At 39.6% G+C, this 72,089-nt stretch overlaps 1 protein-coding gene across 2 annotated transcripts; it reads left to right on the top strand.

Annotated features, from left to right (window-relative positions):
• Positions 1 to 39,067: 39,067 nt before the first annotated feature.
• LOC131234016 (outer envelope protein 61) lies at positions 39,068 to 70,768 on the top strand. Of its 2 annotated transcripts, XM_058230971.1 has the most exons (12): positions 39,068 to 39,222; positions 39,343 to 39,469; positions 40,885 to 41,115; positions 44,469 to 44,525; positions 45,424 to 45,552; positions 59,562 to 59,639; positions 59,859 to 59,929; positions 60,440 to 60,492; positions 63,633 to 63,837; positions 64,467 to 65,046; positions 65,500 to 65,643; positions 70,228 to 70,768. In XM_058230971.1, exons 2-12 carry the CDS (start codon positions 39,371 to 39,373, stop codon positions 70,372 to 70,374), a joined length of 1,794 nt encoding a protein of 597 aa, XP_058086954.1. In that variant the 5' UTR covers positions 39,068 to 39,222; positions 39,343 to 39,370; the 3' UTR covers positions 70,375 to 70,768. The 2 variants fall into 2 exon arrangements, with proteins under 2 accessions (XP_058086954.1, XP_058086955.1); XM_058230972.1 differs by lacking the exons at positions 39,068 to 39,222; positions 45,424 to 45,552 and having other exon boundaries at positions 39,230 to 39,469.
• Positions 70,769 to 72,089: the final 1,321 nt, after the last annotated feature.

Here is a 72,089-nt window from a genome sequence, read left to right as displayed (position 1 = left end):
TCAATCACCTCTTTTTTCCATCTCCATTTATCAAGAACATTTGTAGAGGGGGACTAACCATTCAGTTTCTGCATAGGATAAGAAAATCCTCAAATTCATCATCTACAAGTTCTCTTCTAAATGCCAGATCCCAGACCACCTGACTACCAATGACACTAGATAGACAAATGCCAATTGAAAACAGCATAAATTGAATTTATTGGGGAAACATACTAAACTATTTCGTCCCATGACATTGGAAACAAAGGAAAATATGGCATTTAATTTCATATTAACAAGAGTTAAGGAAGCATTTCGATTCATTACAAACAGTTGGAAACACAATAACAAATACATACCAGTGCATAAGGTGCTGCCGTGCAAAAGCTCCAAAAGAAAATATATATACTTCAAGCACAATTCTCCACTAGCTTTGGCAGCCAAAGTATGATACACATAATCTTCCGTTGAAACACATTAAGTCAGGATTCAGAAAACTAATAAATTAAGAACTTTCTACAAACTATAGTATATATTAATATGAAAAGAATCTACCATAGAATGAAAAGGGCATGTACATACCATAAATATTTGTTTACCAAAATATCCACAATTGAACTCCTTAGCTTGAAAGTAAAAAACTGAAAACAAAAGAAATTTGAGATCCTTACAATTAACGATTTTTTGAAAAGGGAAAAGAATGGATATACATACGTTGGAGTATGATGTAAAGTTGAAGTATTCAAATAATATGGCAATGACTAGGTAAACAATTCCAACGACAATGCCCAACGATTCAAGCCTGCAAAAACGCACATGAATTTAAATGGACCTACATCTCTTTGATTCATTGTAAAATTACATAAACATAATGGCCATAACTCCTATATCTAACAACATTGTTAAGATGATCATTTGGTGATGCCAAGATGGATCTTTGAATCCATTTTTTAATGAGTCTAAAAAGCACCCAAAAAGAAAAGAAAATATTCTCTATACGACTAACCTGAGTCATGAAAGTCTTCAATGGACTGTCATTTGATCAGAAACAGGGCTCTTGGCATCACATAATACATTTATCTATCTAATCTGTGAGAATATTGTGTATATTGTGAGAATATTGTGTATATGGGATTGTGGGATTGTGTATTAGTTGTAATATACTGTGTATAGAGAAGCTCTAAATAAGCTTCCTAGTATAGTCTTGTAGAGGGGTTATTTAAACCCACCTTTAGGTTGAAGAAATACAGAAAAATATTCTCCACATTCTTGAGTTTTCATGGTATCAAAGCCATCATCTAGCCGCCGCAGATCTCTGCCCTTCCAAGCATCATTGTCGTCATAGCTCCACTCCTCCATTGATTCCGGCGGCCCATTCCTGCCGTACAACCAGCCACATCACTCCTCCATTGATTTCGGCGGCCCATACCCACCTCACGACCAGCCACATCACTCCTCCATTGATTCCGGTTGGCCCACAATCGGCCGCACGATCGGCCACACCTCAAGATTCGACAAACGACCGGCCGCACCTTGAAACCCACCTCCAGATCTAGCCATACCTCCAAATTCGTCCACACCTCCAAATCCACCTCTGTCTTCATATCTGGATTCATTGATCTCATCTCTGTTGAACCCATCAAGTTGATTATTCGCCAGATTCAGTCCATCATTGTCGTCAGATCGCAGCGGCTCTACCTCTGCTCGTTAGATTCAGTCCTGCTCGCCCAGCAATCAATGATACATTTCTTCTCGGTGGTTCTTTCTTTCTTACGGCATCCATGAATCCCTCCGATAAGATCGAGAAACTATCCATATTAGGTTGGATAGGAAATTTTTTTCCCTATGGCAGTTTCAATTCAAGCATATTTTAGCAGGAAAGAGCCTCCAGGGCTATATAGATGGTTCTACGGGCGAACCAAATGATGAAAAGGAACTCCTATCTTGGACCACAAATAATTCAAAGGTAGTCACATGAATCCTTAACGGTGTTGAGAGAAACATTGCAATTAACCTCACGCCATTCGAGACTATATCCGAAATATAGGTGTACTTGAAAATGTGTTATCAACAATCAAATCATGTTTATCGCTATCAAGTAGAGTATCAGCTGTCAAAATTAGAATAAGGAACTCTGAGTAAACAAGATTTCTATTCTAAACTTACCTCCCCTTTGGCATGAGATTCACCTTATGGATCCAGTTATTTTCCCTGTGGTGGTAGAAACAATAAAGATACTTCGCGACACAAGTAAATTGATGCAATTTCTATATAAACTCCGTCCGGAGTTTGAACCAACCTGAGCCGCTCTAATGAACCGACCTCAACTTCCATCCCTTGAGGCGGCTCTATCTGATTTGATGGCGGAAGAGACACGTTTGAAAACCATTGCTTCTATGATAGAGGTTGTTCCTAATGCTGCCTTCATTACTCGCAATTTTTCAAGAATGTCATGAGACTGTCGAAAGTTAAATGTTTTGAGTGTAATTGTTTTGGTCATGTGGCTATTCGTTGTCCCAACAAGAAAACAAATCTAAAATCTTCTGGACCCAATACTTTGTTTCGTCAATACTGCAAACAAGAAGGACATAATTAGTCAATTGCCTGACTCACCCTCCCCTACCTCCTCACTACCAACGACGTGGACGTGCATTTCTAGCTCCCTTTGCTAAGAAGACTGACTCATCATCTATGGCCCCATCAGTATAGCCTAATCTACTTTCCCCAGAACAAATTCAGCAAATCCTTCAGGCGATGGGTTCTTCAGGTTTGATAGGTAATATTGATCCTATAAATCCTTGGTATATTGACTCAGGGGCATCTAATCATATGATTGGGGACCCTTCTTGTCTACCTGATTGTGTCCCTTATAGAGGAATGGGTTCCATCTACACTGCGGATGGGAACCAATTACCTATCTCTCACTTCGGGTCCTTGAAAGTCTTCCCTTCATCATCTCGCAATTTCTTCCTTCGCAAAATATTTTATGTTCCTAAATTATCTGCCAACTTGGTTTCAGTTGCTCAACTGGTGGAAAATAACTGTTTGGTTTTGTTTTCTCGGTTTGGTTGTTTCATACAGGATCTGAAAACAGGGAAGCTGATTCGAAAGGGCCATAAGAGAGGAAGGCTATTTACTTGGATTTCTATCTTGGAGTTGTTTCATCGAGTTGTTTCTTTCTTCCATCTTTGCATGATATTTCTTTTGCTAATAAATGCTAAAAACTTTGGCATAGTCGTTTAAGGCATCCAAATTCTAAAAACATGCTTTTCTTATTTAGATTTGGTCTTTTAAATGATGAAATCAATATTAGTCTCATTTCTATTGATATGGACTGTGTTAGTTAAAAAGTGTGTAAATCTACTGCATTGCCATTTTCATTGAGTAATTCTCATACTCAGAATCTATTTGATCTCGTTTATACTGATGTTTAGGGTCCATCTCCCACCATGGCTCCTGGTGGTTCGTTGTATTATATCATCTTTATGGATGATTTTTCAAGGCACACTTGGATTTATTTTATGAAACACAAGTCTGAAGCATTCTCATGTTACAGACAATTTTCCTCATATGTGGAGACCCAATTTGCAAAGAAAATTAAAATTCTACGGTTTGACTCTGGGGGAGAATATGTCTTCCGAGTTTGAGACTTTTCTAAGTTCAAATGGTACTATACATCAGTGAATGTGTCCTCACACACCGGAGCAGAATAGAGTAGCAGAAAGAAAGAATCGGCACATTACTAAGGTAGCAACCACCATGATGAAATACACATGTGTTCCAAAATTTCTTGGGGCTAAAGCAAAATCAACAGCTGTGTATCTGATCAATCGATTACCTTCTAGTGTATTGGCCAATCGAAAAACTCCTACGTTCTTCCTTCATGATAAAAATCCAGATTATAGTCAGTTAAGAGTGTTTGAATGCATTGCTTTTGTTCATCTTCCATAATGAGAACGGGATAAACTCAGTCCCAGGGAAGCTAAATATGTATTTCTTAGATATGGGAAGCATCAGAAAGGGTATTGTTGTTATGATCCATATGCTCATCGTGTTCGAGTGTCTAGACATGTCGCATTTTTTGAAAATTTACTATACTATAAAGTTGTCCATGCATCTCCTTCAGTTACCGTTGTTCCATCTTCTATTTCTCATATGTCATCATTTGAAGAAAATCATTCTCTACCTCCTTCTCCCACTCTTCCTTTGCAAGTCTATCAACGTCGTGTGAAGCCTATCTCTCTTGGGTCCTCTCCCTCAGCTACTCCTGCTTCCGATCAGGTGTCCTCTTCTCCTACAACGCAGGTAACTGTCCCACTTTCAACTACGATCCAATTACGTCATTCCAGTCGTCCGTCTGTTCCTCCCCGTCGATTAAATCTTTTTGCCTCTCACTATGCCTTATTTTTTGGATTAGATTCTTTGGATGTACCTACTTCTTATTCTCAGGCATATACACAACTGTGTTGGGTAAAGGCCATAGATGATGAGATTTAGGCAATCGAGGAAAATGATACTTGGACGTTGGTTCCGTTACCTGAGGGGAAGCAAGTGATAGATAACAAATGGGTGTATACTGTGAAATTAAAATCTGATGGGAGCTTAGATCGATACAAAGCTCGACTAGTAGCTCAAGGCTATAAACAAGAGTATGGAGTTGATTATGATGAGACATTTGCTCTAGTGAGAAAAATGAAAACGGTCTTTTCCTTGATCACTATAAGTTCTTTTAAAGGTTGGCAACTCAGTCAACTCGATGTCAAGAATGCTTTCCTCCATGGGAATCTCAAAGAAGAAGTTTACTTGAAGTAGCCTCCCGGTTATAAGTCCAAGAATCCACGCTAGTTTGCAAGCTATCTAAAGCTTTATATGGACTCAAACAAGCACCAAGGGCATGGTTTGAAAATTTTCATGGGGTGCTAACCACAGCGGGCTATTCTCAAAGCCAATATGACTCATCACTGTTTATTCTCAAGTTTGATTTAGGTCTTGTTGCTTTATTGGTCTATGTTAATGATGTTCTCATCACAGGAAGTGATGCTCATGTCGATCTCAAATCCTTACTTCACTCCTCATTTCATATGAAGGATATGGGGCCGTTAACATATTTTTTGGGTCTTAAATTCTCTCGTAATACTCAAGGTTATCTCATGAGTCAATGGAAGTATACCTGTGATTTGATCAAGTTAGCAAACCTTACAGATAACAAAACCCATGAGACTCCTCTAGAATTAAATGTCAAGTATGGGAAAAATGATGGAGACCTTGTCTTAGATATTATATCGTATATGTAGCTGGTGGGGAGATTAGTCTATCTCACTATGTCTCGTCCTGATATCTCATATGCAGTTCATGTTGTTAGCCAGTTTGTCGAGGCACCTTACACATTGCATATGACGGCAGTTCATCACATTATTCGATACCTTCAAGGTACTCTTAATCAGGCGCTTCTCTTTCCATCATCACACGCTCTACAAGTATTTGCTTATTCTGATGCAGACTGGGCAGGTTGTCCCATTTCACGACGATCCACCATTGGCTATTGTGTTTTCTTGGGATAATCATTGGTTAGCTGGAAGTGTAAGAAGCAAACCACGGTATCTAGATCCAGCACAGAGGCTGAATACCATGCAATAGCAGAGGTATGTAGTGAAATTACTTGGTTCCGAGGATTGTTGACGGATATTGGGATTCATTTATCTTTGTCGACTCCATTATATGCTGACAATCTCAGTGCGATTCAGTTGACTTCCAATCCAGTATTTCACGAGCGCACTAAACACATTGAAGTTGACTGCCATTTTGTGAGAGAAAAATACACAACTGGAATCATTTCTCTTCCTCATGTGACATCAGAGCGATAACTTGCTGATTTGTTTACCAAAACTATGACCTCATCTTATCATAGGTTTCTTCGTGGCAAACTAATGTTGGTTCATTATCCCACATTAGTTTGAGGGGGGTGTGAGAATATTGTGTATATGGGATTGTGGGATTGCGTATTAGTTGTAATATACTATGTATAGAGAAGTTCTAAATAAGCTTCTTAGTATAGTCTTGTAGAGGAGTTATTTAAACCCACCTTTGGGTTGAAGAAATACAGAAAAATATTCTCCACATTCTTGAGTTTTCATAATCTTCATTTTCATCCCTTGAGGTTTCTGAGCTTTTACCATCCTTTCTTAAAGGCATAGACAACCTTCCATCCATGTATGAGGATAAATTTCAGTTCTTCCGTCCTCTGTTTCTCTCCCTTCAAAAACAAACACCAACTAGTTTGATTTTGAAGAGAGAGAGAGAGAGAGATGCCTGTTTCTGCGATTAGAAGAGGAGGCGGTGGTCATGGAGGGTGACAGGGGCGTCGACATGGGGAGATCGATGATGACAAAATCGATGGAGAGAGAGAGGGAGGGAAACAAGAGAGGAAATTGGGGGCGAAGAGAGAGAGAGAGAGAGAGAGAGAGAGAGAGAGAGAGAGAGAGAGAGTCAGTGGTGGGGGACAAAATTGTTGAAATTGTGGATTAGGGTTGGTAATGTTGTATTTATAGGAAATTTTTGTTAGGACCCAGTTTTAGTTAGCGCCGATAAAGGATCCCCTCCAGTGTTGGCTTTTCTATGTTTTCTTATAGTGTAACTTTTATAACTCAATTGGAATCAAAGTCATATCATATCCAATCGAAAGATAATTCTATTAAACCAATCATCAATACTAATATGAATATGAATTCGATTGAATGATTCTCTCATGAATCATTCATATATCAATCGCGGGGAATCAAAAGTGTCTAAAGTACCCTTAGGCGACAATAGATTAATCAATTATACAGATTGAATCCCTCTCTAATTCAGGCTAAATAATTGTTAAATCAAAGCATTCATTGTACCTGTAGTGCACAACAAATATATAAATAAATAACTTAAAGACTTTAAGTAAAATCCAAACCAATTCAATCTAGTACTATCATTCAAACTAATGTTATTAAATCAAATAAACTAAATACTGTAATTAACTACGAGCTTCTTCCCTTAGACTTAGCTAAGAGATTAGCCTAGCATAGATGATATCTTAAAATAAAAGGAAAATATAAAAGATAAACTAGAACTGAATGATCGAAGAAGAAGGACATCTCTATGAAGCTCCGCCACACCTAGGTCCCTCTTTTAAGCCCTAATTTGTACTTTGGAAAACCTAAAATACCCCTTTCAATAGGAAAAACTCATACCAACTTAGAACCGACTTTAAATTTATGTATTTTTATTACACTCTAGTCACACAACTATAACCTTCGGTCGCACTGGACATCACTTCGGTCTCACCGAATGGATTTCTCAGTTGCAGTAGAATTTCTTCAATATTCTTCTGTAGTCTTTGTCTGCTTCAGGTTGCACCAAACCATCTTTTGGTGGCACCGAATGCGCCTTCAGTCGCACCTAAGTGTTGAACTGAATTAACTCTGAAGATCATTGTTTCTTACTGGACTGTTTTGAGCACTTTCAGTTGGACCAAACCAACCTCAAGTGGGACCGAACAATCTGTTATTTTTGTTATTGCAATTTGTGATTTTTCAGTCTTTTCTCCATTCTTTGTAATTAGTTTTCTTAGATCTTTTGCATTAAAATTCTTTAATAATATCTTCTAAATATCCAATTCTTCATTAATCATTCTTTTGAGCTTTAATTCTTCAATTTATACATGTATTCATCTTAGGCTTTCGAATCACCCGCACATAGAAAACGTATATAATCGGATCAAATTAACACTTAAATATCAGGAAAGTTAATGCAATTGAGAGGATAAATATGCAATATTTAGGCATTATAATAGGTCCTACGATGATCACTAAGTATGTTGTTGTTACTTTGTAAGAAGCAACATCTGACTAAGTGTGTCCCCGGCCGGTACTGCCTAAGGAGTAGATGGCAAAGTATAGGATTCTAATTCAAAATAGGAATCTAAGGATCATTAAATAAGGCATAATGATTTCGATGCGATGCAGTCTTCTGAGATTACGTGGCAATAGAATGATTTCTTTTTAGGTGACATGATCTGAATCGATTGACACTTACTCATTATGATGAGAATAAGTCATTTCATCATAATTTAGTGCACTCACACTCAAACATATAAGCAACCCAAGAAAGAATGATTACATTATATCATCTTTCAAAGGTTGTATTGTTTCTAGTACAAAAATTATTGGTTGTATGAAGATAGTAGAGAATATACAAAAAAGTAAAAAAGAATGCCCATCCCACTTTGAGTTAAACTTAGTTAACCAAGACCCCCTGCCCCAATCATTCTAAAACTCACACAGGGATTCACGGTCGACTGTGAATAGTCATGATTGACCGTGACCCACTTCCCTAAACCTTTAATACGAAAAGAGACATTCATGGTTGACCATAAAATACAATGGTCAACCATGACCCTTATTCATGGCTGACTGTAAAATACAATGGTCGACTGTGACCCGCTGCCCTAACTCTTAATATAAAAACAAACATTCACAGTTGACCGTGAAATATAATGGTTGACCATGACCCTCATTCACGGTTGACTTTAAAATCTACGGTCAGCCGCGACTCTCTGGACTAATTCCCTTAAAGCTTATCCAACGATTTATGGTTGACTGTGGGCTTCCATGGTTGGCCGTAACTCTCTGGACAAATTTCCTTAAACACTTCCAGAAGTTCATGGTTGACCATGATTCTCCACGGTTAACTACAACTCTCTAGACTAATAATGATAGAGCATAACCAGTGCTCCATGGTTAACCCCAAAATATAGTAGTCGATCACAAATCTCTAGTCAACATCTTCTACAAACTTGTAATTTTTCAAAATTTCTTCTTCATTTTTTTCTTCTTTAAAACTTCCATACATCCATTTAAATCTTTCTAAGCTAATCTTAACACACATACACAAATTTTCAAATTAGACACTATAAACTAAGGCCGTCCTATTGTTCAAAATTTATAAATCTTAGTTTTAAATCATCATACAAAGGAAAATTAAATCCTAGGGTTCATTGTCACTAATTGCAAAATCTAATTATGTTAGCGTATAGCTCATTATGAGTCCTCAACCCACTAGCTTAGTTTATTTCTTAACTCATACTCTGATATCAACTCGTAACACCCCAAAATTCAGGAATTAAATATAATCAAAATTCTTGAATTTTCGAGTATCACTTTTTAATGCATATGATTAATTTAATGACATGAATTTATAGGGAATTAAACCATAGTAAAGAAACTCAACCTCAACAGTGTATGCATATATCAACTGAAATATAAGTGTACAACCCATACAAATAACCATATAAACAACATAGTCCACTTAAATTAGGAAATCAATATATACATGTCCAAAAATAAAAGTATAAGTTTGTCATCTCCCACCGGTCTCCAAAATGATAAAACAGAAACAAATTCATAACAACCTATAGTTGATCATCAGTAAACTGATATAATGGCAAACTAGAAACAAGGTCCACCACTCTTTCAAATCAGTCAAACCGATCATGCTCTCAATAAGAAGTGGTATCCCACATGGGATGGACCATACGTCGTCGTCCAAGTCCTCAAATGAGGAGTATATGTCCTGAGAGATATGAATGAAAAAATTGCAAAGGCCCCGATCAATGATCGATTCCTAAAGTCGTATTATCCCTTGCTGTGGGAAGTTGTCCGGAAATAGGCCAAGCAAAGTTGAAGGATATAGAGTATAACATCCTGGCATTGACAAAAGAATATATGTAAAAAACTTGTATTATAATAAAAAGGCCTTGAAATTAGAAGCCATTCGATTTTAAAAAAAAAAAAGACAGAGAAAAAAGACAAGGAAAACAATCGTTGGCCAATCGGCCGAATTACAGAGAGGTTGCCTTGAGTTCTTTGAATTTATTAACAGGTGATTTCTTGGCCTCCACATCCCATGCGTGTCTACTTCTCCACGATGGCTGCTAGCTTATGGACTAGTGAAGAAGGTCGATGACTACATCAAGGCGTCGGTCAACAACTATGAACTCTTGCTCGGCCTCCAGCTTTTCGGACCTGCTTGATCCTTCACGAGTCTGATAGAGCTCTATTTGCGACTCCATGAAGTTCAGGAGGTACTGATTATCCGGCCGATCACATTCTGGATAGAGCCGTTGGGTCTCTGAGAGGTCAACAAAGAGGTTGCCAAGTAAAGCATCTAGTAATTGCAACAACTCTTGGTCGAAGTGATGTTGATGAGTCCAGTGCAGTCGATTCTTCCAAGTTGCATCATAGCAGGCCGAAAAAGTTACAGACTCAACATGGAGGGCCGATAGTTCCATTAGAGGGGCAGTGCATCGTTCGAGTTCGAAATCGGCCTTGAAGTAGGTTCTCTCCAAGTCACTATAAATCCGAAAGAACTCTGAAAACCTCTCGTAAAGGTTCATCAGTCTTGGCTTCTTCAGTGGCATCCCTTATGAAGGGATACATATCATGGAGGAAGAAGGAACGAGAGAAGGAGTTGATCCCCTCTTAAAGGATTTCTTTCAAAATTATTAAGGACTATGAGAAGAAGGGGAGGAAGTTATGGTGGTAAGGCTTGTTGTCAAAGGCGTGTTTGTGATGTGTTGCAAAGCCAAACAGGGAGTGCTTTTATAAGTGTTGTGAGAAATAATGAGTACATGCATTGGATGGGGTTCGGCGGTTGGGAACCCAAAACAAATGGTTGGTTTGTTGTTTTGTTTCCTAAGAAGTGGGAGTATGCAATGGAATAAATGAGGCTTCTTGGAAAATGCTGTATATTTACTGCTACTGAGTCGGCACGTGGTGGCACATACACGGATGAAAAATGGCTAAGTGTTGAGTGATCGATCTGTGACAGAGAGACTCGTCGACTAAGGGTGACCATTGATGGTATAATGATCGGACCAGTTATCTGTTCTGAACATCTTAAACCACGGCTGATAGTAAAGAAAATATTTGGTATCCGGGAAAAACATCTCATGCTTTGCCATGATATGTCATAGAAAATGAATATTGATGCATCTAGGAAATTGATAAAAGAATAATTTATTTAAAAACATTGTTGGCCATCGACCACATTATAGAAGCAGAAAGGAAAGAAAAGAAATAAAGCAGCCGAATGACTTACGTCATTTTAATTTTCATCTCCTCGAATTCCTTAAGGAGAGCTTGCATCTCAGCCTCATTTTGCTCTTGTTTGGGTTTCCAATCGGCTCCCTTTTCAATGATGATTGGAAGAAGATGAAGAAGCTGGTCGACAAAAATGCTGTTAGAAGAAACCCTGTCTCAGCTTCTCTTTTTATACTAAGACTTATCTTCGACCGCATTTGATAAACAACAATTTGTTCATCTAGGAAGGAAAGGTTTTCGGGGACGATTAAATCCTTAACAAAGAAGGAACTCTCTCATTCCTTGAGTTCCTCCATCAGTCCAGTACGATATCCTTGTAATGTACGAAGCATGGTTCGGTTGAACTTGTGTGTTTAGACCCAATGCAATCATTCGTCGCAGGCCATCTCATGAGCTTCACTCATCCCTACAGAATCCTCTTTGGCCATAACTTGTTGTTAAAGGTATCCAGTGATTTGCTCAGATTCGAAAGTAAGTTCGAAGTGATGATGCCCAATGAAGTACATGTGCTTCATCTTTTGAAGAAGCTCTTCCATCGCAACCTCTAATTCGTCCGCTGTTGAAGCCTTTTAAACAAAGTAATTTACATCAAAGAGTAATGAAGATTGATAGAATTCTGCCAAACCCTAGTCAAATATCTCCTTTAGGTAGCTCTCAGCACCATCAATGAAAGAGGAAAAGTTAGAAGCCATGGAAGCAAGGTAAAATTACACAGACAAGGTTGGTATGAATCCAAGTGGGGTTCAGAGCGGCTTAAATAGCTGATTCGGGCACCCACGATTAAGAGTGGTTATAGTAGGAAAAATGCTACGTGTTTTGAGGAATTAGGGATGTGTAGCTATTAAGGCTTTAAATTCGGAATAAGCCCACCATGTCTCTAGTTTTGGGGGCCAAGTCAGCAGTTAGTTACAAAAGAACAGAAAAAGCCAAGATAGGGGAAAACAAAAAGGAGGCTCGATGGCTGCTGCATTGATAGATAAATTTTGATACAAAATTACAATTCGAAAGAAGAAAAAGATTAGAGTGAGGCCTCTATTGTCTCTAATTGCTCCTTTATTACGTGTAAGGTGGCCTCATGTTTGATAGCAGATCGGTGGAATAGACCGATGGTAGCTGTCTGAGCATTAATAGACATCGCCAGATCTTCAATTGTTTTCTCCTGATGACCGAGCTCAACACATTTCTCATCACAAGCCCTTTTTAGAGTTATTAACTCTACTTTCGGAGCTACAATTCTGACTTGCATCTCCTCTACTTCTCCTCTAGATGTTTTTAACTTAGCAATACCTGCTGAAAGTTGATTGATGATGTCCCTAGCTGAGGCCACTTGAGATTCCGTTGTTATGCGCTCCGCTTCAAGGTGGCTGATGATAGCACATATCTCATGTTTCTCTTTAATGAATTCCAAGAAATTTTGGAGAGTTGGTAGCTTATCCGCAAGGTTGGGATCCAACCAAGAGAAAGTACTACATGATTAAATCATTCATTCGAATTTGTTAACCATCTAGACCAACAAGGTTCTGGATAGTCCTACTTGCATGAGGATCTGGATCTCTCCCTTGAGGTTTTGTAGATTTTTCGACAACGAAGGTGATTCAGCAACAAAAATATCTTCAACCAAAGCTTGCTCGAGGGAGGAAATGGTGTCATCAATTGAAAATGCACCTGCAATAGAAGCTGGAAGAGTCGAAGTTTCCATCGCGATCGCTAGTGTCAATGAGGATAGTGGATGTGAATCAGGCTTAGGAACATCGATCGTTGCAATCTCTTTTATCACAGCAACAATTGCCTTGCAAGCTAAAGACTCTTCAACAGTTGGAGGAAGCTATTCATTGGGTGAAGAAATTGGTTGGGGAGATGATCTTGTGCCGGAGCAGTAAAGGATGAGTGGTTCTTCTTCTTCTTGTTCTTTGTCAACCGCAGTAGGAGGTTTCATGGGTAGATCGACCATGTATTCAAATTCTGTGATGAGAGTCATGGTTTCAAGAGAATTATGGGAAGAAAGGGCATCAACACTGACTGTATTTTAAGAATCGACGGTATGGACGTTAGCGACCTTAAGAACATCTATCGCTGGATGGCTTTGTTGCAACGATTGGGCCACAATGACTTGTTTAACTCCCAGGTAACTACAAGAGAAAGGTATAGTCAATCAACATGAGGGGTAAGAAAATTCAAAATAATTATCCATGTTGTCAGGTGCGGTTGCATATGAGAATATGTGATCGCATATGCGCATATATTTGGCTCAATCGCATATGCGGCAGTGGCATATGCGATCACTGCACATTGCGATCACATATGCCACATGTGCCAGCATATGCGATCGCATATTGGCCAACGGTCAGATTTCTGACCTTTTTTGACCTTTTTTTTTTTAATCCGGATTTTTACTCTATATATATATGCATTCTAAGCATTCTTACTTACAAAAAAAGCTCAAACTCTCTCTCTATTCTATATTTCTCTTACTACATCCTCTCTTACTAAGCACTTTACATTTTAGATATTACAATCTACATTCTACATTCCATCCACTCCTCTCCATCCATATTCCATTTCCATATTTCTTTTCTTTTCTTTTCTTTCAACTTTCAAGAATCAAGAGGGTACAACAAGAATCAAGAATCAAGAATCCAAGATACATGATACATGATACATCATTCATATCATCCATATTCAAGAATCAAGATTCAAGATTCAAGATCAAGAGTCAAGACAAGAGTCAAGAGACTCCTCACTCCTCTAGTCCTCTCCAATCTCCATCCACTAAGTTTTCTAAGTTCTAACTTCTAAGTTCTAAGTTTCTAATTCTAAGTTTCTAACAACTTCTTTCTATCTTTTTTTTTAAAATATTTTGTTTGTTAATTGATTTGTTAGTTATTACTTTCTTAATTGTTAGTTGTTACAAGACAACTTACAAGTTTGAAGTTACAACTTACAACTTACAAAAGAAGTGACAAGACAACTTACAACTTACATTACAAGACTACAAGTTACATCTTAGTCTTACAAGTTGCAAGTTACAACTTACAACAAGATTTCAAGATTACAAGTACAAGTCTACAAGTTGAAGTTAGTTTAGTTACAACAAAATTTGAAGTTGGGAACCTCTTTTAGATTTGTTAGTTGTTACTTGTTACATTTGTAATTTTACTTTTATTTGTGTGTAAATCTCTCTCTCTCTCTCTCTCATTTTCTCTTTCTACAAGTGTAAGTGTGTAACTCAACTCTCTCTTTTTCTCATTTTCTTTTCCCTCTTATTCTCTCTTTCTACAAGTGTAAGTGTGTAAGTGTAACTCAACTCTCTCTCTCTCTCCCTCTTCTTCTCCCTTTCTAGTTTCTACAAGTGTAAGTGTGTAAGTGTGTGTGTAAGTATAAGTGTGTAACTCTCTCTCTCTCTCTCTCTACAAGTGTAAGTGTGTAACTCAACTATCTCTCTTTTTCTTATTTTCTTTTCCCTCTTATTCTCTCTTTCTACAAGTGTAAGTGTGTAAGTGTAACTCAACTCTCTCTCTCTCTCCCTCTTCTTCTCCCTTTCTAGTTTCTACAAGTGTAAGTGTGTAAGTGTGTGTGTAAGTGTAAGTGTGTAACTCTCTCTCTCTCTCTCTCTCTCTCTCTCTCTCTCTCTCTCTCTCTCTCTACAAGTGTAAGTGTGTAACTCAACTCTCTCTCTTTTTCTCTTTTTCTTTTCCCTCTTATTCTCCCTTTCTACAAGTGTAAGTGTGTAAGTGTAACCCAACTCTCTCTCTCCCTCTTCTTCTCCCTTTCTAGTTTCTACAAGTGTAAGTGTGTAAGTGTGTGTGTAAGTGTAAGTGTGTAACTCTCTCTCTCTCTCTCTCTCTCTTTCTACAAGTGTAAGTGTGTAACTCAACTCTCTCTCTTTTTCTCATTTTCTTTTCCTTCTTATTCTCCCTTTCTACAAGTGTAAGTGTGTAAGTGTAACTCAACTCTCTCTCTCCCTCTTCTTCTCCCTTTCTAGTTTCTACAAGTGTAAGTGTGTAAGTGTGTGTGTAAGTGTAAGTGTGTAACTCTCTCTCTCTCTCTCTCCCTCCCTCCCAAGTCCCATCTCTTTAGGCTCTTTAGTACTCTTTACTCTTTCTTACTTCTTAGTTCTTCTTCTTATACTTCTTAGTCTCTTACTTTACTTTTCTTTTTATTTGTAGTTTACTTTCTAGTTTCTAGTTAGTAGCTAGCTAGTTACTTTTTAGTGCTAATAATACACACACCACCACTATCCACCATCATAATGTCTTTTTGCCAATCTTCCTCTTTGAAGCCCAAGTCGAATGACCCAGGTTGGAAGTATGGGCACTACCGTAGTGCTACCGAAAAGACTCACATAGTATGTGAGTTATGTGGGTTTGTGAGTTTCGATGGCATTGCAAGGCATAAGCAACACCTTGCACATTTACTGAGGTCAAATGTAAAAATATGCGACAAAATTACTCCAGAAATTCGAAAGGAGATCATGGAGTATATGAAAAAATAATCAAGAAAGAAATACGATAGTGCCCTACATCAGGAGGAATATATGGAACAAGATGCATATGAAGATATAAATATAATTAATGTGAATGAAGCTAGTCCCACTCTCCCTACTTCAACAGGCCGGTCTAGACCACAAGTACAACCATCAAAAAGAGCCCGAGGGCATGGGCCCATACATAGATGGTGTATACCACACCCCGAGGATGTGGTCGACCAAAGGCGTAGAGGGAAAGGGCCAGCTCAAACAACTTTAGAGAACCGGTATAAACAAAAAGATAGAAAAACCACAATTCAATATATTGCTAAGTGGTTTTACCAAACCGGCGTTGCTTTCAACGCCATTAAATCGAAAAGCTTCAAGGTAATGATTGAGGCTATAGGTCAATTTAGACCTGGGCTTAAACCTCCTTCATATCATGAAATGAGGGAGACATGCTTAAAAACTGAAGTTAAATATACACAATCCTTCATAGCTGAATATAGGGAATCATGAAAAATATATGGTTGTTCACTAATGGCCGATGGATGGACCAATAGATCCAGTTGGTTTCTCATTAACTTTTTGATAAATTGTCCAGCTGGGACAATGTTCTTGAAGTCAGTGGATGCATCGGGTCATTCACATACAGGAGAATATTTGTTTAACTTACTAGATAGTGTAGTTGAAGAAATAGGTGGGGACTACATTGTACAAGTAATTACAGATAACGCAGCCTCGTATGTAATGGCCGGTCGTCTTCTTATAGAGAAGAGGCGACGTTTATTTTGGACACCCGGTGCGGCCCATTGTATTGATCTTATGTTAGAAGATATAGGTAGATAATTTATAAACATAATTGTAAGGGCTAGAAGAATCACGGTCTTTATGTACAAACACGCCCTTCTTCTCAGTCGAATGAGAAAACACATTGGGGGTAACTTGCTATGTCCAGCAGTCACCCATTTCGCTACAGCCTTTTTAACACTACAAAGGCTACATGCAAAGAAATCAGAACTTAGAAGCTTTGTAGTGTCGGTCGATTTTACAAGTGGGCCTTGGTCAAAGAAGGCTGACGGGAAACGGGTTCAACAAACAATTCTTTCTCAAAGTTTTTGGACTCAGGTGGTAAAGGCGCTAAAATCATCCGAGCCCTTAGTCTCTGTGTTGCGATTGGTGGATGGGGATGAGAAGCCCGCAATGGGCTACATATATGATGCGATGGAGAGGGTGAAAAATAAGATCATGGACCATTTTAACTATAGAGATTGTGATTACAGGCCAATTTTAGATATTATAGATAGAAGATGGGGCAGCCAAATGTCATCCCCATTATATTCGGCTGCTTACATCCTTAACCCAACCTGTTTATTCACTTCTGCTGGTCCAGCAGAAGCACTAACTATGCATATGGTTGAATTTATTGAAGTCTTGGAAAGAATGATTCTAGATAGAAGAGAACAGGACAAGATCTCAACTTTGTTAGACTTTTATACAAAAAGTAAAGGGATATTCTCAAGGGATATCGTAATAAGACATCGGACAATGAAATTACCTAGTAATTACTTCTATGAATGAATGTTAGTGTACACTGTCAACTGTGTACTAAACTCTTACAAAAAGTTTTTCTACAAAGTGTCTCTAAGAGATCTAACGATTCTAACCTATACTTAAACTATTTTTCTCAGTCGAGTGGTGGGCTGCCTATGGAGTGGACCCAAACAGGAAGGATCCGGCTCTAAAGAAGTTGGCTATGAAGATTCTTGGACTCACGTATTCTGCTAGTGGTTGTGAGCGCAATTGGAGCACGTTCGAGTCGGTAAGTAAAAGTTTAGACTGTTTAGAAATTGTTTTTTTTTTGTAAACTTTAATTTTTTACTAGCCTAAGCTAAATTAATTACCTAAATAGTTAATGTCAAATGCGCTTTCTTTCTTGCAGATTCATACCAAGAAAAAGAATCGCCTTAAGCAAAAAAAGCTCAACGACTTAGTTTTCGTTCAATACAATTAAAAATTGCGAGAACGATTCCAAAGTAGGAAAGAAAAGCCCAGCTTTTTTGACCCTATCTGCTTAGATGAGTTGGATGCAGATAACGAGTGGCTTGTAGAGACGAAGGACCCGGTATTTACTAGAGAGGATCTGACATGGGCACAAGTTGAAGATGCCACATATGGATTGACACCTGGTGAAGGTAGTAGTACCACTCGAAGGCGAAGGACGAGGGGAAGCCGGGGGGCGAGTAGTAGCCGTCAACCCGTTAATGAGATTGAGGAGATTGAAGAAGGAGAAGGTGATAATGATGATCAAATTGAAGATCATCCATCATTGGACGTTGATGAAGTATTAGTACGTATAGATGACGAAGAAACGAAAGAAGAAGTGTATGTGGAAGAAGGAGATGACTCGAATGATGATGATGATGGTGGTGTGGTGGACCTGGTGGTGATGTGCCACAATGGATGCTAGATCAATGTATATCATGAATCATGATTATTGATTAAATAAATAATAAATACATAACTTCTTAATTTTGTTTAATGGTTGTCTTATAAGTCTAAGTGTGTTGATGTTGTCGATTGTTTGTTGATAACTTGATATATTATGTATTGTATCACAATCATAGTATCATGTACATGTAGTGTTGAATGTTGAATATGGATATTTGATATTTGATATTTGATATTTGATATTTGTTAATTGTTATTGTTAAATGTAAGTATGTAATGTAACTACTAACTAAAATGTTAATTGTTAATGTTACTTAAGATCATTTAAGAAGTTAGTTATATTGTAATTTGTAAATTACTAAATTGTAAATGTATGATGTATGATGTATCAACTATCATGTATGGAGTATGGTTTTATTTTTTTTCTTAAATTAAATGTATTTCATGTCCCAATGACATATAATAATTTATTTTGATTTTTCTAATTTTTTTGAATTTTTTCTGATTTTTCTGATTTTTTTTTCATTTTTTGAAAAAATGCGAAAAAAAAATAAAAAATATGCGACCGCATATGCGATTGTGCGATCGCATATGCGCACACGCATATGCAATTGCACAGGATCGCATATGCTATTTGACAACACTGATAATTATATATAGGTAAGTAATTTCCACATAAATCAGAATGGACGGCGTAGGTGATTGTTCGTCTGTCCACAGTCAGAGAATTTTTTATAATCATCGGCATCGCTCTCTTCGAGGTGGGGAATGGTGGTAGAATGGGATGATAAAGAGTAAGATATTTTTCGTCAAAATGGAGATCGAGATTATTTAATCTTTCCCTATCTTGCCACCATTTATTTCATCATTTATCATAACGTGCGTCCTGGTGAAGTTTTAGGCATTCCTCAATTTCCTTTGAATAATCGTTGATGGAGAGACTTGGCCAGTACTTAGTTTTGAAGTATTTTTCAAAAGAAGATACGACCTCGGCTGAGGACGTACCTAATGACCGTCGTGGCCTCAATGAAGTCGATAATGGTCGATCTGCAATTATTGATTGGGGAGATGGGTCGAAGCATTTGAGATCAAGACATGAGGCTGAGGAGGTGGACCAAGTGGAGCTCCTAAGTTAAGGATTCTCCTCGGAGCTGATGGAAGCTAGCAAATGGGTGGAGGTGCAGGGGCAACAGGAATCTTTGACACAATTTTCTAGCGCTTTCGTGGAGTAGCTGTTAATTGGTTGGTGAAGTACAGGGAGAAGATGTCGCGGCTAATTTGGTCTTTGGCTTATTTGTCATTTAACTTGGTGTACTGGCTGATGAAGGTTCTGCTCTTTTCTTTCTTTTAAGCTAAATCTTGGAAGAAAGTTGAGCTGTAATATCTTCTTGAGACTTATTCATCAATTTATGATAATGGCTTTCCCACCAAACAGTGAAAGTATCTATTACCTGTGGTTGATTTGGATAGAAGGGAAGATTAAGAGCCAGGCTAGGTTCTTGAAAAGAATAATGGAGAGACAAGTAGTGTTCGACACTGATGGCAACTGGCCGACTAAAAGGGGGTTGGTTACATCTTTTTTGGGTGAGATGGATATGGAATGCATTGGACTAAACCAAACTGCCGAGCGAGCAAGTTCAGACAATACTGCTCAATTCCGGCCTTAGCATTTACCTTTATAGGGAAGGTCCCGACCAATGAGGTAGCTTTCCCAAGCCAGATGTCTGGGATGCCTTGTGGTCGTTCTCCTGTTCAAATCGGCCGGTGAACCAGCTAGGACCGTGTTCTCTATCATGAAATGGAGTTAACGATCGATTCCACTTACTTCTACTCAAAGAAAAGAATAATTACTCATATAGACAGAAAAATGATTAGAGTGATTGAGGAGAATGGATGATGCGCTCACCGTAGGAAGAATAAACGGCTTCGAAGTGGATGAAATCTCGTACGATGGAAGGACAGAGATATTCATAAACCCAAATTTAGATGAGCCACAATAGTCCTCCTCCAAGAAATGAACCTTTGGTGGTAACTTCGTAAATACCCCTGTACTAGTGGCTAAGTACAAAAGGTGCCAAGTCAAGTTTTCAACCTTGAGCAAGAGCCTTGGCCAGATGAATGTATTAATTTGTGACTTGTAGGGCATTCATGCAGGGTAGGTGACGGCATATCCAAAGCAGAAGGAAAGTCGTATGTTCCTCGTAATTGACCGATCCACTGTGATTACAGTGAGCCTGCAGAAAGTGAGAATATACTTTTTCGGCTTTATTTAAGAAATGTTTGGTCTCTTTATGTGCGAAACCTATATAAATGGTTTCACTAAGAGGAGGAAGTTGAGTTAAAACCGTGATGTCGAAGATGGTTGGGCTCATGGGCCACAACTAAGGAAGAATGTGTTGGTACAATAGCTCTAGAATCTCGAAGTTGCAACGAGGATGGCAAGGTCTAAAGGATAGTCGTGGATGGAAAGCTCGATGAGTTCATAAATGCTTGAGTCTCTCCATGTTGCTGAAAACTCAATAATCTGGAGAATGTTTTTCTGTATTTCTTCAACCCAAAGGTGGGTTTAAATAACCACTCTACAAGACTATACTAGGAAGCTTATTTAGAGCTTCTCTATACATAGTATATTACAACTAATAATTCATATACACAATATTCTCACACTTATATACATAATATTCTCAGACCCCCCCTCAAACTGATGTGGGATAATAAACCAACATCAGTTTGCCACGAAGAAACCTATGACGGGATGAGGTCATAGTTTTGGTAAATAAATCAGCAAGTTGTATCTCTGATGTCACGTGAGGAAGAGAAATGATTCCAGCTGTGTATTTTTCTCTCACAAAGTGGCAGTCAACTTTAATGTGTTTAGTGCGCTCGTGAAATACTGGATTAGAAGCCAACTGAATCGCACTGAGATTATCAGCATATAATGGAGTTGGCAAAGAAAAATAAATCCCAAGATCTGTCAACAATCCCCGGAACCAAGTAATTTCACTACATGCCTTTGTCATTACACGGTATTCGACTTATGTGCTGGATCTAAATACCATAGTTTGCTTCTTACACTTCCAGTTAACCAATGATTGTCCCAAGAAAACACAATAGCCAATGGTGGATCGTCGTGAAATAGGACAACTTGCCCAGTCTGCATCAGAGTAAGAAGATAATTGTAGAGCGTGTGATGATGGAAAGAGAAGTGCCTGATTGAGAGTACCTCGAAGGTATCGAATAATGTGATGAACTGCCGTCATATGCAATGTGCAAGGTGCCTCGACAAACTGGCTAACAACATGAACTGCATATGAGATATCAGGACGAGACATAGTGAGATAGACTAATCTCCCCACCAATTGCCTATAGGATGTAACATCTAAGAGAAGGTCTCCATCATCTTTCCCATACTTGACATTTAATTCTAGAGGAGTCTCATGGGTCTTGTTATCTGTAAGGTTTGATAGCTTGATCAAATCACAGGTATACTTCCTTTGACTCATAAGATAATCTTGAGTATTATGAGAAATTTCAAGACCTAAAAAATATGTTAATGGCCTTATATCCTTCATATGAAATGAGGAGTGAAGTAAGGATTTGAGATCGACAATTCCTTGAGCATCACTTCCTGTGATGAGAATATCATCAACATAAACCAATAAAGTAACAAGACTTGAATCAGACTTGAAAACAAACAGTGATGAATCATATTAGCTTTGAGAATAGCCTGCTTTGGTTAACACCCCATGGAATTTTTCAAACCATGCTCTCAGTGCTTGCTTGAGTCCATATAAGGCTTTAGATAGCTTGCAAACTAGGTGTGGATCCTTGGACTTATAATCGGGAGGTTGCTTTAAGTAAACTTCTTCTTTGAGATTCCCATGGAGGAAAACATTCTTGACATCAAGTTGACTGAGTTGCCAACCTTTAGAAGAACTTATAACGATCAAGGAACAGACTATTTTCATTTTTTCCACCGGAGCATATGTCTCATCATAATCAATTACATATTCTTGTTTATAGCCCTGGGCCACTAGTCGAGCTTTGTATCGATTTAAGCTCCCATCAGATTTTAATTTCACTATATATACCCATTTGCTGCCTATCACTTGCTTCCCTCAGGTAATGGAACCAACATCTAAGTAGCATTTTTCCTCAAGTGTCTGAATCTCATCATCCATGGCCTTTACCCAACATGGTTGTGTATATGCCTGAGAATAAGAAGTAGGTACATTCAAAGAATTTAATCCATAAAACAAGGCATGATGAGAGACAAAAAGATTTAATTGACGAGGAATAGACGGACGACTGGAATGACGTAATTGGATCGCAGTGGAAAGTGGGACAATTACCTGCGCTATAGGAGAAGAGGACACCTGATCGGAAGCAGGAGCAGCTGAGGGAGAGGACCCAAGAGAGATGGGCTTCACATGGCGTTGGTAGACCTGCAAAGGAGGAGTGAGAGAGGGAGGCATAGAATGATTTTCTTCAAATGAGGACATATGAGAAATGAAAGATGGAACAACGGTAACTGAAGGAGATGCATGGACAACTATATAGTATAGTAAATTTTCAAAAAATGTGACATGTCTAGACACACGAATACGATGAGCACATGGATCATAATAACAATACCCTTTCTGATGCTCCCCATATCCAAGAAATATACATTTAGCTACCCTGGGACTGAGTTTATCCCGTTCTCGTTATGGAAGATGAACAAAAGGAGTGCATCCAAACACTCTTAACTGACTATAATGTAAGACACGTGACCTCAAAATCTGGTTTGTACACTGGATAGCCGTTGGCTATAGGTCCATTGGCCTCAAGAATATTTTGACTTGATCATAATGTTGTTCTATTATCAAGCCGCAAGCCGTATTTCAACCCGATGTCCGAATTTAAGATATGGACTTAAAATTAAACAATATGAGAAATGACAATTATGTCCTTATTTTATCTGGCGGAGTCCCACCATCGAGTTTTCAAAATCCGTTAGGTCCGAGAGCCTAACCGTTGTAACCGTAGTTGAGTTACGGAGTTAATGGCGAAAACGGCATGTCAATAAGACACCCGGAGTGTAAGTTATGCATAGATATGTACATATATATTTTGAAAAAATATACTCAAATGGCCTCGATGTTTTTAAAGTCCTTGGAATACGTTAGTTCCAACTACTTAAATAACATTGTTATATTGATACTATACGCTTAAACTTTTCAAAATCATCACAAAACATCCCATAACCCTTTAAAACCAATTTCAAGTCCACACATATGAAAACCCTCTTGCAAGATTTTATTTTTCAGCACTCTTTCTTGTTGAATGTGAAGTTGAGAAGAAGAAGAAGAAGAAGAAGAAGAAATAGAAGCTGAGATTGCAAGTCAATCCTTTGATAGTTACAGGTGAGTGTATAGATTAGGAGCACGTATATGTATACGTTGAGGTTTTCTTTAAAACCCTATCACTGGGATTTCTATTTTAAGGTTAGAGAATTGCTGGATTTTCTGTTTTAGAGTTAAGGTTTCGCTGGATTTTCATTTAGGGTTAGAAGAATGCTGAAATTTCTGTTTTAAAGTTAAATAATTGATGAATTTTCTGTTTTAGGGTTAGGTTTTCGCTAGATTTTCATTTAGGGTTAGAAACTTGCTGAAATTTCTATTTTAAGGTTAAATAATTGCTGGATTGTCTGTTTTAGGGTTAGGTTTTCGCTGGATTTATATTTAGGGTTAATAGATTGCTGGCTTTTCTTTCAAAACCCTATAGAAGACTAGCTTTACTAATTTAAATACGTTATGTTATTGCTAGACTTTCTTAAGGTTATGGCTGATTAGATGAAAGTGGATTTTCTACGTTAGTTGACTAGGTTATTAATGGCTGATTAGATGAAAGTCATACGTATTTCAAACGGGTTCTCTCTATCCCTTACATTCGCCCACTATCTGTTTGACAAATTGTTTCAAAGAAATATCATACATCTTTTTAATGTAGTTACTTCTTGAGGAAAAGCATGCTTGTAGCATGAAGTCTTATAGCAGAATAAATCCTGGATTGGAATTAGATTGGCTAAGTCATGTGCATATCATATACATAACTCATAGTTGTTGTATCATTGTATGCTTGAGAGTGAATGATTCATATCATGATATAGTGATCATTGTGGGTTGTGGTGTGACACACAATGTGTCTATGATGAGTATATAAACCGTCTAGATACATAATATATCACATGAGACCCTTATGAGGAATTTAAATGTGGAACTTAAATGTATGAGGAGACCATATGAGGAAGGTCGTCCTATGTTTGCCTTGAAAACTATGACATATTGTGCCTGTATGTGGACTTATGCATATGGTAATTGTAAATGCGATGAAACATACTTTGTTATAACTTGAGTTGGACACCACACCGAAAATGTGTAATTCGACAGGACATGATTAGAGGGTCCATGGGTGAAAGTTCCTAAACCCCGATTGGTACTATTGGGAGCGACCAATGCTTAGATTGGGTGAAAGAACAGAGCGCTGGAATGCCGAAATACCAAAGTAGGCAGCGACTCCCACCGACGCGTGTCGATTGGTTGAGAGGTTTGACCTGACCTGCTTATGGGCAAGCAAAGATAGGTTATGTGTGACGAGCTCGTAAATTGTCCACTATCATTTTGCCAGGCGACTTATTACTTCTCGCTGTTAAGCAGATAGTGAGGTTTAACACAAGTGGGTTAGACTAGTTCGGCCCGTGAACTATATAGTCCCACCTCTGTAGTTGACCACGTTGGAAAAATCTACACAAGTGGGTGGTAATCATATACGAGTCCCACCTCTGTTTTAGACCCTGGTGATCCAATTGAGAAATGTGGAAAGTTGTGGAAACGTTGAAAGAATAGACATTGTATCTTTATTTTATTATTATCGAGCCAGAAAGCATGTGCATTAGAGGAGCATGACATGAAACATGCATTTTCACTGCACACATGCACTCACCGGGCTTAGTAGCTCAAGCTTTCCTTTCTATTTTTTTTGTTATAGGTGAGAGTAGGGAGCTGCAGGAGTAGAGGCTACAGATTCCAGTTGTCCCTTTTGTTTTATACATATCAGTGTATATTTTTTTTTGTAATACCCTAAATATGTACATCAGGTATAGTAAATATGACATGGTTTATGTTCTGTTTTTGCCTTGATGTGCTCAGTTGTACACAATAATAGATGTTGAATATGATGAAATTTTGAGACATACATGCTTGTTGTCTTTACTTTCAGAAATCCTCCTTGTGGAGCCCCGCTTATGGGACTTAGGATATGATCGTTGGAAGTCCCAAAATCGGAGTTCTACGGAGGCTGTCAACCAAAATTTGGTGTCCCGTAATCATGGATTACCAACACTAGATTTAGGGTCGTGACAAAAAATGGTATCAGAGCATGATCTGGGAACTATCTACATAAATCCTAATGTATTTACTATATGTTGTTGTGTTAGAGTTGTTAGGTTCATGTTTTGTGAAGTATAGGAGTTGTATGGTTTTTATTATTGTGTATATTGTATCGGTTTACTTGTTCCTAGTTCTTTTTAGGCTAATTCGGTGTTTTATCTGTAGGATGCCGCTTAGAAAGAATCCTGTTCAGACTCCTCCAATGCAACCTAAGTCTAAGTCAAAATTTACGTCGAAATCTATTCAGACTCCTCCAGTACAACCCAAGTCTAAGTCACAATCTACGTCAAAATCTGTTCCAGATCCAGTTATACTTATTCCTGCGACACAACTTCAACAACTGTTACAGACTATGTCAACTATAATGGCTAATCAAAAGCAGCGATCTAGTTATACTCTTGATACATCAGCGCAGGAGCAGGCCAGTGCTTTTTTTATGGAGTTTAGACGTCTAGATCCACCTTGTTTTTCTGGCAAGCCAAATCCTATGGCAGCCGAGTTATGGAAGTCAGAAATAGAGAAACTGTTTCAAGTTATGGGTTGTACTTCCAAGCAATGTGTTACCTTAGCAACTTATCAATTGTAAGGAGAGGCAGAACAATGGTGGAAGTCAGTTGTTCGTTCAGTAGATCCAAAATTTGTGTAGACATGGGATGCATTTAAAGACCAGTTTGATCGTAAGTTTTTCCCCATAGCTGTTCGTCATTAAAAAGCACATGAATTTGATTCTTTGGTTCAGGGTGAGATGTCTGTTGCTGACCATGAGGCTCGTTTTATAGAATTTTCTCGTTTTGCTCCGCATTTAGTAGCCACTAATGATTTAAAGGCGAGGAAATTTGAGGATGGTTTGCGTCCTAGTTTGCGATCTCGAGTTAGAGGGTTTGAGTTGTCGACTCTTGAGGGAGTAGTAGCGAAGGCACAACTTTTTGAGTCTGATTAGAACCAACAACAAAGTACTCATCCATCTACTTCTAATCAACAGAGGAAGAGGAGATTTATTTCAAAGAGTGGTAGTAGTTTTCAGCCATTTTCATCCCCAAAGAGGCCTCCAGTCAGATATGATAATGTAGTCAGACCTAATGTAAGACCCCCAGTAGTACCATCTGTTCCTCAACGACAATTTGTAGCTAGACCTGATGTCAGATCCCCAATATCATCGTTTGTTCCTCAGCGACAATTTTTCAGAGCCTGTTATAATTGTGGTGGTGTAGAGCACCGCAAAAAGGATTGTCCCAATCCGTAGAAACAACAGCCATATCAACCACTTAGGCATCAGTAGCTCCAGTAGCAAAGGTCATCATATAAAACACAGTATAGGCCCCAACAACAACAATCTCAATAACAGTCACAGTGGCAGCAAGGTAGACAACCCTTATCCCTTTAGACGCAACCTCGTGTTTATGCAATTCAGAAGAAAGATGCTCAGACTAAAGGAGGAGTCATAGAAGGTATACTTGTAGTATCATCCATTTTTTGCACGTGTCCTTTTTTTATTCTGGCGCATCACATTCATTTATAGCAGATAGTTTTTGTCAGTCGTTGGAATTACCGAGAACATCGATGACAAGGGATTAGAGCTCTTAACTCCTTTAGGGAAACGAATGGTGTTGAGTTCTATATGCCAGGACTGTCCTGTTTACATAGCAGAGTATGCCCTTCCAATCAATTATTATGTTTTGGAGTTGTTAGAGTATGATGTGATTTTGGGAATGGACTGGTTATCCAAGTACTATGCAGTATTGGACTGTACCACTAAGACAGTCACCTTTTCTATATCTGACCATCTTCAATTTCAGTTTGTGGCTGATCCTAAAGATAAGTTTATAGAGACCTTGATGTCCTGTCTTCATAATGAGTCCAAAGGTGTATGTATTGAACAGTTGTTGGTAGTACGTGATTTTTCAGATGTTTTTCAAGAAATTCCAAGTTTACCACCCGTTAGATGGATAGAGTTTCGAATAGATCTTATCCTTGGCACTGCCCCTATATCTAGAGCCCCTTATCGTATGGCACCGTTAGAGTTGCATGAGTTACAAAGGCAGATAGATGAATTACGTCGGTTGGAGTTTATTCGCCCGAGTACTTCATCTTGGGGAGCGCCTGTGCTTTTTGTAAAGAAGAAGGATGGTTCTTTACGGTTGTGTTGATTATACAGGACTTAGTAAGGTTACAATTAGAAACAAGTATCAACTCCCAAGAATAGATGATTTATTCGATCAGTTGAGTGGTGCGCAGTATTTCTCGAAGATAAATTTACAATCTGGGTATCATCAGATTCGGGTTCGGGAGGAAGATATCCTGAAGACAGCTTTGTGACTCGTTATGGACAATTTGAATTTGAGGTCATGTCATTTGGTCTGACTAATGCACCTGCAGTATTTATGCAGTTGATGAATGAGGTATTCCGTCCTTATTTGGACTAGTTTATTGTTGTTTTTATTGATGATATTTTAATATATTCAAAGACAAGGGAAGATCATGAGTGTCACTTAGAGATGACGTTGCAAACCCTTCGTGCCCACCAGCTATATGCTAAACTGGAAAAATGTGAGTTTTGGCAGGAAGAAGTGAAATTTTTGGGGCACACAGTTTTAAAGAATGGAGTTTTAGTTGATCCAACTAAGGTTGAAGCAGTTTTGCAATGGAAACAGCTGAAGAATGCATCTGAGATTCGAAGTTTCTTAGGTCTAGCAGGGTATTACAGACGTTTTGTTAAAGGATTTTCTCGTATAGCTGCCCCACTGACTCGATTGACTCGAAAGGATGCAATGTTTGTTTGGAGTGGAGCCTGTGAGCGGGCATTCGCGGAACTAAAAACTCGTCTTACGACGGCACCGATTCTCACTCTTCCATCTGGGAGTGAGGGATTCGTTGTGTATACAGATGCTTCGCTTATAGGTTTGGGGCGTGTCCTAATGCAACAGGGTAAGGTAGTAGCATATGCATCTCGTCAACTTAGGCCTCATGAGCAGAATTATCTCGCACACGACCTAGAGTTAGCAACGGTAGTTTATGCCCTCAAAGTATGGAGGCATTACTTGTATGGGGTTAGATTCGAACTCTTTTCGGATCATAAGAGCCTGAATTACCTCTTTTCCCAAGCCGAATTGAATATGAGGCAGAGATGTTGGATGGAATTGATGAAAGACTTTTGATCTTCAGTACCACTCAGGAAAAGCTAATGTGGTGACGGATGCTTTAAGTCGTCAGGCACAGGCCCAAGTGGCACAATTGATGATGCGAGAGTGGAAAATGGTAGAAGATATAGCTGAATTTGATTTTGAGATGACTCTACAGTCCTCAGTTGTACAATTAGCAAACTTGACGATTTAGCCCTCTTTGATATCCCAAGTAATAGAAGCCCAACAGTTTGATCAATGGGCGTTGTTTTGTAAAGATGTTATAATAGGAAAAAGTCAACCAGAGTGACAGATAGGTTTGGATGGTGGACTTCAGTTTCAGAGCAGATTATATGTTTCAGATATCTTAGAATTGAAGAAGGCCCTTATGGATAAGGCACATCGCACTCAGTTTACTATCCACCCAGGTTCTACGAAGATGTATAAGGACATGAAAATACAATTTTGGTGGACTGGAATGAAATGTGAAGTTGCTAGGCATGTGTCAGAGTGTGACGTTTGCAAACGAGTAAAGGCAGAGCATCAAAAGCCGGCAGGGGAATTGTAACCTTTGGAGATACCAGTATGGAAGTGGGAACATGCAACTATGGATTTCATTGTGGGTTTACTAAGAAACTTACGTCGACATGATGCTATATGGGTTATTGTAGACCGTTTAACAAAGACAGCTCACTTTCTTCCCATATGTATATCTTGGTCTACAGATCGGCTCGTAGCTTTGTTTATAAACGAAAATGTTAGATTACATGGTGTACCTGTGTCGATTGTATCTAACCGAGATCCGAGGTTTACATCAAAGTTTTGAAAGAGTTTTCAAAAAGCAATGGGGACGATTTTAAGATTTAGTATAACATATCATCCACAAACAGATGGGCGGTCCAAAAGAGTTAACCAGATTCTCGAGGACATGCTCAGATCATGTGCCTTAGATTTCTCTAGTAGTTGGGACGACCACTTGCCATTAGCAGAATTTGCATATAATAATAGTTTTCAGGCTACTATTAGCATGACACCCTATGAGGCGTTATATGGTAGACCTTGTAGGTCCCCAAGTTGTTGGACTTAGATTGGTGAGTGATGCCTTTTAGGTCCTGATGTTGTCCGGAAAACGTCTGAAAAGATTGATCTTATTCGACAACGTATGCTTACAGCTCAAAGTTGGAAGAAGAGTTTTGCAGATCGCCGGCATAGACCCTTAGAGTTTGTCAAGGGAGACCGTGTATATCTCTGAGTTTCACCAGTGAAAGTTGTAGTACGATTTGGTGTTAAGAGAAAGCTAGCCCTGAGGTTTATAGGGCCCTTTGATAGTGTTGAACGAGTTGGCACCGTAGCTTATCATCTCGCTTTGCCACCCCAATTATCTGGAGTTCATAATGTTTTTCAAGTCTCGATGCTTCGTAAATGTGATCCGAAGATAATAACACCCGTTATTGACTGGCAATCCTTAGCAGTTCGGGAAGATGCATCCTATATCGAGCAACCAATTTGTATCGTGGATAGAAAAGAACAGGTTCTTCGTACTAAAGTCATTCCCTTAGTTAAAGTCCAATGGGGTTATCATTCTGTGGAAGAAGCAACCTGGGAACGGAAAGCAGAGATACGCAGTCGTTACCCTCATCTATTTGATTCCTAGGTACGTATAAATATGATATGGATTTTGTTATATTGTTGTATTGTACTGTTATAACCGATATGTTTTAAAATTTTAAGGACGAAATTTTTTAAGGAGGGAAGAGTTGTAAGACCCGTGACTCCAAAATCTGGTTTGTACACTAGATGGCCATTGGCTATAGGTCCATTGGCCTCGAGAATATTTTGACTTGATCATAATGTTGTTCTATTATCAAGCCGCAAGCCGTATTTTAACCCGATGTCCGAATTTAAGATATGGACTTAAAATTAAACAATCTCAGAAATGACAATTATGTCCTTATTTTATGTGGCAGAGTCCCACCATCGAATTTTCAAAATCTGTTAGGTTCGAGAGCCTAACCGTTGTAACCGTAGTTGAGTTACGGAGTTAATGGCGAAAACGGCATGTCAATAGGACACCCGGAGTGTAAGTTATGCATAGATATGTACATGTATATTTTGAGAAAATATACTCAAATGACTTCGATATTTTTAAAGTCCTTGGAATTCGTTAGTTCCAACTACTTAAATAACATTGTTATATTGCTACTATACGCTTAAACTTTTCAAAATCATCATAAAACATCTCATAACCCTTTAAAACCAATTTCAAGTCCACACATATGAAAACCCTCTTGCAGGATTTTATTTTTCAGCACTCTTTCTTGTTAAATGTGAAGTTAAGAAGAAGAAGAAAAAGAAAAAGAAATAGAAGTTGAGATTGCAAGTCAATCATTTAATAGTTACAGGTGAGTGTATAGATTAGGAGCACGTATATGTGTACGTTGAGGTTTTCTTCAAAACCCTATCGCTGGAATTTCTATTTTAAAGTTAAAGATTGCTAGATTTTCTGTTTTAGGGTTAGGGTTTCGCTGGATTTTCATTTAGGGTTAGAAGAATGCTGAAATTTCTGCTTTAAAGTTAAATAATTGCTCGATTTTCTATTTTAGGGTTAGGTTTTCACTAGATTTTCATTTAGGGTTAGAAAATTGCTAAAATTTCTATTTTAAGTTTAAATAATTGCTGGATTGTCTATTTTAGGGTTAGGTTTTCGCTGGATTTGTATTTAGGGTTAATAGATTGCTGGCTTTTCTTTCAAAACCCTATAGAAGACTAACTTGGTTGATTTAAATTCGTTAGGTTATTGCTGAACTTTCTTAAGGTTATGACTGATTAGATGAAAGTGGATTTTCTACTTTAGTTGACTAGGTTATTAATGGCTGATTAGATGAAAGTCATACATATTTCAAACGGGTTCTCTCTTTGTTCCTTACTCTCTTTGTCCCTTGCATCCGCCCGCTATCTGTTTGACAAATTGTTTCAAAGAAATATCCTACATCTTTTTAATGTAGTTACTTCTTGAGGAAAAGTATGCTTGTAGCATGAAGTCTTATAGCAGAATAAATCCCAGATTAGAATTAGATTGGCTAGGTCATGTGCATATCATATGCATGACTCATAGTTGTTGTATCATTGTATGCTTGAGAGTGAATGATTTATATCATGATATAGTGATCATAGTGGGTTGTGGTGCGACACACAATGTGTCTATGATGAGTATGTGAACCGTCTAGATACATGATGTATTACATGAGACCCTTATGAGGAATTTAAATGTGGAACTTAAATGTATGAGGAGACCATATGAGGAAGGCCGTCCTATGTTTGCCTTGAAAACCATGACATATTGTGCTTGTATGTGGACTTATGCATATAGTAATTGTAAATGCGATGAAACATACTTTGTTATAACTTGAGTTGGACACCACACCGGAAATGTGTAATTCGACAGTACATGATTAGAGGGTCCGTGGGTGAAAGTCCCTAAACTCCAATTGGTACCATTGGGAGCGACCAATGCTTAGACTGGGTGGAAGAACAGAGCGCTGGAATGCCGAAATACCAAAGTAAGCAGCGACTCCCACCGACGCGTGTCGATTGGTTGAGAGGTTTGACCTGACCTGCTTATGGGCAAGCAAAGATAGGTTGTGTGTGACGAGCTCGTAAATTGTCCACTATCGCTTTACCAGACGACTTATTACTTCTCGCTGTTAAGCAGATAGTGAGGTTTAACATAAGTGGGTTAACCTAGTTCGGCCCGTGAACTATGTAGTCCCACCTCTGTAGTTGACCACGGTGGAAAAATCTACACAAGTGGGTAGTAATCATATACGAGTCCCACCTCTGTTTTAGACCCTGGTGATCCAATTGAGAAATGTGGAAAGTTGTGGAAACGTTGAAAGAATAGACATTGTATCTTTATTTTATTATTATCGAGCCAGAAAGCATGTGCATTAAAAGAGCATGACATGAAACATGCATTTTCACTGCACACGCGCACTCACTGGGCTTAGTAGCTCAAGTTTTCCTTTCTATTTTTTTTGTTATAGGTGAGAGTAGGGAGCTGCAGGAGTAGAGGCTACAGATTCCAGTTGTCCCTTTTGTTTTATACATATCAGTGTATAGTTTTTTTTGTAATACCCTTAATATGTACATCAGGTATAGTAAATATGACATGGTTTATGTTTTGTTTTTGCCTTGATGTGCTTAGTTGTACATAATAATATATGTTGAATATGATGAAATTTTGAGACATACATGCTTGTTGTCTTTACTTTCAGAAATCCTCCTTGTGGAGCCCCGCTTATGGGACTTAGGATATGATAGTTGGAAGTCCCAAAATCGGAGTTCTACGGAGGCTGTCAACCAAAATTTGGTGTCCCGTAATCATGGATTACCAACACTAGATTTAGGGTCATGACATATAATCTGGATCTTTATCATGAAGGAAGAACGTAAGAGTTTTTCGGTTGGCCAATACACTAGAATGTAATCGATTGATCAGATATACAGCTGTTGATTTTGCTTCAACCCACAAAAAATTTAGAACACATACATATTCCATCATGGTGGTTGTTACCTCAGTAATGTGCCGATTCTTTCTTTCTGCTACTCCATTCTACTCCGGTGTGTGAGGACACATTCGCTGATGTATAGTAAGTACCATTTGAACTCAGAAAAGTCTCAAACTCAGAAGACATATATTCTCCCCCAGAGTCAGACCGTAGAATTTTAATTTTGTTTGCAAATTAGGTCTCCACATATGAGGAAAATTGTCTGTAACATGAGAATGCTTTAGACTTGTGTTTCATGAAATAAATTCAAGTGTGCCTTGAAAAGTCATCCATGAAGATGATGTAATAAACGAACCACCAGGAGCCATGACGGGAGATGGACCCCAAACATCAGTGTGAACGAGATCAAACAAATTCTGAGTATGAGAGTTAATGAAAATAACAATGCAGTAGATTTACACACTTTGCAACTAACACAGTTCATATCAATGGAAATGGGACTAATATTGATTTCATCATTTAAAAAACTAGATCTAAATAAGAAAAGTATGTTTTTAGAATTTGGATGCCGTAAACAATTACACCAAAGTTTCCAGCATTTATTAGCAAAAAAAACATCATGCGAAGATGGAAGAAAGAAACAACGCAATGAGACAACTCCGGGATCGAACTCCAAAGTAAACATCCTTCCTCTCTTGTGACCCTTCCCAATCAGCTTCCCTGTTTCCAGATCCTGTATGAAACAATCAGACCGAGAAAACAAAACCAAATAGTTATTTTCCACTAGTTGAGCAACCGAAACCAAGTTGGCAGATAATTTAGGAACATAAAACACTTTGCGAAGGAAGAAATTGCGAGATGATGAAGGGGAGACTTTCAAGGACCCGATATGAGAGATAGGTAATTGGTTCCCATCCACAGTGTAGATGGAACTCATTCCTCTATAAGGGACACAATTAGTTAGACAAGAAGGGTCCTCAGTCATACGATTAGATGCCCCTGAGTCAATATACCAAAGATTTATAGGATCAATATTACCCATCGAACCTAAAGAACCCATCGCTTGAAGGATTTGCTAAATTTGTTCTGGGAAAAAGTAGATTAGGCTGTACTGATGGGGCCATAGATGATGAGCCAGGCTTCTCAGCAGAGGGAGCCAGAAATGCACGTCCACGTCGCTGGTAGTGAGGAGGTAGGGGAGGGCGAGTCGGGCAATTGACTATATCATGTTCTTCTTGTTTGTAGTGAAAACAAAGAGAAGACAATTGACTTTCTTATATTTGAGACAACCCTAAAAGGTTAAATATATAGAGATCTACAGTTATCTATACAAGGTAAATGATAAAAACATAATCATCTATCTATGGAAATTAACTATACATCATCTATCTATGGAAGGTAACTATACAAGGCATGCGGCCTTTCTAACATGTAGTATCAACAAAACAAAGTATTGGGTCCAAAAGATTTCAGATTTGCTTTCTTGTTGGGACAACAAATAGCCACATGACCAAAACCATTACACTCAAAACATTTAACTTTCAACATGTCTCGTTACTTTCTTGAAAATTTGCAAGTAATGAAGGCAGCATCAAGAACAACCTCTGTCATAGAAGCAAGGGTTTTCAAACGTGTCTCTTCTACCATCAAATCAGATAGAGCCGCCTCGAGGGATGGAAGTTGAGGCCGGTTCATCAGAGCGGCTCGGGTTGGTTCAAACTTCGGATGAAGTTTATATAGAAATTGCATCAATTTACTTGTGTTGCGAAGTATCTTTACTGTCTCTACCGCTGCAGGGGGAATAACTGGATCCATAGGTTGAATCTCATGCTAAAGGGAGGTAAGTTTAGAATAGAAATCTTGTATACTCAGAGCTCCTTGTTCTAATTTTGACAGCTCATACTCTACTTGATAGCGACGAGCATGATTTGATTGTTGATAACACATTTTCAAGTAAGCCTATATTTCGGATGCAGTCTCGAATGATGTGAGGTTAATTGCAATGTTGCTCTCAACACTGTTAAGGATCCATGTGACCGCCTTTGAAGTATTTGTGGTCCAAGATAGGAGTTCATTTTCATCTTTTGGTTTGCCCATAGAACCATCTACATAGCCGTACAAGCTCTTTCATGCTAAAAAATGCTTAAATTGAAACCGCCACAGGGAAAATTTTTTCTCATCCAACCTAACATGGATAGTTTCGATCTTATCGGAGAGATTCATAGATGCCATAAGAAAGAAAAACCATAAAGAAGAAATGTACCAATAATTTCTGGGCGAGCAAGACTGAATTTGACGAGCAAAGGTAGAGCCGCTGTCGTTGATGGACTGAATCTGACGAATAGTCAACTTGATGGGTTCAACAGATCTCAAATCAATGGATCCATATGTGAAGACAGAGGTGGTGAGCCAGAGATGGGTTTCAACAGAGATATTCGTCTAATTGGGCCGAATCTGTATGTGTGGTCGGATCTGAAGGTGCGGCCGATCGTGCGGCCGGTCGTGTAGCAGGTATGGGCCAATCAGAATCAATGGAGGAGTGATGTGGCTGGTCGTGCGGCAGGTATGGGCCGTCGAAATGAATGGAAGAGTGATGTGGCTGGTCGTGCGGCAAGAATGGGCTGCCGAAATCAATGGTGGAGTGGAGCTATGACGACGATGATGCCTGGAATGGCAGAGATCTGCGGCGATTGGATGATGGCTTTAATACCATGTAAACTCAAGAATCTGGAGAATGTTTTTATGTATTTCTTCAGCCCAAAGGTGAGTTTAAATAACCACTCTACAAGACTATACTAGGAAGCTTATTTAGAGCTTTTCTATACATAGTATATTACAATTAATAATTCATATACACAATATTCTCATACCCATATATATAATATTCTCACAATTGCCTCATATTGAGATGAGGCATGAGTAAACCAAATGTCCAATTATGTAAGGGGTCTTGACTATGACCGATGGTTCTTTAGAGCATTAGAAGGATTATTGATGTTTTTTGACTGGATCAACAAAGTTTCACCAAGGCCGATGGAAAACAAGGCGTCCATCATACTGGTTTTGTCAACACCCATTATTAAAGTGAATGTCGGGCCCCATATAATAATAATCTCTATTAAGCAATTTGAAGATTGTTTTGTTGATGCATTTTTTAGAAAGAACATTTATGAACGTAATTATAATAATCCCTTTCTCATCTCACTTTATTTATACTGAAAAGTCCTTTAGTATGAAATGCAAAAGGGTAACCCATTTTATCATATGACGAACCCTACCATCTAAATATCGCACGAACCCTACTATCTAAATATCCTGACATTAAGTGAGTAGCTAAATAGACAATGGATCTCAACAAATCTCAATCATACACTATGGGCTGTTTGATTTTTAATTTCCCTGGTAAATACAGGGAAATAGGTAATTATTACTTACCCCACCTGTTCGAAAAGCGGTCCATGCAATACCTGCTATTACTGATTTAAATATGTGGGCCCCACCATGATATATGTGAGTTATCCACACCATCCATCCTTTTAAAAGATAAATTTTAATGCATGAACCCAAAAATTAAGAAAATCAAAAGCCCAAGGGGACCACACCTTAAGGAACAATGATTATTAAGACGTTAATGGTTGAAAGTTGTTTTCTCGCTAGGGCCCACATTGATGTTTATTTGTCATCCAACCTGTTCATATGGTCACACGGTCATGGATAAAGGGGAAACAAAAATATTAGTTTGATCCAAAACCTTTGGGGTCCTTAAGAAGCTTTCAATGGTAAGAGTTCAATTTCCATTGTTTCCTATGTTGTGGCCCAATTGATCTTGGGATCTACTTCATTTTTTGGCTCATGCCCTAAAATGAGTTGGCTAAAGGGATGGACGGTGTGGATAAGACACACATCATGGTGGACCCCATGATTTAACATTTTTTTTCTCAGGTAACATGAGGAGTGTTATAAACGAAAGGTGGCGGTGAATATCACCTTGGAAACTAACCAGAAATACACTAGTAAATAATTATTACCCATTTCCTTTGAATTACCTATGTAATTAGAAAACCAAACCGGCCCAGCGTGTCTGCCCGTCTTGATACATAGGGTCACACGGTTGGTAAGTGTGAATTGGTCTGCCATTTTAATTCGGACGGGCCGCATTCAACTGTCGAAAACCAAGCAGAGCACCCTACACATCGTTACTCTTGCCTCGGTGGTAGCCTCACATGAGTTTTAAAACCAGGTCATGGGTTAGACTAACATGAGTTTCAACCATGGTTAAGGGTGTGCGTGTGAAAAATAAAAGTTTCATAATACGTCAGGCCCACAATCCGTTCGCTATCCAAAATTATTTTGCTCTCTACTTGTCGAACTTCAAAACAAAGGACATCTATTTATTAAATCTAGACTGTAAAGCACTCTTTCTTTGACAATTGATATTTTGATTACTCTTTATTTCATTTTTGGGACAAATCCACATTAATGTTGTTGTGGTACAATGTTTAGATGGTCTGGATCGAATTAAATATATGAAAAATATAAAGTAGCATGTACATACGTACATGGATGTCCCTCCTCCGCCAGAGTATCAAATGGTCCCGGGCTCCAGATCTGCGTCATCTGACTCTCGTCCGACTTCAGATGGCAATCCAAGGCTATTATAGTATTTTGATATTAGAACGAACGCTAGTTGCTCGCGTGATATTGACTGGCGTCAACGCGTCGCACGTGCTAACTGAAATACGTGTGAGATATTGGATCCATTCATCAAGTATGGGGTGCTTTAGATATTCCAGACCCACAACTTAAAGTCTGTTCCACTCATCAGGTGAGCCAGATTTTTATTAGAAATTACAAATAATGGCCGATATTGGAGGAAGCGGATTATGCACAACTCTACAGTCATTCGTGCAATTTATTCAGTCCGTCCATATATTTTAGAAGATAATTTAAGATCGTTAGCCTAAAAATGAAGCAAATTGGAAGCTCAAATAAACCACACAATAAAAAATAGTGTGAATTAAACATCTATCATTGAAAATTTCATGGGAGCTATAGAAGTTTTAGATGAATCCAATATTTGTGTTTCCACTCCATACATATCTTTTTGATATTATGAACAGTTTGGATGACAAATAAACATCACCGTATGCCATGGAAATGTTTCAACGGTAAATCATTAATCCCACGATTTCCTATGGTATGCTACACTTGAGCTTTAGATATAACTCTATTTTGATCTAAACCAATAAAATGATTTGAAAAAAATAGATGGACGGAGTGGATAAGACAAATACATTAACGGTGGGCCCAACCAAGTTTACTCAGTACGATAAGAGCATACTGAGTAAGTCAGTACGCAATCCGATTTCGATACTGCATATTAAACTCCGGACGCGGATTTCCTGGAAAGCTTCCTGCGCAAGGATGCTGGGCGGGGCCCACCGAGATGTTTATGTGAAATCCACTCCGTTCATCCGTTTTCAGAGCTCATTTTAAGCGTGCGACCAAACAATAGGTGTATCCAACACTCAAGTGACTCAAACGAGAGGAAACCGTGGGCATTTCGTGAGAACCATTGAAGTATTCATAAAAGTTCCGTATCAGGTTATATTTTTGGTGTTTTTCAGTTCATACCATTTGGAATGACCTTATAAACGATTTGGATAGTATATAAACATCACGGTGGAGTCCAAGAAGGTTTCAACGGTGAGAATTTATTTCCCCAAATTTCCCTCTCGTGTGGCCAAATTTAGTGTTTGATACACCTATTTTTTTCCACACGTCCTAAAGTGAGCTCTAAAAACGGATGAACGGGGTGAATTTCACAGAAACATCTCGGTGGGCCCCACCCAGCATCCTTGCGCAGGAGCTACCCACGAAAGGCTTTAGCATTGAACTTCATCTGTGGGCTGATGACGTGGGACAGGCATTATTTTTATACCACATCGTCTAATATCGTACCCTACGTGTCCAATGGCCTTGATGTTTGACACGTGTGCCATATTAGCACGTGTGCCGATAAACGAGGGAAATTCCTGTTTACGGATTTTCGCAACCTTCCGGGTCCTTTCTCAATTCCAAATACAGTTCTCCTTTGGTGGGTGGCCGCCCAAAAAAACGAACATATACCAAAATTCGGTATATATACTGCGATTCTTTCTTCTTCCTCCTCCAATCTTTCACTTTTGGAAGACTCTTTTCGTCTCTCTCTTTTGATTCTTTCTTTAGAATTTGCTGAAAATTTCCATCTTTTGAAAGATCGGTCTCTGCTTCGATTTGTGAGAGAATGCATAACAACATGATGATGGATCCGGAGATGATAAGGTTAGCGCAGGAACAGATGAGTAAGATCTCTCCAAGCGATTTGGCCAAGCTTCAACAGCAGGTTATTTTCTCTTTTCTTTTTGGTTTTGATTTTTTGGGGTTTTAAAAAATTGTGAATTTGATCTGGAGATCTTGGGGTTTGTTTCTTTTGTGTTTGATTTTGGTTTTTATGGAGATGAAGATAAAAACCCAGAAAGGGCTCGGATTTTAAATTGAAGAAATGATGGATTTTTACGTTTTTAGGTTTGGATCGAATTCGATGCAGGAGTGATGGGTTTTTTGTTCCTTTTGTGTTTGATTTTGATTTGCATGGAAATGAAGATGAAAACTCAGAAAGGGTTTGGATTTTAGATTGGATATTTGGTGGGAATCATGGGCTTTTATTATTTACACGTCTCCATGTATGAAGTGAATTTGATGTGGAAATCATAGGATTTTGTTCCTTTTGTGTTTGATTTTCGATTGCATTGAAATGAAGATGAAAACCCAGAAAAGGGTTTGGTTTTTGGGTTGAACCTGTGATAGAGATCATTTTTTTAAAAATATATATATATATATATATATATATATATATATATATATATATATATATATATATATATTATTTTGTAAGCTTTTGAATTGAATTTAATGCCGAAATTGTGGATTTATTCTTTCATGTGTTTGATTTTGTTTGCGGAATTGAAGTTGTAGACCAAGAAAAGGTTTGAGATCGAATGTGTCAGAGCTCGTGGTTTATTTATTTATTCTTTAGGTTTGGGTCTGTTATTGGAATCATGGGTTTTTCAGTTTTTATTTGATTTAGTTTTGTTTGAAGTTGAACATTAGACCGATAAACATTTGATTTCTGATTTTTTTTTTCCTTTTCTTTTGTATAAATACAATATGGTGAACTTGGTTTGGTCTTTGTTGTTGTTTCGTTTAGCTTGTATGGGATCAAACATGATGAGATCATGTTGTTGTTTTGAAGTTTTGAAAGTTCCGAAATCTGATAATGAAATAATTGTTGGTGTGCATGAAGTGAATATATGACCCTGAATTCTTTCTGTTTATAGGTTGAATTCAGGAAAGAGATCATGCAATTTCTTTGGTTTGAATTTGATATCTGCCATATGTATATGTCAAATTAGACTGTCGATGGGATTTAAACCTTCCATGGTTTTCCCACACAATAGCCTGCCTGGTGAGTGGACCAATTTGATTTTTGCATCAGGTGATCTTCATGGTGAGACATCCTTTTGCATGTCTTGGATGTTATGCAGGTGTAACTTGTTGGTCCCAAGTTCACATGTAATGCATTGTAGGTGACAATTCATTGCAGTAATGTTCTGTTTGTCTCTTGTTTGACAAAGAAAATGCTCCTGCAATTGTTCTTTTCTAACTAGCGGTGAAAGTGACAGTTTTTCCACTGACATCACCATAGTCTTATGTTTGTTTTCAGTCATACCTGATATATCAGTTGGCTGCATTTTACAGATGATGTCCAATCCTGAGCTGATAAGATTAGCCACAGAGAGCATGAAGAACATGAGGCCTGAAGACATGAGAAATGCAGCAGAACAGCTAAAGAATGCACGGCCTGAGGATATGGCTGAGATTACTGAAAAGATGGCCAAAGCCACACCTGAAGAGATTGCAGCTATGCGTGCCCATGCAGATGCCCAAGCCTCTTATGAATTTAACGCAGCTCAGATGCTCAAGAAAGAGGTTTGGTTATTATTTTTAATTTTTCATTGCATAGAGACAAAGGAGTTTCCTTAGGTCTGCTTTGGGATATTGAGTTTTTCTTGATGCCTTTTTATGCTATTCGATTATTTCTTGCTCAGATCCTAGCATCTACGATGAATTCTTTTAAAGTTTGTGCCTTTTTTTTCCCCCTATGTTTTTAACATGTAACAAAACTTTAATTTTATTAGAAATAGTAAGACATTCTCCCCACTCCCTGTTTTGCGAGTGCATCCATCATCGTAGTGACCTCTATGCATGGTGTGCCGTAAAAGCCGTTACGAGGCCATAAAGGCCGTTATATAAAGTTAAAAGTGGCAACAGTTACGCGTTATGGGGTCGTAACGGCCGTAACAACTGTTATGCAAAAAATGACCTGTAACCGCCATTAACAACCAGTTAGGCCCCTTGTAAAAGCCATAACAGCCCCGTAATGGTCTGTTATGGGGCATATACAGGTTTTTTGAATTTTTTTTTTCAATGTTATGGGGTAGATATAGGTTTTGTGGATTTTTTTTCTTTTAATTAAAAAAATAGACCATAACGGCCATTATGGGAGCTGTAACGTCTGTTATGGGAGTCGTAACAACCGTTATGACTCGTATCATAAAGGTAACGGTGGTGGCTGTTACGGCCACCGTTACCATTACGGAATACCTTGCCTCTATGTGAACAGGATTAAAAGAAATATTTCACTATGAGGCTATATCATAGATTAGTCATGCTTGGGACAAAATGTTGGGCAGTTAAGGAACAACCTGTTCGTAGCTGGAATGAGGATGTTGAGATTGATGAGTGGCAAGATGAGGAAGTATGGAATTAGAAATGAATGCATTCCAAGATGAGGAATGATATAATTAGAAATGAATGCATTTGAGGGAACTTAGGAGTTAGACACATTTGCAATGGAGACCAAGAACTGAGGAGTTACGAGTTGGTTCAAGTTGAATAATGGTCTAAAAGGGCAAGAGAAGGCTCAAAAGGATGTGAATGGAGGTAGTAAGCATGATTTTATGACCTATGATTTAATTGAGGATATGGTCATAGGTAGAGAGGAATGGTGGAACTGGATGTGTGGTCAACCACACTTAGTTGAGATAAGACTTAGATGATGATGGTCAACCACACTTAGTTGAGATAAGACTTAGATGATGATGATGAGGCTATACCATGAATTTCATAAAAAAATAAATGCGAGTTTTCATGGTTCTGAATCTCCTTCTTACCCCACCCGATCAGCTTCCTCGATTTGCATTCCAACCACGTTGGAGAAGGTTTCTGGATTAAAGCCCATCAGAATCCCTAATCCCACCTCCCACATACATGGGCCGCAGATTTTCAATTGAGTCATCAACAATAAAGCTTCCAGATTCCTACTAATGGGTATTTCTAAATTTCATTTCTGCTGGAGGTATGCAGGCAGCTACTGATCATTGTATATCAGTCCCTCCACCTTTCCTTAGCAGACTTGTCAATAAATCCTTCTTAACTAATGCCCTATTGATTAAGAAGCCTTGATTTATTGGTGATCTTCCCCATCAAATTCAATGCTTCTTAAGGTGGCAATGGTCTGGGTAGCCTGCGTGACCTGACGAGCCTGACCCGGCCTTGGGCTCGGCTTGAACCTAATAGCTTAGCCTCACATGGATGGCCTGATTTTATCATTTTTTGGCCTGGTCTTGAACCTACTAGCTTGGCCTCGCATGAATGGCCTGATTTTATAATTTTTTGGGCCGGGTCTGGCCCCAACAATTTTTCGGGCTTGGGCCTTGGGTCTTTATTCTCGAGCTGTGCTCGAGGCCTAGCCCCAACCTGGCCCATTGCCACCAAGCAATGCTTCTTTATCATTTTGAAGTTGCGACTATTCCTTTCCTTCTAAATGCACTAAATAATTGCATGAGGAGCCACCTTCCCCAAAAATCTCCCCCTTTATTAATAACCACATCTGCAACTATGGAACATATCATCCATGGATTGTGGAAATGTCCAACTTATACCAAATAGGCACAAGAAATACCACCAAATAGACCTAGGCTCATGGGAATGCACTAGAAGGTGTTTGTCGATTTCTCTGCTTTCTTGAACAGAAAACAGTTGCTTGGGCTCGTAGTTTATGCCTTTGGCTTGTCGTCCAATAGCTTGCTTTCGTCATGTTGGTGCATGCATTTTTCTTTCTTTGAAGCTCTTGACCAAAACAAGATTGGCCGGGGTTCCTAAAAAATGAAGAAAACATTCCTATACATCTCCTAGTACCCTAGCGCTTTTGTCTCATCCATCAGAAACTTCATAATGTCTTTAAGTTCTGATAGTCCTGATCACCGTGCACAAGTTCCACATGCGAAATAGAGGTGTTGGTGTGACTTCATGGGCCTTCATGAGGCAACAGGATCATAGTAAGCGTGTCTCTTTAGCATGATGTCATGGACATCGGATATTTAAATAAAATGCAAAATGCTTCTTCGAAACAAAATGATGAATACATGTGTTAGGCTGCATTTGGATGCACAATTGAATTGAATTCCGAACATTCAGTTTAATCAGGAGGAAATGACAAAAGGTTAATGATTTCCCTTGGCATTTGTAATGAGGAAGCCTAGAAGTGCTGCTATGTTTTGTATTAGTGCTACCTGAAAGTGGATAATGGCAATTTAGAGCCCAGAGCCACTATAATATGTTAAGGAAATTTTATTGTGGCACTTTCCACTTTATAGATGATAGTTGCTATGGAATTAGATAGTGGATCCATGAGCACCCCTAAACATTATAGAATTTCATGGTAACGTTCTTGTGTTCTTTCGCTGCCTCACTAAGGGCCCATTTGGACGCACTCCTTGAAAAGGGTGTTTCAAACCTGCTTTTGTGGTCTACTAGGATTGTTGCTGAGTTAGCATTTTAGCCCCTATTTTGTCGAGCAGGAGATGAGATATGGGGTATTGCAAAGTGCATCCAAACGGGCAACATCAAATCTGTTTGGATCAAAACCGTGTTTAGGCATCAAATGCCCCTTCGGAGGGTGTGTCCAAATGTGCCCCAATTATCATTTCACATGTTTTTTTTTTTTCCCACCTCTCTCAATTCATATTGCCACATGCCTTTAGCTCATAGACTGTGCATACATGCTTGGATGTGTATCCATGTCATGTCTCTCTTGCACTTGTTAGATTTTCTTGACTGCTGATATAATTTTAGCAGAGTTCTTGAAATTCTTCTATCTGTAAAAAAACTAAATCCTGTACTAAATACTTACAAAATTCCTGCTTTTACTTTGGCACTATTGGCAAATATGCCTGATAGCAACTAGCAAGTGGGTTGATGAATTTTTTCCATCTTGTCAGGGTAATGATCTTCATGGCCAAGGAAAGTATAGTGATGCAGCACTGAAATATCTGCATGTATGTCTCTCTCTCTCTCTCTCTCTCTCTCTCTCTCTCTCTATGAGAAATGCTTTGGTTCTCTCTTACCACTCTACTGCTGTGAGTTGCATTTGGACATGTGGACAGTCCAATCAATCATTCTCATTCGTCTATTTGGTCCGTTTCACTCTCATGGGCCACTACAAGAGAATCTCATTGATCAGATGATCCTATCACTTAGAATTTTTGCTGTTTATTATAACCCTCCGTTTCCAAACCATGGTTGGGATGCTTAGGATCATCTGACCAAAGTGATTTTGAGGAACCATTTGCAATCAAAGAAGTGTCTTCTAAATGGAAGGTTCATGTTGATGATTTTTATTTTTATTTCCTGCTGTAAATAATCTGGGTCATCCATGTTTTGCGATTTTGATTGGATGGATATGATCCTCTGTTCTGTGTGGGTTTTTCATGTTTAACCCATGAAGTGTGGGTTGCACCAAATGGGCAGGTAGATATAAACTGATTGTACTATCTGTGTGTTCACCCCATCTTTGGTTGCTCTTCTCTAAAGAATATGTTTGATCTTAGTATCTAAGCTGTCTAATTGGTGGCTTAGAAAAGGGAAAATTATCACAGAAAGGGCCATCATTCAGGAAAGTTAGGATAAAGGATCCAATTGGCACACTTTGTTGAATGGATGGTTATATTAAAGAGATCAGTCAAGAAAGTGATACAAGTGCCATGCTTTTGTTGTGATTGCCAATGAGGAGTGTGCTGGAAGGATGTGGATGCCAGATTGATGCTTTGGACTGCTGACATGTCTAAAAAGAATTCATTCGCACCATAATATGGTGCAAACTGAATCTATATATAGGAATGTATATTTTTGTTCTAGGTTCCATTCCTTCTAAGTATATTTTTCTCACATCTGTAGGCGAAGAACAACCTAAAGAGTGTGCCCGTCGCCAAAGGAAGAGCACTCCAATTGGCTTGTTCTCTTAATTTAATGTCATGCTACTTGAAAACAATGCAGTATGAGGACTGCATAAAGGAAGGTTCAGAGGTATGGCCAGATGCCCAAGTCTTTTTCTTATTTTGTTGAGTTTGTAGTGCAGCCAATATGATCGATACTGGCTCGAAAATTGTTCTGAAGTCTTCCTGGTTTGATTCAGCTGAATTTCAATTAAAACTGATGACTCAGCCAAGTCACAAACAAAACAATGAACCAGAAAATGGAAAATTTTTAACGAGAAAATATGGAAAGTAGAAAAATAAAATGGCTTGGGCCATGGTTACCCCACGTTTTACTGGAAAGCAAAATAGGTTTTTTATTATTTAATTTTATTGGTTAGATTGACTTAATTGTTTCAGTCTTCCGTAAACTCACTAGAGATTCATCTGGGTTCTGAAAAGAATCAGCAAATCATAATTGAATCACGAATTCTGTGAAGAATCTGCTTGTCAGACTGGCCAAATTTTCAGAATTCACTAGTGGCCTGATTATTCGTTTAGGAACATGCTCGTATCCTGGCTTGAGCCTAACTCAGAGGATGCCCGACTCCCATTTTTATATGCAGCACTAGAGAGACAAATGCTTGTATGATTCAAGCTTCATCGTCCTATGTAAGTACTGCCTTCCTCACCATGTGGCGAAATGTATATGATGATTGGGAGTGTTGCTTTGGTGGCATCCAGGTTATGGGCTACAGCTGAGTAGTCCTAATAATTGGTTAACTCTGACCACCTGATTGCTGTGAGTTTGCCCATTGAATGTGGACTTATACACTTTTTTGAGTTAACCTTTCCTTTTGTGGCTACTGATTGAATGATTGTCATAGTTCAATCACTTTTCTTTTTGAGATATGGTCCCACCTCATGGTGCCCGCCAATTCTACAGTCCGACCCCCCTATGTAACTGCAAATGTACGATAGTGATGGTTTTTGTGTCCTCTATGGAACTCCATGCACCCCCCACTTTGTAAGAGGGACAACACTTTTTTGAGCATGTGGTATGTTGATCCATTGCCCATGTCCCCTTGTCCACTCTCTTGGACATGGGCAATGTGTTTCTTTATTCTTCACAATATGAAAGACTTCCTAGATTGGGTGGATTTATATGATTTGTTGGATCTTCCACTGGGGTAGGTAAGCATGCGTGGTCAAACGATGAGAGTAAGCTATTTTTCTGCTATTGGATAGATTTTTAGTGTCTGCAGACCGAATCGAGAAATTCCTTCTTGCATGTCAATGGGGCTTGCCGAGACCTATTTATGACCATTGTCCGATATTGCTAAAGGTGGTGGAGGATTGCATCCAAAAACTTTCAAGTTTGAGCTAGCCTGGATGGAGATTGATCATTGATGGGTTTGAGCAATTGGTAATTGATTGGTGGTCTTCTTTTGTGTTCGAAAGTTTTACCGGATTTAGATTAAGTCGAAAGCTTAAATTGCCAGTAGAAAAGATAAAAATTTGAAAGAAAGAAGTTCTCGGGTCTCGGGAGGTAGAGCTCTACATATTATTGAAAGAGATTAATGAGTTAGATGTTAAAGAGGAGGCATGTCATGGCTGAAGAGCGTGAAAAGAGAGCTTCCTTAGCCTTGAAATATTCTAACCATATCAAAGAAAAGGAAATCAGGTGGAGGCAAAAATCGAGAGCATTGTGGTTTAAAGAAGGTGATAAGAACACCCATTTCTTTCATGGCATAGCTAATGCAAGGGCTCGGGGCAAAAAAAAAAAAATAGCATCTTGGTAGTGGAGGGGAAAAGGACATCGGAAAAGGGGGAGATTTGCGACTTAGTTCATTTCTACAAGAAACTATTATCCTACGAGCAGTGCAAGAGGCCATGGCTAGATAATTTGGAATTTCCTCAATTGTCAAATGAGGAGGCGACATACCTTGAAAATCTGATATCTGAAGAAGTTGAGGTTGCTCTTGATTCGATCTTTTTTGGTACACTTATTTTATGTTTTGAGAGGGACATATATGGAACAAAAAAAGAACTGTGAGGGAAAAATTGTAATTTGGTAGCCCAAAAGCCTATTTAAGGCTTGGACGTCCAACCCTTATGGGTTTTTTTTTTTTTTTTTTTAATGATATATTTTGTGAAAAAAGAAAAGAGTTTTTCCATTTTTCCTATGTGTGATTCATGGAAAATCTCTTGTGATTAGAGATCTCTTGGTGTATTTCCAAGGTGGTGTGAAGCCACAAGCTATCCTTTTGTCTCTTTTTCTTCAACAACAAGGTATTTATACTTTTCTCTTTTCTTCTCTTAGCTTCTTCTTCTTATCTCATGCCATACCCAACCCATTAACACCAACCCTAACCCATCTTACAACCCTAACTCTCTCCAACCCAAACCCACCTTAGGCTTGACTGTACGGTCAACCCAGATTGTACGGTTGGCCATACGGCCATCCCTCTTCCCTTTTGTGATTCTTCCTTCCCCTTCTCCCCTCATCTAATCTTTCTTGTGGAAACCCTAATTCCCAAACTTAGAACCCTAATTCCCAAACCCTTAACCCTAATTCCAATTTCCCCCAAATTGAAAAAACCTCAAGTTCCCCAATTGAGCCCTAAGTCCCAAATTGATCAAATCTACATTCAATTGGTGTTAATACCCTATGCTAGAGGTAGTCCTAACTACCATAGGTCCTTGTAAAGCTCTATTTTATAGTTTTGGACTGCGGGATTGTCCCTGGGCCCCAAATTTGAGCATAGTTACTTTTTGGGATTACTTCGATTTATGATTGAACTGCTTCATTTTATACTTTAATTGTTTACACAATTAGTTGGCTAAGTTTAGCAATTCATCGTAGTAAATCTTAAGTCTTGCATCAAAGGGGCTTTTCCCTCATCGTATCTTGGCCTGCCTTTATGTATCGGGAAGGCGACAAAACATTTGTGGGTTTAGGTCACTAAGAGAATTGAAAGGAAGCTGTTGAGCTGCAAAAGTCGTTATTTGTCTTTGGGAGGTCATTTAACTTTCATTAAAGCTGCCTTCTCTAATATGCCGGTGTACATTGTGTCGCCCTTCAAATGCCCGAAATCGGTGCTGGATAGGTTGGAAAAGCTGAGAAGAGAATTCTTGTAGAAAAGTGGCAGAGGAAAAAAGAAAGTTTCACCTTCTCAAATAGGAAGGGGTTTGCAAGCCACAAAATAAGAAAGCCGGGGTGCGTGCAATGGGGGATTCGGGAATCATGAACATCGCACTTTGGATCACTCTAGTAGGGTGCTCATCCACGAGGAACGCAAATGGGGGTTGTGTCGAGGCAAACATAAATGTAGGAGGGGTAGAAGTTGTGGAGGAGGGAGAGGTGGAAGGTTGGACTACAGTCAGTAGGAGAAGGGTTGAGTTGGTGTAGAGGGGCAGAAGGTTGAATCTTTCCAGAAAGAAGTTCCAAATATCTCTCGCTGATCAAAATGGGTCGTGAGTGGCAGAAGGAGAGGGGTAGGGGTAGGGGTGGGTACTCTGGTAGGGATCTCATTTGCGGGGAATGCAAACGGGAGTTGTGCCGGGGTGACCAGAAGTACAAGAGGGGAAGAAGTTATGGAGGAGGGAGAGGCAGAAGGTTGGACTACAATCAATAGGAGTTGTGGTTCCCCGTGATCGAAACACAATGGCTTACAGAGGCGCTGCCTTCATTCGTATGAGCATGGAGGAGTTGTCTTGCGCGGTGAAGGCCCTAAATGGCGAAAACTTCGGTGGGAAGAAGCTCCTTGTGCAAAAGGCCCGATATGGGCCCGAGCTTAAGAACAAAGAAAATGGTGGAAGACGTGGTGTTAGAAGAGAGGGAGATGTTGTGAAGAAACTAGTTATTAAGAAGAGGAAGTCGGGTGTTGAAAACAAGGGATATTTGGGTTCTACGGGAGGTACATCTATCCCGTTTCGGGATGTTGTAGCTGGGGGAGTAGTAGCTGAGGAGATTCAATAGGAGGTTTCATTTTTTTTGCCAAAAAAATATAAAAAAATATGTATTTAATCCGGAATATTCTAAGCATTCCAAATATACATTCATTTATAAATTGGAACATGTTTATGGTGGTGTAACGGTCCACTCTTTGGTGAGAAGTCGTATTAATTTTTGAACCAGGTAACCTGAATTTGACTACAAAATGTATATATTTAAATTTCTAAATATCTAATTTATATACTTAACAATTTAATATCTTTCTCCCAGTAGTTCTTTAAAAAAATGAAATAGATGGCGTTGCCAATTTTGGGCTGACTTAGAGGACCAATCTATGCCCCAAATTAGCCTCAAATTCATGCAATTTATTATCATTATCCCACTTATGTATTAGTGGACATTTATTGGATAGTGAATCATGAAAAAATCAAAAGGCCCTATTTTAAAAATAAGCGAGTACACCAAATAATAATTAAAACTATTCGACAAATTGATTTGGCATTGTGAGTTACAATTGCAGTCCATAATTTAAAAACTGCTACGGTATACCTTGGTCAATTTTTTGGCAAATTAGGTGGGACGGATTGGATTACCAGTCAAAGTTTGGGCCCAGCTAGAAGTGTTTTAAAGTTTATTCTTTGGGATTAAGGTAAGAAAAGATATTTAGTGGCACCGAAACTGGGGATTAACCCTCATTGAGCATTGGATCAATAACTTTATGTCAATATGAAATTTGTTTTTCCTCTTCATTCGTGTATTTGACCTTATTGACAAATTGGATGGAAAATAAATGTTACAATGGCTACGAATTATTTAACGGTGAAAATCATCATCTCGCTGCTATTTTTTGTGGTCCAGAAGATCTTTGGATACGATTCATTTTTTAGGTAATGCTCTAAAATAATATTTAAAAATAAATGAACGGTGTGGATATAATAAATACATCACTGTGGTGCCTATAAAACTTTGATCTCCTTTGAACCGTTCGTACAACTCAGAGCTCGAGGAGTGTCAGCGCTCGTCTCAGCGTTACACGTAAAAATAGAAAAACTTAAAAAAAATAAATTAGAACACACCTGATGGGCCGCTGGCTACCGCTTGCCAGACAAGAGAGGAGAGGAGAGAGAGAGAGAGAGAGAGAGAGAGAGAGAGGAGGAGGAGGAGGAGGAGGAGGAGGAGGCCGCAGCCGCAGTCGCAGCAGGGCCGCAGCCGCAGCCGCACAGGGCCGTAGCAGGCCGAGAAGAGGAAGAAGAAGAAGAAGAAGAAGAAGAAGAAGAGGAAAAGAAAGGAAAAAGGTATGGGTTTATTTATTTATTTATTTTTTCCAAGGCCCGGAACAGCTGTTACGGGTCAGTAACGGCTGTTACGCCCGTAACGGCCGTTACGTGTACAAAAAAGGGACTCGGCCGATACGGCCCCGTATCGCGTAACGGGTACCACCGTTACCGTTAACGGCCGATACGTAACCATTTTGGGACACCCACTTCTACAGGAAGTACATCTATCCCGTTTTGGGATGTTGTAGTTGGGGGAGTAGTAGCTGAGGAGATTCAATAGGAGGTTTCAGGGGGAGTCATTATGGAGAAGGGGAAATGGGTATCAGTCAGTGGAGAATCAAGGATCCATATTCAACCTAAGGTGATAATGAAAATCATGGGACACCTCGCAATGGATGGTAGTAGTAGAGATTGGAGAAGATTGTTCTTTGTGTGAGATAGGGAGCTGGATAGAAGAGTGTTGCGAGCTTTCGTTCGAGGATATTAATCTAAAACTGATTTGGAGGAATGAGGTTTGGATTTGTTTCCAAGTTGGCATGAATTTGGATTTGGTTATGGCTGTCGGAGTTATGTGTACGGATGGTCCAGTCAGGAGGCTTAGAAAGTGGTTGAAGTTCTTCTTTGGGAAGGAAGAGGTGTGGTACCTGACTTGGGATATACCCTTTGAGCCATGGTATCAAGATATCTTTATGGCTCTAAGGTCGTGCCTCGGCAAAGTTATCGCCATTGATGCCTTGACAAAGGATGGGGTAGAGCTCGGGGTAGCTAGGATTTGCGTGAAGAGGAAGAGAGTGTTGGACAGACCAAAATTGATTTACGTGGTTGTCAGAGAAGAGAGGTTAGAACTGCGAATTCAGAAGAAGGGGAAGTGGGGATCGCTGGCTCACTGGGGGAGGTTGGGTGCAGGTGGGAGGCTGAGAAGCTGACCGGAATCCATGGCGGTTGTTCGACAGAGGGTGGAACATGGGCCAAGTGCTCCTTCGATGCACCTGAAGGAGGGTATGCTTGTAAATCCTATTGGAGGAAGAGGGGTAGTTGTAGAGTTGCAGTTTCTGAGGAGCTAGTCATCGTTTGGTGTGAAGCGAGAGCACTGGGTCCTCTTGTCCTCTCTCCTCGCCTTTTTTCGAATGTAGGCTCGGAGTCCAAACCGAACCTAAATATGGTATGTGGTTTGGGAGCTCTCGTTTGAGCCCAGGGTCGGGCCATTTGGGTGGAGGAGAATATGGCCTTAGGTTCGATGGCTTCCCAATCCTTTCTTACACTGGTTTTGCAGAGCTTTGCGCTCGGTGGGAGTAGTTTGAGGCAAGACACGTGGATGTTAGAAGATGCGGATGGGCAGTTTAAGGAATATGTTTGTAGGAGAGTTAGAGGACGAGGATGGTCGAACTTTTTCAAAGCCAGAGGAAGATGCCATGGCATTTGACAGGCTTGAGGCTAATGGGGAGTTATTGGAAGAAGCCCTGGTTGTCACCCCTCTGCGTGCCGAGAAAATGCAAGAAGACGTAGTCGTTGTAGTTCAGGCTACCCCAGATAAGCTGATAAAGGATCTTTTTTTTTTGGGGGGGGGCGTTCTTTTTTGCCGTGAGTTATGGATGTTTGTGCTTTTTTCAAGTTTGTTCGGGGCAAGGGTGCTTAGTGTTTGCAGGACCTTCAAGCGTTGAACTCTAAGAAGTCTCCTAAGGGTTGGAGGGAGTTGCTGAATTTGGAATGCACCATCAACTATGATATTGCAGGAGGAGCAAGCGAAGGAAAGAGGGCGAGATCGGGTAAAGTTTGTGTCTAATGATTATTCTATCTTTGAATGTGGGTTTGGGCTGCAAATTCAAAAGGGCCTAATTGAGTAGATTGTGCAGAAAATCTAAAGCTGAGATTATAGCGATTCAATAATCAAAGATGCAATCTGTTGAGAGATGTATGCTGGAACACGAAAATCTGGAGGAAAGAAGATTCTTTCTCTTTCTGTTAAGCTTAGGGACATGTCATTAGGGTTTCGAGTCTTGGCCCTTGTTCTTGCAGTTTAAGAGACCAATTCTTGTTAGAGTTGGACAACGTGAAACAGAGATGGGACCTGCCTTGGTGCGTCGAGGGTGATTTCAATGTTGTGTGATTTATTCATGAGATGTCCAAGGGCCGGCATGTTACTTGTAGCATGAAGAATTTTTACGGATTTGGTGGCCCGACATGATTTGGTTGATCTTCCACTTGAGGGGGCCAAATTTACAAGGTCCAATGGTAAAGAAAATGCTATCCTTTCGTAGTTAGATAGATTTTTGGTTTCAAACGGATTGGCTTGACAAATTCCCATTGGTGAGATAACACGGCTTGCGAGAGAACCTTCTTGGATCATTGTCCAATTGTGCTTGAGGTAGATAAAGAGGATTTGGGGTCCAAGGCCGTTTAGGTTTAAGCTAGCTTGGCTGGAAGTTAACGGTTTTAACCACCTTATTGTTGATTGGTGGTCCTCTTTTATTGTAGAAGGGTATAATGGCTTTGGGATTAATATAAAATTGAAACTTTTGAAGGAAAATATCAAATTGTGGAAGAGGGAGGTGCTTGGTTTCTGGGAGGCTAAGTTTGAGAGCATGGCAAAGGAGATTTGTGAGTTAGATATCCTGGAGGAGCATGGCAACTTGTTGGTGGAAGAAAGGGAGGCCCGTAACGGCCGTTACGTGTACAAAAAAGGGACGCCGCCCAAACGGCCCCGTAACGCCTAACGGGTACCACCGGTTCCGTTAACGGCCGATACGTAACCATTTTGGGACACCCACTTCTACGGGAGGTACATCTATCCCGTTTCGGGATGTTGTAGCTGGGGGAGTAGTAGCTGAGGAGATTCAATAGGAGGTTTCAGGGGGAGTCATTATGGAGAAGGGGAAATGGGTATCAGTCAGTGGAGAATCAGGGGTCCATATTCAACCTAAGGTGATAATGAAAATCATGGGACACCTCGCAATGGATGGTAGTAGTAGAGATTGGAGAAGATTGTTCTTTGTGTGAGATAGGGAGCTGGATAAAAGAGTGTTGCGAGCTTTCGTTCGAGGATATTAATCTAAAACTGATTTGGAGGAATGAGGTTTGGATTTGTTTCCAAGTTGGCATGAATTTGGATTTGGTTATGGCTGTCGGAGTTATGTGTACGGATGGTCCAGTCAGGAGGCTTAGAAAGTGGTTGAAGTTCTTCTTTGGGAAGGAAGAGGTGTGGTACCTGACTTGGGATATACCCTTTGAGCCATGGTATCAAGATATCTTTATGGCTCTAAGGTCGTGCCTCGGCAAAGTTATCGCCATTGATGCCTTGACAAAGGATGGGGTAGAGCTCGGGGTATCTAGGATTTGCGTGAAGAGGAAGAGTGTTGGACAGACCAAAATTGATTTACGTGGTTGTCAGAGAAGAGAGGTTAGAACTGCGAATTCAGAAGAAGGGGAAGTGGGGATCGCTGGCTCACTGGGGGAGGTTGGGTGCAGGTGGGAGGCTGAGAAGCTGACCGGAATCCATGGCGGTTGTTCGACAGAGGGTGGAACATGGGCCAAGTGCTCCTTCGATGCTCCTGAAGGAGGGTATGCTTGTAAATCCTATTGGAGGAAGAGGGGTAGTTGTAGAGTTGCAGTTTCTGAGGAGCTAGTCGTCGTTTGGTGTGAAGCGAGAGCACTGGGTCCTCTTGTCCTCTTTCCTCGCCTTTTTTCGAATGTAGGTTCGGAGTCCAAACCGAACCTAAATATGGTATGTGGTTTGGGAGCTCTCGTTTGAGCCCAGGGTCGGGCCATTTGGGTGGAGGAGAATATGGCCTTAGGTTCGATGGCTTCCCAATCCTTTCTTACACTGGTTTTACAGAGCTTTGCGCTCGGTGGGAGTAGTTTGAGGCAAGACACGTGGATGGTAGAAGATGTGGATGGGCAGTTTAAGGAATATGTTTGTAGGAGAGTTAGAGGACGAGGATGGTCGAACTTTTTTAGAGCCAGAGGAAGATGCCATGGCATTTGACAAGCTTGAGGCTGATGGGGAGTTATTGGAAGAAGCCCTGGTTGTCACCCCTCTGCGTGCCGAGAAATGCAAGAAGACGTAGTCGTTGTAGTTCAGGCTACCCCAGATAAGCTGATAAAGGTTTTTTTTTTTTTGGGGGGGGGCGTTCTTTTTGGGCATGAGTTATGGATGTTTGTGCTTTTTTCAAGTTTGTTCAGGGCAAGGGTGCTTAGTGTTTGCAGGACCTTCAAGCATTGAACTCTAAGAAGTCTCCTAAGGGTTGGAGGGAGTTGCTGAATTTGGAATGCACCATCAACTATGATATTGCAGGAGGAGCAAGCGAAGGAAAGAGGGCGAGATCGGGTAAAGTTTGTGTCCAATGATTATTCTATCTTTGAATGTGAGTTTGGGCTGCAAATTCAAAAGGGCCTAATTGAGTAGATTGTGCAGAAAATCTAAAGCTGAGATTATAGCGATTCAATAATCAAAGATGCAATCTGTTGAGAGATGTATGCTGGAACACGAAAATCTGGAGGAAAGAAGATTCTTTCTCCTGTTAAGCTTAGGGACATGTCATTAGGGTTTCGAGTCTTGGCCCTTGTTCTTACAGTTTAAGAGACCAATTCTTGTTAGAGTTGGACAACGTGAAACAGAGATGGGACCTGCCTTGGTGCGTCGAGGGTGATTTCAATGTTGTGTGATTTATTCATGAGATGTCCAAGGGCCGGCATGTTACTTGCAGCATGAATATTTTTTACGGATTTGGTGGCCCGACATGATTTGGTTGATCTTCCACTTGAGGGGGCCAAATTTACAAGGTCCAATGGTAAAGAAAATGCTATCCTTTCGTAGTTAGATAGATTTTTGGTTTCAACGGATTGGCTTGACAAATTCCCATTGGTGAGATAACACGGCTTGCGAGAGAACCTTCTTGGATCATTGTCCAATTGTGCTTGAGGTAGATAAAGAGGATTTGGGGTCTAAGGCCGTTTAGGTTTAAGCTAGCTTGGCTGGAAGTTAACGGTTTTAACCACCTTATTGTTGATTGGTGGTCCTCTTTTATTGTAGAAGGGTATAATGGCTTTGGGATTAATATAAAATTGAAACTTTTGAAGGAAAATATCAAATTGTGGAAGAGGGAGGTGCTTGGTTTCTGGGAGGCTAAGTTTGAGAGCATGGCAAAGGAGATTCGTGAGTTAGATATCCTGGAGGAGCATGGCAACTTGTTTGTGGAAGAAAGGGATAGAAGGGCAACTTTGCCTATTACTTTCCCAAATTGGGCCAAAGAAGAGGAAATCAGATGGTGCCAAAGATCTAGAGCTGTGCGCATTAAATAAGGCAACAAGAATACTCTATTCACTCACAATATAGCTAGTAGCAGGGCTAGATCTCCTATGCTTGTGATCAGTTCAAGGACTTCAAATACGTTCAAGGACTTCAGATAAGAAGGAGATTTGCGACTTCGTAGTCCACTATTAGAAGAATTTGCTTACTTGCGATCATTGGGAGAGGCTGCAACTAGAGAAATTGGAGTTCTAGAAGCTCCCCGTAGCTGAGCTTCCTTGCTTGAAGCACCGTTGTTAGAAGAAGAGGTTAAAGCTACTATGGGTTCGATGAGTGGTGATAAGGCCCCGGGACTGGATGGTTTTCCTATGGCATTTTTCCAAAATTTTTGGCAGTGGTTAAAAAAGCATGTTATGGATTTAATTTGGAAATTTGGGACGAGGTTGACTTTCTTCTGAGTTGGGGGCTTCTTTTATTGCCCTTATCCCAAAGCGTGAGGGGGTTGAGCAGTTAAAAGACTTTCGTCCTATTAGTTTGATTGGAGGTCTTTATAAGATTTTGGCTAAGGTCCTTGTGTTAAGATTTCAGAGGGTCCTTTCGAAGGTCTTTTATGACGACTAAGGGGAGCTTTCATTGAGGGCAGGCGAATTCTGGATAGTGCTCAGCAAGCTTGACGTTGAGAAGGCGTATGATCATGTCGATTGGGTGTTCTTAAATTATCTGCTTGAGAGGTTGGGATGTGGTATGCGATGGAGGGGTTGGATTTAATCATGCGTAAAATCTGCCTCGTTTTCTATTGTGGTCAATGGTTTGCCTAAGGGTTATTTTAAAGTGTCCAGGAGTATTAGGCAAGGGACCTTCTTTCTCCTTATTTATTTGTGGTGATAGGGGAGGTGGTTAGAAGAATGCTTCTTAAAGGTGTGGAGAATGGTCTCTTCAAGGGGTTTGGGGCTTCAAATGGTGGAATGCAAATATGTCACCTTTAGTATGCGGATGACACGCTCTTATTCTATGATGTGGATAAGTATTCAATCGACAACCTTGGGAAACCCATTGTTTTGAAGGTGCCTAGCCTTAAGATTAATGTTAGCAAAATGGAAATGTTGGGAGTCCATGTCGAGGGTGAAGACTTGCAACGCTTGGCGGGTATTTTTGGATGCAAGGTGGGATCATTCCCCTCGACATACTTAGGGTTGCCGCTTTGTATTGGAAAGTCGGCTAAGCAACCTTTGGGATAAGATGATCGGAAGAATTGAGAGGAAGCTAGCAAGCTAGAAGTGCTGATATGGCGATATATATCTTTGGGAGGTAGGTTGACTCTTATTAAAGCGGCTTCTCTAACTTGCTTGTGTATTTTATGTCCCTCTTCAGGTGTCCTAAGTCAGTTTTGCACAGGCTTGAAAAGTTGAGAAGAGATTTCTTTTGGAAAGGCGCTAAGGGTGAAAGGAAATTTCATCTCCTCAAGTGGGAGGAAGTTTGCAAGCCGATCGAGATGGATGGTGTCGGTCTAAAATTTTTGGGTGACATGCATATGGCTCTTCTTGGTAAATGGATGTGGAGATTTGGCCTTGAAATGGGTCGGCTCTAAAAGGAGGGTGGGTTGTGAAAAATTAGTCTTTATATAGAGCCTCGACCATTTGGAAGGTGATTGCGTCAAAAGAATGTTTGGTGAGAAGATGGATAGTGTTCTTTATTGGAAATGGGCATCGCATCCATTTCTTGGTGGACATTTGGTGCGGTGATCGTGTGTTTTAGGACCTTTGCCCTAGGTTGGCTCGTATTGTCCCTGACCGCTTCATTTCGATAGCTGATTGCTTTTTCTTTATGAAGCAGTTCAGTAGTTTGGAATCTGCTTTGTCATGGGAACATGATGGATGAGATTGAGGAGCATTCATGGGTTGGGTTAGGGCTGGGCCGAGCTTTGTCCAAGCCCGGCCCGCATTGTCCAACGTAGGCCCAAGCTCAATCCAAGCCTTTGATGGGCCAAAACAGTCCAGCCCGCATGTTTTTGCTGGGCTTGAGCTTGAATCCAGCCCGAGCCTGAGCCTAAACCGAAGAGAGATGGAGTGGGTTGGAGTAGCAGGAGAGAGAGAGAGAGAGAGAGAGAGAGAGAGAGAGAGAGAGAGAGAGAGAGAGGATTAAGTAATACACGAATGTCCCTGACAAACTGAGCAAGAGGTATATCATTTCTTTTATCCAAAACATGGGGTTTCTTAAAATTCTCCCTTTTAATTATATTGTGAGGGGGGTGAGAGATGGGAATATTTTACTAAATAAAAAATAAAAAATCAAACCTTAACGGGCTAGGCCTGCGGGCTTTCGGAAATCTACGTCCAAGCCTGGCCCGACTTTGAAATGGGCTTGATTTTAAAGCCTGATCCCTATCCTCAGGCCTAATGCTCTAGCCCAAGCCTGGCCCGAAAGCCCGACGGGTCAACTCGGCCCATTGACGCCCCTATTACTGGATTGTTTGAAGAACGTTATTTGACCGATCTCGAAGAGGGCTCGATGATTTGGGCTGCGCATCCATCTGGGAAAATTTCAGTTCGCTTGTTGTTTAGTCTGATTAGTGGGCCGCCCGGATCTTCCCACCCGTCCTACCCGTTCCATCATTGGTTCTATGGAGCTCCTCTTCAGGTGGTGGTTTTTGTGTGGCTTGTGGGGAGGAAGAGAGTTTTCACAATTGACAATTTGCAAAGGAGATTCTTAGTTCTTCCTGGTATGGCTTGGGTCCAAGTTGCCCTTTTTCGTTGTACAGGTGGTCCACCTTGGACTGGTACCCATTGAAACCGGTATGACTTGGGCGATACGAGTGATATGATATTTAGAACACTGCTACCACAACATCTCCCATAAAAAGTTGGTCTTTTTATTCATTTTTTTAACACATGCACTCACTCCCCATACACCCACACACTCACACCACAGTGGGATTTCACCACAATGGGTACTTGAACCCATAACCTCATGTTGAAACTCTTGTGAGTCTACCATTGAGGCATGAGTAAGGACCCACTAAAAAAGTTGGTCTGTTTTGGGAGAGCAAGGACTCGCACCACAGTGGGATTTCACCAAATCCTTTGTCATTTTTTCTTAAAAACCCTTCTCATGCCTTAATGATGTTATATGGTTTAATTGTTTCCAGTGGCTGATGGGTGTAAGTTTTTGCCCCTGGTAACTCATTGGGTGAAGTAGATATTATTTATTGACTATTATTATTATTAAACTATTACAACATACTATTAACATGTGATATCTTATTATTTAGATCTTTGTAAGTACACCAGGGAATCCAACATTTAAAAGTCACTCGGTCCGACACCCTTGATCCTTGTATCCTTGTCAAAATAACATGGAGCCTACATCATAAGTATCCTTTCTCTTCTTATTTGTGGATTGTGGATTCCATATGGGAAATGCTTTATTATTATTATTATTATTTTTTCTAAAAAATAAATAAATTTTGAAACAGCATGGAATGTGCTATACTTCAACTACCAGTCGAACGAACTCTACTATAAATGTTGGCATTGAGATATAAAACAAGCTCCTAAAGAAGGAAGATCTCTTGCTATATGAGTATCCCCTATTTACACCACATATTGTTTATATTGAAGTGGGGCTCCTCTTTACCATTTCAGGTCTTGCAGTATGATGCTGAGAATGTCAAAGCTCTTTATCGCAGAGGCCAAGCATATAAAGCACTGGGGAAGTTAAAAGTGAGTTGTTTCTCTTTATGATATGTCCTCTTTTATTATGCTTGCAAAACTCAAATACTCAATAGCGGGAGAGACATTCTTGTTGATGTTGTAGCCGCGTATAATCAATTGCATTATATTTGTAAAAAAAAAAGGGTTGCATTTATGAAAGATGTATTATTTGATGGCATGTTTTACACTCCCCTTCTGATGATATCTCTATAATGAATCATGTGTTAGGCTGCCGTCTCTGATTTGAGTAATGCACACAAAATTTCCCCTGATGATGAAACCATTGCAGATGTCTTAAGGTATGGTTTTTTTGGTTGTTAAACCCTGCCAGGGACAACTTTGGAGAATAGGATCTCGAATCATACTTCCCCCATGGTACTTGCCAATGTGACATTGTCTGTGATCCTGGCTGTTCATCAGGTGTGCCCCATTGTGCATGTGCTGCGTGAAAAGTCAGGCTGATCTGATCTTAAGGTGACATGCAAATTACATGTATATGTTGAATACTGCTTGTCTAATCTTTTGGCCAGCCATTTTTCATCCTTTCTGGCCAATCTGATTATCAGTGTAGCCTGATTTTTCTGCCAATGTTAGAACACGGTGGGCATGACCTTATGAACAGCCCTGATCTTGTCCACATGCCACGTTGGCATTTCAGGGGATAGTGGGATGCGGAATCCTAGTCCATTGCTTGTAGCCTTTACATTTCTTTATGCAATTCTGATGCTGCTTCCATCGAAAAATTCAGCAGCACTGGAATAATGTTTCGATATGGAGACGTGGCTGATAAAGGTTGTTAATTGATGCAGAGATGCTAAAGAAAAGTTGTCAGAAGAAGGTGAATCTCAGCATGTGTCTCGAGGTATTCTTTAATTCTTCTGTTGTTTCGTTTATGTAATTAATAAATCTGAGTTATATGCAATGCTTGGACCGAAAGCTTGTACTTAACTGTTCAGGTTTTCAGCTTGTGTCAAGACCATGGTGGTGATGGTTCTGTTATCCAAGCCGTTGAAGTTATGGCCCCACTGGGATCAACCATGAACCAAAAATCTCCCCAATGTAAAATTCTTAACCCTTCATTTATAGGTGGCCAACAAGTAGATGTTAAGAAAGAAAATTCAGCAATGGTTCATATTGAGCCCAAAAAAGCTGCCAAATGTTCAATAACTACAATCTTTCAATTCGGGGATTTTTGATGCATGGACCATCCAAAGTGAGGCATCAGTTTTGATCAATGAACTATGGGCTCTACTAGTGCAAACTAGAATGGTACTGCACAAACTTTGGTCTGAGCATTATCTAATACATCATTTAATCTATATCTTTTTTAAGAACTAAAACAAAAAGCATATCGACCCTATCTGTTTGAGGCACAGTGCTCCTTATTTGGAACTTCTACAAAAAACTGGACACATTGCACAGGATCTAGAGCACTCATTCTGTTGGTCTCATTCTGCTTTGATACTTTGAAAAACTCACTACATGATCATCTCTGATTGATTGGTCACCAAAGACACGAGAAAAGAATATTGGCGATAATCAACACTGAATGGAAAAAGGTCTGCCATTCAAGAGGGCTAGGATCATCTAATCCTTGATTTGCAATTAGTAGTCCATCCATGGTGAAACCTTCCTGGTGACTGTCAGAATCATGCACCATTGTGCCGTGTGTCTGGTTTGAATTGGGGATGCAACTGTTAGTGCACTTATTTGCACACATATTTGTCAATCACGTGACTAGTTGTGTTGAGTAGTCGGATGAGTTCTTGGCAAATGAAGACCGACGACGCAACTGGAGTAGAAGCCCGAACAAAGTCAGCATCTAAAAAAGCTTCTATGATCTTGACCTTGCAAATAGATGATCCCAACCTAAATAGGAAAACCTACTTACGTCATCTATTCAAAGCCAATTTCGATATCATATTTTCTATCCTTTAGTCTTGCCTTTAGCAAGTCCCAAGTTGATGAATGATTAAATGGACAAACAAGAAAATCTGTCCACTTTTGGTAGGAAGAAGGTGCCACCGAATAACACATTCGGTATCACCGAAGATACCTTCGGTGTCACCGAAGGGGCTCAAAACAGTCCAACAAGATTACAACATTAATTCGGTGTCCTGATTGGATATTTTAGTGACATCGACTGCCCCCGACGAACAAAGTTCGGTGCCACCGAAAGAGACCGTTTTCATTCAGCAACTTGAGGAATTAATTCGGTACTACCGAAAGATATTTCGGTACCACCGAAGCAAGATGGGTGATACCGAAGTTGGCTTCGGTAGCACCGTAAACTAACTGTTTTATATCCGTTGGAACTTTTTATTTATAAAAGCGGCTTGTAGAAACTTGCAGAAAGTGTGGATTTAGGCATTTCAGAGTCCCTAGGTTGTCCCAAGCTCTAATCTCTCATCCTAGACTCTATTCACATGAGATTCGTGTTCTTTTCATTGTGATTCATCACTCATGAGCATTCAAAGCTTTTATTTATGAAGAACATGATCTCAAGCCTTCACTAGAGTATTGAGACCAAACCTATAGGTATATCCTTAGTCTCAACCATACTCTAGTGTATCCATCGGTTGAATCCCTTAGGAAATCCACTCATTTTTCTAGATAGGTGATTCAACCAACTCCCATTACCTCGGTCACCTTTATAGGTACATCTTATGCAAGGTTCTTGATCGTGAAGCTGAGCCAACAAGTAAATCTAAGCTACGCGATCGGGGGAGCACCGGAAAGTTGATTCAAGTACGAGAGCGAGAAGATCAAGCATCCCAAGACGAGTTACAAAAGAGAACTCTATCCGACAAGTAAGTGTCATAGTTAAGAGTTTAAAGTTTAGTCTCTTTCCTCGTGTAGGATTGAGGCTAAGAGTTTGCTATCAACAAACTCGTGTATGTGCCTTGTGTGGGACCTTGGCCGGTGGGCCTAAATGTAGGTGCCTTGTGTAGGACCTTGGCCGGTGGGCCTAAACGGAGGTGTCTAGTGTGGGACCTTGGCTGGTGGGCCTAAGCGTGGGTTCTAGGTGTAGGACCTTTGCTCTTGCGGAGAGCATAAATTGGTGTCCTTAGTGTAGGACTGTAAAGGTTATTGGTGAACCTGTTTTAAAACCATTAATAGTGAAATCCGGTGCACTCTGGGATTGAGTGTGGATGCCGGGAGTGGAGTAGGCACGTAGCCGAACCACTATAAATGCTTGTGTTTGGAATTGTTATTTGCGTATCTGTTTAATCATGCTTATATATGCTTGAACGTTTTAACTTCTCATACATGATCGAATGAATGCTATGAATTGATAGGAAGCACATTCCACACACAAGCTCACAACACTAGGCTAGTTGCTGTATCTGCATATCTTTAATAGCCTTTGTGATTAGAACCTCTAACTGGCTTGGAAGCTGTTAGAGTTATATTGCCTTGGTTTAAACTGAATGATTATTTAAGTTAGGCAATAAGGACTTTAAATAGGCAAAAATATTTGAAAAGTCATATTCACCCTCCTCTAGGACATTGCCTCATATTCATTCTTCAGTATTAGCGGTATAAACTGCAATTTCAGCAACTTGGGTGAGTTTGATCTGGGGTGCAACCTGACCTCAAGAGGACCCAACATCAACCTGACCCGACCAGAATTCGAATCCAAGGTGCCTAACCTGAATTCATCTATACTCAACCCTAAATCCACCCAACCAGACCCCAAAACATGTGATTATTCCCAACCTGATGTAACCCAATCCAAATTTGCTCAACCTGAACCCAACCCAATCTCAAATCACGTTGGACCATTGGAGTTTTCCAACCCTATCTCGACGTGAGGAACTTGACAACCCGACTCAACATGACTTAAATTTGGGTTGGGTCAGTTCGGTTCAGATTGACTTGAACCCAAGTTGCAGCCCCAGTTTGAATTTAATGCTCTGGATAGCTTTATGCTCAGGTTAGCTTTCCTGGACATGCCTCCTATCGCTTTTGAATGGTTCTTATGCCTTGCCAATTTCACAGGAGTAATTATTGAAGAAATAACGGAAGAAGAGATCTGCCCCACACCATCTGAATTTGATAATAGTTCATCTGCCACGGAATATTCTGTAATGCAACTGCAGGAAGCTGGAGAATCCCCCCAGGGTCAAGGTGGGTCTAATATTCGAGTTCCTACTACTGATGCCGAGTGCTTGCAGGGATTGAAAGACAACCCAGAAGCCATCAGGTTCGCCAATTCCTCCATATTCTCTTTCATCCGTCATCATGGAATTGTTAAGTACTTTCTCTGCAGTTTGCACGAGGATAGATTAAAGGGGGATTCATGTACAAATCAGGTGGCCATACTGGGAACAATTGAACATGCCCTACCTGAGAAATCCCGCCTGTCCAATCATCAAGTGTGCCACCTGTGTTTGTGAGAAATGGAAGGTTTGTAAGAAAAATGACAAAAGCCATATTCAATTTACTTTTGTTGCACCCAACATGTGGGCTGATCTTAATTTTTGGCCAGGGCATGTTCCCAGTGGGACCCACATGATAAATGATCATGAATTTTGCAAGAAATGGAAGGTTTGTAAGAAAAATGACAAAAGCCATATTCAATTTCCCTGCCTAGCCACCCAACGGGTGGGCCGGTCTTAATTTTTGGCCAGGTCATGTTCACAGTGGGATCCAAATGATAAATGATCACAAATCTTGCACATGCATTCCAGGTTCACAGTGTGGATAATGTCCATTTGCTGAGCTGCATAACATGGTTCATAGTGCTGCGATTGCAGGCCCTTTTGTTGAAGTTGACTTTATGCTATTCCATCAGTTAATTTTCTCCCCCCCAAAAAATGGTCTGTGTTCCAGGTCATTCCAGAATTTCCTGTCAAATGCCGATCCCAATGCTTTTGCTGCTCTGGGTGCTGGAGGAATGCCACCTGAGATGGTCAAGACTGCCTCAGGCATGATCAGTAAGATGTCGCCAGAAGAGCTTCAGAAAATGCTCGAAATGGCTTCTTCTCTGAATGGGAAAGGCTCTCTTTTCCCGACGGCAACAGCAGATACTAGTGGCCGTGGATCAGCGGCTGGATTGCAGCCGCCTCCTGGAATGTCGCCTGACATGGTTAAGACTGCATCTGATATGATTAGCAAGATGTCCCCACAGGAGCTTCAGAAGATGTTTGAGGTTGCCGCGTCTTTGAAGGGGAAGGATGGGCCCTTTCCAATGGCAGCATCAGATGCTAACAGTGACAGATCAAAGATGCCTCAATCTGCAGGAACTGCAGGAGTTTCTGCTGCTGGTGAGAGTTCCAGTGGGGATGAGAATATTTCTCGTGGGTTATTTGAAAATTCAAGAACGGGGCGGTCTTCATCAAACCTTCCTTCTTCTGGAGCTGATTTGCAAGATCAAATGAGAAATCAAATGAAAGATCCAGCAATGCGTCAGGTCGGTCAGCTTGCATTATTTGAGAGTTGACAATGCCAAGACTTAGCAAACGTATAGTATTCTGAGGCATATGCTTTCCTACACATGGGGCCAATGTTTGGCATTCCAGATCATGATTGAAGATCCTGACCCTTTGGTCAATGGCCTATTTTCTAACCACCTTTTAGGCAGATTGAAGGGTTAAGATTTTCCAATTGTAGATATTTTGGGACGTTCCCCATCCATGGTGGGGCCTATAAGATCAATGGTCTGGACATTCAAATGTGGGTCCCATGCATTCGAAATCATGCGCCTCAGCAGACAATACATTTGTTGAGGTCCTGCACCCTAAAATTCGTAGTCTGAAGTTTCAGATTGCAGTTGAGCTTTCTTTGTCATCTTCTTCACATCTTTGCTCTTTTGCTGTTACATAATGCTTTTTTCTCATATTCTGTGAATGCATGCACTTTGCAGATGTTTACATCTATGATTCAGAACATGAATCCGGACATGATGGCAAGCATGAGCGAACAATTTGGAGTCAAGCTTTCGCGGGAGGAAGCGGCGAAAGCCCAACAAGCCATGTCTTCGATGTCGCCTGAGGACTTAGATAGAATGGTACTTACTCAGCTTTCTACCTTTTGTCTACCCGTGCTTGTAATTTTGTCTTTCCTTGTGTCGCCTGAGGACTTAGATAGAATGGTACTTGCTCAGCTTTCTACCTTTTGTCTACCCGTGCTTGTAATTTTGTCTTTCCTTGTGTCGCCTGAGGACTTGGATAGAATGGTACTTACTCAGCTTTCTACCTTTTGTCTACCCGTGCTTGTAATTTTGTCTTTCCTTTCTTTCAAAGGGTATTGCCATGTCAGCCATGTGTCAACATGGCTATTAAGAAAAATCTTGATGTATTTTCAATGTGATTTGTATACAACACTTTGGAATGGGTATCTGCACCCTAATTATTGGGTCTAGATACATGAGGACCTACAGGGTGTCCTAATGTGCCAATCTCATAGTCATAAGTGGGTCACGTGGTTTGGTTGTCCAGACCACTGATCTCGTGGGACTGATAGTGTATGGGGAATCCTTTAAATTCTTCCAAGATGGAAGATACTAACCATTCAATCATTGGACTATGCTGGATTTTTGCATAAATTTATTCTTTGGCCACTGATTGAAGGGTTAGTGTCTTCTAATCTGGGAGACTTTTGTAGCATATCACATCCACAGCGGACCAGATCATAGGTCTGGTTCACTGGACCACGGGCAGCCTACCTCCAGGGAATGGGTGCCATATGATGCTACTCATATCTGGTGTTGGACCTATACCCAGTGTTTTTTGTAAACAAATTTAATACTGGACGATAATGGATGATATTGGATGCATTATTGCCATTGGTAGTCCGTGATACAAAATTCAAGGTATCACAATGTTTATGAAATGTTGTTGATATTATCAGATAATATCATTTGATACATGCGCTTATCTTGCAGTATCGAAAATATTGCAAGATGTTGGCTTTTCTCCTTTGGTATAGTTTGCTTGTATCAACAATAACAGTGTCAATAGTGAAAAAGTTAGAAAATTATAGAAAGGTCTGGAAATCTTCAATTTTTTGAAATTTTTTTCTGAGGTAATCTCTTCCCAGGGGAGGGGTGTTGTAACAACTCCACTTGAGTTGTTTGACTTCAAAACATGTTTTTGGTGGAAAAAATTGCAATGTGAGTGGAATTGGGCCAAAACTCAAAGGTGAGAAAATATTGTTTAGATTTCTTTGTTTTATTCTACATATTAGCATGAATTCTAGCGGAAATAATGCTTATGCCTGATTTCATGCGTTGACATGGATTCAAGGGGAAAAGAAAAATAATCAGATTTTGAAGGTGAAAAATGGAGGAAATTGGGGAAATCCGATTTTTCTCAGTTATTTTCATTTAAAATCGAAAAGCATGTGTGGAAAAATTATATGTTGATGAGTGTCCGATCTATAGATTGGTCACTCTTCATTTGTTTTGAAAAGTTATTTTTTAAATAATTAAAAATGTAGAAAATATAGTTTATAGAAATCTGCAGTGGTGACCCCTTGTAGATTTCTATTAACTAACTGAACATAATTATTTTTAGAAAAAAAATTAGTTCTCATGTGAATATTAAATAAATATATTTTTTAATACTAGAAAATGAAAAATCGTATTGATTACTGTATAATAAATATGTAATGGGGAGACAATTACATATTTTTGTTTTTAAAATTTGAATATTCAAAAAATAAAATGATTGACTAATTGCATCACTTTTGGCTAACTGTGCATGGTTTTGTCCCTAAACAATGGAGAACTACTATTCCTAGTGTTTTTTTTTATAATCATTTTAAGTCCTAAGTGTGTAATTATGTGTCTTTAACTTGGCCTGATGTTTCACTGAAAAATTCCGCCATTTTCCTAATGTTTCCCCAATATTTCCCTTAGTGCCTGTTTGATAAGCAGCAATCCATGGGAAAACAAAAGAATTCATATTAATTATTTCCCAAGGTACTATTGAGGAAGGGATTCCATTTTAAGTGGGATTTTTTATTTGCATGTGAGAATCTCCACTTCATCTCACAAGGGTCACCTTGGATTTTGTGCTTAAGAATTCTAGAAATGGAAAAGTATAATTATTACATTTGAAATCAATAATCCCTTTGCAAATCAAACAAGAGAAAACAGTAATGGTTACACTTTTACTTTCTTTTTCCATGGATTTCCACATAGAACAATATCATTCCTGGTATCTGCATTATTATGAACGATATTGATACATGTTCCTTATCCCAAGGGGGCAGTACATATAATGATAACAATACCTAAAACATTGCCTATGCCATTGGTAGAACAAGTGAGTTCACAGTTCACACACACACACACACACACACACACACACACACACACACAGAGGGGTCCCACCATCATTTATTTCAAACATCCACTCTGACCATCAGGCGACTGACCCAAATTTAGGCGTAGGGCTGAAAAACCAACCACATTCGTGATTTAGGTGGACCTCATGATTAGAAACAGTGTATAGGGCAACACCCACCCTCCAAACTGTTTCCCTTGGTGTAGCCCACCTGAACCATGGATGGACTGACTTTTGGGGTCCATAACTAAAATTTTGTGTGCCATCTAATGGTTTGCTTGGATTTCACATAGTCATCCCGGTGGGTCCTGTAATAAAATCAATGGTACACGTCTCTCTCATCTGTTTCCTTTGGTATGGCCCACCCGAATCATGGGTCAGCCTAATTTTTTAGCCGTGGGCCTAACATGGGATGACACATGTAATGGTCGGAGTGGATTTCATGTACACGTCATGGTGGGCCCATAAAAAATCAGGGTGTGGTTCACACGTTTCATCCTGGACTGTTGACTCAGGACTTATTTGAGCGCAGCTTGCTCCCCTACGCCATGGTTCGTAGGGGAGCATTACTCTCTCTCTCTCTCTCTCTCTCTCTCTCTCTCTCTACACATGCACAAACGCTCACACACACATGGTGCATATTAATAAATCATATACCCATTAAGGTGCATTTTTCTGTCTTATGCATATATGGTTTACTCTTTTTAAATTTTTTTTTTTTTTAATAGAATAATGTAGCTATTTCTGCCTTTTCATCCATCTAGAGAATTTATGTGATGACTACGTTCATTTATTGGTTCTTTACAATCAGCTTTAGAACTCAAGTATTCAAGAACTTGCTGCTCAATAGTTTCAGGGGTCAAAAAAAGAAAAAGAAAAAGAACTTGCTGGTTAAATTGTAAACCAGACCCACTTGATTTGGCTGGGCCCTTGATTAATGTGTCCAAATTAAGTTCTATAAACAAACTTTATAATTGACTTGACTGACTTGGGGTTGAATTGTTCTTTCTTCTTCCTTCTTCCTTCTTCTTTCGTTTGGGCCACTAGACTTCCAATTCTAAGTTTCTTTCCAAAAACGAAAAAAAGCAAAAAAACTCAGGATTGGATATCTAACCAGACCATTTTAGATTCAAGTCTATGCTTTTTATGAACATTAGGCTAGACAATTTTAGATTCAAGTCCAAGTTTTTGATGAACATTAGGTTACAATATCTTTAATGCTAATCGAATTGATCCCTGCATTGCATTATAGCTGTGTTCTAGATATAAAAACTAGTTTCTGAATTCAGTAATTCTCTTTGGATGCATGGAATGGAAGATCTGTCGAAATTTTAATTCTGTGGAATATGTTTTCTTCAAATGAAAATTCCAAGAATGATTTCTGTGGTTTGAATGCCATCAGAAAAATTCCATGTGCTGTAACAATCTCTCAGACAGGGCACAGTATGATTCCTCTGGAAAACCCCTGATAGAATGATTACAATTTACCGAACAAACCATTGCATAAATCCTCTTAAAGAAACTCTGGTCATATACAATCTCCCATCCAGAGCATTGTATGATTTCTCCCAAATAAAACCTTGATCGGATGCATTCTCTTGGCCACGGTGTTGTAGACCATCCCAAAACGATGAATTAAAAAGGAAAATAAATTCAAATATTCATTGTTCTTCGTGATGAGGATCCTCCTCCTGAAGAGAGGGGAAGGGGTAAAGTGAGGGAGAAGAATGCTAGGGTTTTACGAAAAAAATCAGATGGGACCCAGTGTGATCATCATCATAGCCTTTTCCAAGCTGTTTGGGGTTGGCTTTACGAATCTTGTTTCACCAAACAATCCTTTCTAAAGCTATAAGTCATTGATCGGTGAGGAAGTTTTCATGAGAGGAAATTGGTGACCAAGTTTTCATGTATTTCCTCTCACCTCACTGAATTCAATTCCCTTTAGGCGGCCCTCTCTCTTCTTCTTTTCAGCCCCTTTCAGCCTTAATTAATATTCCCCCTCCCCACCAGAGCTGTCTCCATCAATCCTTCATTGCACATGACCAAACCATCTCAATTTGCTCCCTAAGTTACTTTGGCGGATCTAATTCTTACTCCTATCCTTCCTAGTCAGATCTATATTATACAGCTTATTAAGCACAAGATCTTGAGTCCTCTTTATCTGAATCTCTAGTCAGGTAGGACTTGACACAGGCCCTTGTTTTTTAATCAAGGGTTTAAATGTCATGCCTTGGTATTATGGATGCATGCATAGCTATCTTTTCCTTCATCAGGTTCTGATTGAATGGTATCTATTGTTTCAGATGCGGTGGGCTGACAGGATACAGAAAACAGCTGAAGGTGCAAGAAAGACGAAGAATTGGCTCTTGGGTAGGCCCGGCATGATACTTGCAATATGCATGCTCATTTTAGCCATAGTCCTTCACCGGCTCGGCTACATTGGTGGCTAGACTCTGTGGACCGCTCTTGTTCTTTCTCACGGGCATGTATGAACCCTCCAAACAAATCTGATCCCTTGGCAGTGAAAAGTAGCAGGTCATGATCGGTCTCTTGATTTTAACAGTGTTGGCAGCACACCCAGAATCGTATGAACTGCGTTTTCTTCCATTTGGATTGTTACATATGAGTTTAAGATGACGGGAGACTGAAATTAATGCCTCATGGAAGTGGGAAGGGTAGAGAAGGGGTGAAGATGCCTAATTTGTGTGCTTTATTTTGTTATTCCGTTTTTTTTTTCCCCTTTTCTTTTCTTTTTTCAATTGAACTGATTCTATTATTTTGTTACAATTGAGATGGAGAAAAACAAGGAATGCTAAAAACTAAGGCATTGCAATTTCCATTGAATGATGTTGTCTCCTATGAATTGTTGTATGCTGGCTGTCTAACCATCATACTGTCCATAGTCTCTATGTTATCAGAAGTTATTGTCTCCTAATCATGCTTCATTGATAATAATACTAACCTTTGAATTGTAGAATAAAAGGTTAGCTGTTAAAAATTTTCTTTTCATTGTTCTGTTCAGAACTAATCTATAGATTATCATGGTCACAACCATCCATTCAGTGTAAGTTTATGACGGTTGCGTCTATAACATGGCCAGTTGTAGTCATTGGGCCACTTTGCACGTGGGCCCTAGTGGGCGAGCATTCCCCAGTCGGTGCACATGTCAAAATTGACGTGTGTGAGATTATTGTCAATGAGATGTCGCGGGCCGTGCTTGATTTTTGGGCTGGTGCATGTTAAGAGTGGAGCCCACATGTTGAATGACTTCGATTTTGCAGCTATTCGATTCCTACTAATGAATAAAAGAAAAGAAAGCAAACGGACAAATAAAGGGCCGCTTTTATATATATATATATATATATATATATATATATATATATATATATATATAGAGTAATGCTCACACACAACTAGTTGGACATTACATTTTCGTCCATTTAATGAAAACTTTCTTCTTAATTAATGTAAATGCTTTCATTGCCTACTAATTTCATTTTAGCATATAAAAGTGGCCACGGCTTGGGTGGGGCCATCATGGTGTTAATGTAAAATCAACCCCGACCATAACGTATGTCACTCCATTTTAGAGTAAGTTCTCAAAATTTATCTCCACCCTAGTTCAAGAGGACCACACTATTGGAATCAGTGTACATGGAAGGGTTCAACCTCCAAACAGTTTCCCCTAGTGTGGCTCACATGAATGATATATAAATCTGATTTTTGGGACTTAGGCTTACTTTTGGTATGACGTCTAATGGTTGGAATAGATTTCAAAGTTACGACGTGGTTGGCCCCGTAAATATCAAGGGTGGATGTCTCTCTCCAATGGCCCATTTGAATCGCTAGTTAGCCTGATTTATTGACACTAGGCCTATTACTTGATTATACATCTAATGGTCCGAGTGGATCTTACATACATATTAAGTATATCCATTAAAAAGAAAAGGAAAAAAGGAGTGGAAGTCCATGAGATATGTGTTTCCAAAACACTAATAGTACACGTTTTTTTAAGGTCGGAAGTTAATGCTCACAAGTCATAACGCTTGCGGTTGCCGCTTAGCTACTGAACCTGAAGTGATGTCACACGTTCTGTAGGGCCCACCATGATGTCTGTGTTGTATCCACACCGGTCATACATCTGGAGAGATCATTTTAAGGTATG

The sequence above is a fragment of the Magnolia sinica genome, chromosome 18 (genome assembly GCF_029962835.1).
Source record: "Magnolia sinica isolate HGM2019 chromosome 18, MsV1, whole genome shotgun sequence".
NCBI lineage: Eukaryota > Viridiplantae > Streptophyta > Magnoliopsida > Magnoliales > Magnoliaceae > Magnolia > Magnolia sinica.
The sequence above is the reverse complement of the archived record's forward strand: the minus strand, read 5'-3'. Positions and strand labels throughout refer to the sequence as shown.

Bases quoted from the DNA above. Each gene is read 5' to 3' on its own strand.
- LOC131234016 (XM_058230971.1), top strand. From the start codon at position 39,371: ATGCATAACAACATGATGATGGATCCGGAGATGATAAGGTTAGCGCAG. The intron at 60,493-63,632 runs GTATTCTTTAAT...CCAATTTCACAG, and splicing joins ATCTCAGCATGTGTCTCGAG to GAGTAATTATTGAAGAAATA. The intron at 65,047-65,499 runs GTCGGTCAGCTT...TGCACTTTGCAG, and splicing joins AAGATCCAGCAATGCGTCAG to ATGTTTACATCTATGATTCA.